The sequence below is a fragment of the Trifolium pratense genome, linkage group LG6 (assembly GCF_020283565.1).
Source record: "Trifolium pratense cultivar HEN17-A07 linkage group LG6, ARS_RC_1.1, whole genome shotgun sequence".
Classification (NCBI taxonomy): Eukaryota; Viridiplantae; Streptophyta; class Magnoliopsida; order Fabales; family Fabaceae; genus Trifolium; species Trifolium pratense.
This window is the reverse complement of record NC_060064.1, coordinates 7,026,357-7,093,275: the sequence shown is the minus strand read 5'-3', so window position 1 is coordinate 7,093,275 and position 66,919 is coordinate 7,026,357. Positions and strand designations below refer to the sequence as shown.

Genomic DNA, 66,919 nt, shown 5'->3' with positions numbered 1-66,919 from the left:
AACACTTTGATTTGCAAGTCAAGAGATCCAGATTGACCGCGGCAACACGTAGTTTTTACACAATTTTGTATTCTAACTGTTAAATAGAGATTATTATCGTTAAAAAAAACACTTCAAATAGAGATTAAGCTGTCTATAATAGAGATTAAACTGGCTATATTACTTATTAATAAAATTAACTGTTTATATCATCTTAACGGTAATTGCGCATTAAATCCTTATCTCAAGTTAAGCCATATTGGTATAAAAAAAAGTTTTTTTCTTTTTTGAATAGGCCAAAATGGAATATATATATATATATATATATATATATATATATATATATATATATATATATATAAAAGAGAAACAAACCAGTGATATCCTCAACACAAGGTGTGCCAGTAGAGACCACAACAGTTTACAAGAGTATCAAAGAAATACAATCGATGGAAACACATACAAAGTAATGGAGTCGACCACCAACAATGAAAATTTGATACTAAAGTTACATTCGTCGACTTCAACCACCAATAAGAAAACAATTTGACCTTATCTAGCATTTGGTACAAAGAAGAAGTCGTATTCCTGAACAACCTGTGATTCCGCTCGTGCCATATAATCCAGACACATGCGAGCCAAATGAGCTGCATAAAGGATCGTCGTGCTCGCTGACCACCTACTGACTGAGTGAACTGAACAAAGTGATCAGATAAGCTGTTAGTGTCTATCGCCATAGAACCAATCCAAGTCCGAACCATCGACCAGAGAGAACCAAAAAAAACTGCAAGAGAGAAATAAATGATGTATCGATTCAGCCTCGCCGCATCCCGATACGCAATAACACGCATCCGCTGGAATGATACCTCAAGTAACCAAGTTTGTCTTCGTTGGCAACCTATCCCTCAACAGTCTCCATGCAAGAATCGAAACCTTCAAAAAAAAGTTAAATAGTGCCTTCAGATTCCAGATGTTAGTTAAACATTTTAATAAGAGAATTTTGTTTTAAAACTTGTGCATTTAATACTTTTTTTTGAAGGAGTGCATTCAATACCTTAAAAATATAAAAAGTTATTTTTTAAAATTAATTTTATTTTTAATTTTCTTTTAAAAACACTTTTTAGCCCACCCTAAAAAAACCAATTGATGGAAAGTTTTGTCTATGCCTAAATTGCCTAAATACGATACAACATTATTTTTCCTTTTGATGGAACAATACAATATTATATACTACTGTATATCTTTTTCACGTGAGTGTAGGACACCACAAAATTGAGCAACTAGTAATAATAAATCGTCAAATTGATGGCTGAGACAGAAAAACATAAAACGATAACATGCACTATATTTGGTTTGAGTACTAATTCAATTTGTCTTCCTCCAGCCATCGATCGACAATTATCCGCAGGTGACCATAAGTGTCTCTGTTGTCACAAATACAATTCATGTCTACGATCACGACAACGGCACTACAGATCCAGAACATTTGTCACTTTTGTTTTTAATTAATTAATGGAGTATTTTTCTTTTTATAAGCTAAAATGGAGTCTATGTATAATGTCTAATACTCTAACTTATTTTACGGCTTATGGTTAATAGTTTATGTATAAACAACTTTTATAACAAAGATGAAAATAAACTAATTAGGTTATCTTCATAAATGGAGTAAGCTATAACTTAATTTTATTTCAATAAGTATTTTTGTAGAGCTATCAAAAACAGTTATAGTTATCCAGTGAACTTAACTCAGTTGGCAGGACATTGCATTATATATGTAGGGGATTGAAGTTTGAACTCCGATCATCTCATTTTATCTACTTTAAGGGTGAAATACCTAGCCACTAGACTACGTACATGACAACAACAAGGGTGAAATATTCAGTCATCCACTATAGACTACGTACATGACAACAACAAAAAAAGTCTATATAGTTCCTGCATAACTTAGTTGGTAGGAACATTACATGTAATATACATGGATCGAAGTTGGAACTATAATACTTTTATTTTTTCACTTTAAAAGGTAAAATTTTAGTTACTAAAATACTTATTCGACAAAAAAAAAGTTTATAAATATGTTTTAAGTTATTTTAACAAAATCTCATAAACAATAAATATCAGAAGTACACTCATGTCAGCAAGTAAAATCAAATATTAGAAGTACTTATTATGTCAGCAATTAACTCAAATAAATAAGATATACACTTTTCATAATTTGTTGATAAGATTTCTTTTAATTGTTCCGGCCTGTGGTTGTGTTCAATATTTGCTTGCATTGCATATATATTAATCAGAAATGAGAAATAATATTTAACCACTACAAAAATCCTCATTACCTACAAAAAAATCCGTGAGAATAATGCCTATTTTCTTAAGAAACGTAACATTTCCGACGATATTTCCTATCAAGAGCTTTGTAGGTAAAAAGTTGATTATTCCTACATTATTTCCGACAAACTTCGTAGGGAATGCATTTGTGTCAGCCACAGACTGGCATGTGTTAGCACATTACCTACGAAATTTTGGTAAAAACTGTATTTGATATTTAAAAAAATAAAAATAGCTATTTTTAGCAAAATTAAAATAAAATATTTTAATTGAAAATGAAAAAATTAAATGAAATTGAAAATAACATAAAATATATAAAATTATGTAATAGATTTTATCGTAATATTCAAGATATAATTCAAAAAAAATAAATTAATATTATAAATTGTAGTTTGAAATAAACCGAGCCTTACAAATATTATCACTAAAATATTTACACAAAAATAAAATGCAAGCGTCTCATGAAAGGTTGTTCCCAGTAGCGGAGCCAGGGGTGGCCAGGCAGGGCCATGGCCCACCCCAAACTCAATGGAAATTACTAAAATACCCATGGTATTCTAATAAAATTACACAAATATTGAAATATACTATATATTATTAACTCGCGTGATTTATTAAGGATTCTTGTAAACAGCTCAGCGGCTAGTCTGTGACCATGGGATTGGAAGTATGCTGGTTCAACGCCTGCCTACCGCATTTTTACCCCTTTTCCTGTTTATTTTTTAAAATTTGCTTCTTTTTTTTTTTTTTTTTTTTCTGTTTTAATTTTAAAAAAAAATCAATTTTATATGTATGAATAGATTAAATGATTAAAAATTTCAATGTATCAATACACTTGATGTTTAAGGTATTTAATTAAACTTTTTGATAATTAATTTTATGCTTATTATAATTTAAATTTTTATATTTAATTTATATAATATTTTAGTGGTTTCCTTTCAAAAAAAAAAAAAATTAGTGGCCCATCCGAATTTTTTTTCCTGGCTCCGCCACTGGTTGTTCCTCCTTCTTATCGAAGCTTGTTGAAGTAGCTCTTACACATTGTTATAGTTGATCTGTTTGTATCTCCCTCTGAACAATTTCAAAGTCATATATTAGTCACCACACACATTATATAATTCTATTATATATTTTTTTATAAGATGATGTTAAAAAAAGTTGAAATATGGAAATAAAAAAATTTCTGTGTTCTATTTTGAACAATTGCGTTACCCATATTTTTCTTTAAAATAAAACAATTTCGACAAAGGCATTGGTAAATAATGTTTTTAGGAATCTGTGTCATATAAACAATTCATTCTTTTCTTAGTATATTACATTGTTAGTATCGGACAATTAATGCTCTCTGATGATGGAAACGTAGGAGAGGAGACTTATATAATTCGTGTTGTCCTTTTTGGGTAGTACTTTTTTTTTGTAAGCAAATTATTAGTATATTATATTGTTATGTTAATTTTTCTTCTTGCCAGGACTTGAACTCTCTCAAACTCCTTAACTCTTAGCTCAACTAGTTTAACCAGTTGAGCTATCTATCTCATCCCTTTTTGGGTAGTACTTAACTTAAGATATGTAATTGTCACTTGTTTGCTCATTTTGAGTAATTTTAATGTTAATTTTTTATCATTATTTGGACTGATATGGACGGTTCTCATACGTGCATTTATCAATTATAGTTATGTTTATGTATTGTGCATTTATATATTTAATTTTAAATTTAATTTTTAAATAACGTATCCGGGCCGTATCGTATTAAAAATTTTGAAAATTTTCCCGTATTGCCTATCAGTGTTGTATCGTATATCGTGTCACATATCTGTTTAAGTAGGTAATTTTTTTTCTTCTTTTTTTCAGAAGGGTCTGATTTGACAAGGGTGTTTAACTATCAGCAAGAGATGTTTCAGCTCGGCCTCAACCTGGTGTTGTTGTTTGGTGAGGTGTTCGAATAGTTTGAGTTTTATTTGGTTTTGGAGCGGTCGTCTTGATTGTGACTGTTGCGGGGATGTATAGAGTTTGTGATGTTGTTTTGGAGGTTTTGGATTTTATGGTGGAGATGGAGTTTTGAGTATGACGAAAATACGTCCTTTTTTTTTTAAACATCAAATTTTTTTAGAAAGCCTCAAACAAAACATGAAATATGCTAGGTGAGGGAATATGATATATAAGGGACAAAAGAAAAAAAAAAGAGCTGGAAACAAGCCTCTTGAAACACAAAAAAAAAAAAAAAAAACCAAAACAAGTCTCCGCACACCAAAAAGAACGATAGCTAGAGAACACTCCACAGTCTCCAGACCACCATAGAAGACATCAACTTGACCTACGAAGATGTTATTAGACTCTAACTCTTGATCTCGAATCAAAAGTGATCGACCCATAAAAATGATATGTGTTAATGTGACAAATTTGTTGTGGAAGAGGTCTCGGTGTTGGTGTGTGGGTTTTGCTTGTGATAGATTTTAAAAGGGGTGGTTTTGATTGATTTTAGTTGATCCTTGGTTTGCTCTGGTTTAACAAGGTGGTTAGCATTTAAACTAGCTTATATTGGTATTGTCTTGTTGATTTTTAGTGTTGGAGATATGTGCTCAAACTATTGTAAGGGGTGCATTGGTGTGGTTATTGTTGTGTCTTATATTTGGTTAACGTGTTTTCTTCACCTTACATTTCTTTGTTCTTACTTTGACAATCCCTTAAACTTTTTGTTTAGAGGATTTGTCCATTAATAAAATTTGCTGATTAAATTATTTTTTTTAACAAAATAGAAACAGAAAAAAAAATAAAAGTTAATCAACTTCGTACTACTATTGACTAAATTTGAGGAATAAAAATATTAAAGTGACGTGATACTCACTCAATTATACGTAGGGATGGAGGTTGGGATTAAAACTAGAGGCGCCGAGTTTAAAAGTATAGTTTTTTTACCATGATATTGATATTAAGTTTCTACTGTCATTAGCAATTACTAATCTGCGTCGAAAAACCTGTAGGATACACAAGGTGGGTTCTTTCCCTCTCAACCGAATTTTCTCCATACGCATGAACCAGAAAAGTTAGTAAGAAAAAAACCAAAATTTGAAATGCACAACATATACAAGAAATAAGATAAATTTAAAGTTAATATTGTGAATCTACATTTATGGACCACTTTTTCAAGTCAAAATTTTTTGTCCCTCTATTTTCATATTTGTTGTAGTTTTGGTCTCAACACATACATTGCCATAAAAGGTGAAGTCTAGTCTCAAAAGAGATAGTTTATTATTGAATTCAATATTGGGGATAATAAATCACCGTTTTAGTAAAAAAGAATCATTTTAGGGGGAAAAACATCTACCGGAATCTTGAAAAACAAATATAAAAATAGAGCCCAATTTAAAAATGCATCATTTTCTTGAGTTTAATAAAATAAGAGGATCGAACGTAAAATTAAACCAACAATATAATAATAAATACTAGTATAAATTTTTTTTAAAAAAAAATAGAGAGAACTGTAACCACCTCTGTTGATCCCTTTCTTGCTCTGTTCCTTGATTATATGGGTTAATGTGAGTGTAATGACCTCTTAACTTTTCTATTTTTGTTATATTAGTGTTTGAAATTTCAATTAGCCTTATATATATTTGTGTTCTTTTTTTTTTTGTTTTTTGAAGCAGTATATATTTGTGTTCATAGGAAGAGCTTCATTAAATTATATGATTTATATTGGTAAGAATTGACCCAAGCATCTTTCGACAAGGAACACCTCCTTCAAATAAATTAGATGTGTGGTGTGAGGTTGCAGGAATAAAAAGGACAAATATATGTTTTGGAATGAAATTTAGTATGTGAGCATGGAAGCCTTATTATCTTGGCTCATGTTATTTGTCAACTAAGTGGGTATAGAGACATGAGCTTAAAGAGTTACATATTTAAAAATTTGAAGCAAGCATTTTACACTTTCTTTTTTTAGCAAAAGCATTTTACACTCCTGAATTGTGAAATTTAAGTGTTAAAAAATCCTATAAATTTGAAGCTAGCACTTTATTTCTTTAGATTATGAAATCCGGTTGTGTAAATATCTTTAGAAAATTAAATGAACATTTTATAACACTTAAATTTGAAAAGCACTGAATTATAGTACTTAGGATATGTAAAAAATCTAAAAAATTAAAAGTGCACATTTTACACCTTCACAATTATAGAATTAAGACAATTATCAATCAAGAAAAAGTTAAATTATTGAGAAAACATGTCTCGTCCTTACGAATGTCTCGCTTCATGCTTGTTGGCGACTCGACTTGATCAGATTTTCTTGTTCTTTTTGGTCCAAATTCATAAAAATTTTAATTTCCTACAAAAATGGTTAAATTTTGGTAGAAATAGTATTAAAAAAATGGCTGTTTTACTATTTCAAACAAATATTTACAAATAGTTGAATTTTTCTATTGAATTACTTGCAAAACAAGTTAATAAGTACTTAAATTATGCATGAAAAGTAACTACTTTTTAGCACTTATTAGATAGATTGTGTGGAAGTTTATAATACCTCAGAATTCAAACTCTACTATGAAGAGATCTTAACGAAGATATTTATGTTAGAGGAACTCTTGTTAGTAAGGGCATTTAATGTCTCTTTAAATTACTCTATCACACTAAAATGTGCATAATGTCCGGTAGTATTTTACTTAAATAAATTAAGTTTTTAATAAAGTTTAACAAATGTTTTACCTGTTTTTCTTTATTTTGTATTTTTAGGACCTAATGTTTGGAAGATAAAAAAATGAGTGCATTTGATGCATAGTATGATGCCTTATATAGACCAAAACTTGATTTAGAATAATCGGAAGATCTCCCTTAATAAAATTGCAAACTAGAAGCCGTGTGGGTCTCACCACGGCCGTGCCAAGAAAATTAGAGTGTTAGACTTTCGTGCCAAAACTCTGTCACGGCCCGTGTTGATCTGGCCACAATTGTGGCAGATCTCCGACAAAGAAAATCAGCAGTGTTTTTTTTTTTATTTCACTTTCAAATATTCATTATTTGTAATAAAACTCCCATAACTATTGAGATTCACGAAATTAAGAACTCTTCGACTATTAATATGACCTATTACTCTTATAAAAATCAAGCTTCACTTGTAAATTTTTTCAAAGTTTCAATAAAAAATTAATTAATTTTCTTTTGTTCTTAGTTTAGCTTACTATTTTCCTTAGTTTTTGTGACTGCCCACCATGACTAGGTGACTAATCTATTTGCCTTGGAGTTACAGGGTATTCATTAATAGATATGTAATTTTTATCCTTATTATATATTACAATATCTTGTAATTATTAATCTCATTTTATAGTATTTGCCTTGTAAACGTTTTGATCATAATGTTGTCTTGGATGAAAATCTGAGGACAAATCGAAAATATAAAGCTTGACAAGAAGTTCTATTCATAAAAATAGTTAGGGTGTTTACACTAGACTAGACAAAAGGTTATATGGATTAAACAAAAGGTTATATTGTGGCCCATTTGTTGGCCCGATATGAGGTGGGTAATGTTGACTCAATTTAGATAGAAAATGCACCGTTCTTGACGTAAAAAATAAAATAAAATAGAAGAGAAATATTTGAATGGACACAAATATTTGGTCTTCTATTTAGTCACCCTCACCTAAAAATATATAAATATATTTTCTCCAAATATATTTAAAGAAATTGCATAAGTCACAATTAATAGGAATTATCCAAACAAATCGCAAATTGTTGTGATTGGCCAATTAAATCCTTTTCCACCGTGTGAGTCAGAGTCAACGGGAATTGGATTAAAATGCTTAAAATGAAACACGCACTTCGTTTTAATATCTCTTGAAAAAAAGATTTTACTGGATATAACATTGCTGATAATAACTCCAGCAACCAAACTATCATTGATACTACCCTCAATGTACGCGATGTTCTAAATCCGACAGAGGATTGGAAACAAAGTTTTTTGACTGGGAATTTGATAACGAACACATCTAATCAGATTTTAGCCATTCCTGCTCCTAATGATTTGGATGGCCCAGATGCAATTGGGTGGGGAGGAACAAACACGAGACACTTCACTATGCAAAGTGCTTACAACATGCAACGTAGTCATATTCATGCTATTGATTGAGAATTGGAGGCCATTTGGAATTGGAAAGCACCACATAGAATTCAAACTTTTATGTGGATGGTTGCGCATGAACGCACCCTTACTAATTACCGAATGAGCAAATGGGGTGTTGGTATTTTATGCAACAAATATGGAGTAGAAGATGAGACTGCCATCCATGTGTTACGAGATTGCACCAGTGCAACCCAAGTATGGCTCAGATTTATAATTTTTATAATTTCTTCTCTTTATCTTGCAGAGATTGGATATTCCGGAACATTACCAACAATATGCATGGAGTGTGTGAAGTAGATTGGACATCAACTTTCATGGTAGCATGTTGGTACTCGTGGACCTAGAGAAACAAAGAAATTTTTTAAGAAGGTTTTCAACGTCCAATTAACCCTACCTATGTGGTTATGAAGATGGCAAAGAGATCGAAGTGTGTTTCAACAATCCATGAAGTTGTAATCGATATGACACTACTTTCATTGGATGAAAAAAAACCTCCAGAGGGGTGGGTGAAACTCAATTGTGATGGATCTTAGAATAATAGGCTGGACATGGCTGGCTGTGGTGGTTTAAAGAAAAGTAAATTTAATGGAAACATACCCACCCTAGTGGGTCATATCAGACAACTCCTGAAGCTGAATTTGCAAGTTCATTTGTCTCACACTTACGTGAAGAAAACCAAAACGCTGATTGAGTAGCTAATTTTAGTTCATTTGCAAGTTCACTCTCTAGACTCTAAGTTCTTTCAATGTTCATTTTCTCGAGTCTCCGCCTAGGGAGCCGGAGTCTTCTTTTTGAAGATATCTCCGGAACTTGCATGCCTTTGACTCTGATAATTCATGTCATGACATTCAGAAATTTCTTTTATATTTTTCCAGTCTATTTTGGAATCCCACTACTTCAAGTGTAACAACATTGCACACGCAATTGGGTGTCACTTACGACAATCTTAATTAAATTGGATAAGTTTTTTTCTTGGTTAAGTTTAAATCGGATAACTTAATCTATCCGAAAGATATAATTGGCAAGATGTTAAGAAGTCCCACATCGGTTGAGAGATGATCTGACTAAGTGTTTATATACTAGAGGCAATGCTCACCTTACAAGCCGATTTTGTAAGGATGAGTTAGGCCCAATACCCATTTCTAAGATGGTATAGAGCCTCTCCACGATCTGTTGGACCACCTATTATCAGGTTTCCGCTATCGGGTCACCCACCGTTTATATCCGCGCACCAAGCCCAATAGTGTTGGGCGCGAGGAGGTGTGTTAAGAAGTCCCACATCGGTTGAGAGATGGCCTGACCAAGTGTTTATATACTAGAGGCAATCCTCACCTTACAAGCTGGTTTTGTAAGGATGAGTTAGGCCAAATACTCAATTTTAAGACAAGAAGTATAAAATTGAAATAGAAAATGAACCGGTAACTCAACCCCATTAAAAACAAAACATTGTCAATTTGGATCCTCAGCTGCACAGCCTCTGCTATCCACATGTAATTATAAGAGAATGAAGCACATTAATTCCATTCCATATAATTCTATCATTCCATATTAATCATTCCATACTATTTTTGACTAATTCCAAAAGAATTACACGCTGCTTTCTTTGTTTGTTTATTCTTTCTTTGTTTGTTTATTCTGTTCCTGCAAAGTCTCTTTGTCTCTTTGTTCTGTTCACTTCTATATGAATTATCTGCATAAAAACTACTCTTGACGTAAAACGCCGCTTAGAAGTCGAATTTTGAGACGGTGTCTTGTGTGCACATTCACTTCTATACAAATTGTTTTTTGAGAAAGGATGATCATAACGAGATGGATCTTTGCAACATAAATCATTTTGGAAGATGTTTTAGTTGAATTTTCTTGTAGTGGAATAATAATCTAGGTCAGTTATATCACCAACTTTTATATTGATCTGATCCATAGATTACTTTGAAAGGTTAAGCTCAAGTATTGAGCTTAGATTACTCTGAAAGGTTAGCTCAAGTATTGACGACGAGAGCTCCTATTTTCAACAGGTCTTTTATTAAAGTATTTTTTTTGATAAATATAATATTTTTTTTGATAAATTTTTAAAAAAATCACTTGTGCTAAGTAACGTTGTCTTACCAATGTGTTCAAAATGATTATTTTACAATGCACATATTCATATAGTTAGTACTTTACATTTAAGGCTTCACCAAATAATCATCGATCATGAGGTTATGAAAGTGCGCCAACAAGTACTCACAGTTGTACTGAGCTAATTTCTCGGTAACCAAAATTTAAAAAGCAAAACATGAACAAGCAAACAATCAAAAAAGATTGAAGAAATGCTTAGGTACACATTCTGCACGAGGCAATAAATTCAATGTTGGATTCATCAGGCTTTTGCTGACTATCCTGGCTGTCAAAACGACAAAACATAAACCACTGAATTTAACCACATTGGTTTCCAGAATGAGTTTTTTTAAAAATAAAATCAGAGACACCACTGCACATTATTTACCATTAATATTGTGATAATCAAAACGAAAATGTCGTAGAAACCAAAGAATGTTGAAAAAATGCATGATGAATTAGTTTCAATTTGAGGCACAAAAGCTTTAGTATTGCAGGGAAGACTTTGCAGGAACAGAACAAACAAAGAAAACAGCGTGTGATTCTTTTGGAATTAGTCAAAAATAGTATGGAATGATTAATATAGAATGATAGAATTATATGGTATGAAATTAATATGCTTGATTCTCTTATAATTACCTGTGGATGAATACTCTTGATATGTATTCAGTGTGAATGACTAAATAAAGGGCTAGGATTAATCAGCAGGATTAGCAGCAGACAGGCTGCAGCTGAGGATCCAAATCGTGGAAACCATAGGGATAAAAGAGAATTGATCAATTAACTGATAAATTAAGATTAAAAACGGTAACCAACACAAAATATTATTATTACAAAACACATTATGTTTACAAAAAAACCAGTGATCATCTAGCAGTCACATGAGTACATAACAGCAACAACATTGCATATAATATATTGCTTATTATTATGATGATGATGATCACATTTTCTCACGACGACGCTCAACATGAATGGTGCCTTCTTCCTCCAAATGTCCTGTATCACCCTTATCCATTCCTGCTGCTGCTCTCAGCCCATCCGCCACCACTCCTGGCCTACTCTCATCCACCTTCACCACCACTTTCTCTCTACCCATCCCTCCTCTTCCTCCCATCCTTAAATCACCCATTCCCATCCTCTCATCTTCTTCCGTTCCACTCATCATTTCCTGCACATTCAGGAAAAAGAGTCATTAGCAGCGCAGCTTGTTGACCATTGTCATGTTCAATTTGTACCAATTAATATTTTCAAAATATTAATTTTTTATTTATTATTCCAATTAATATAAATTCATATTTTTTATTTTTTAATAAGCAGAAATGATAAAAGTACCTTAGTTTCATCTTTCTTCCCAGTCAAGAAACCCATAACTGAATCCTTAAACTCTCCAAGCTTCCCCACAGTAGTATCTTTCCCTTCTTTAGCCTTTTCAGCAGTATAATCCTTATACTCCCCAGCCTTATTCATTGTAGCATCCTTCGCTTCTCCAGCCTTCTGCATCGTCGCATCTTTCGCCTCCTTAGCCTTCTCTGCAGCATAATCCTTGCACTCTCCAGCTTTCTGAACAGTTGCATCTTTCGCCTCCTTAGCCTTCTCTGCAGCATAGTTTGTATACTCCCCTGCTTTATTCGCAGTAGTGTCTTTAGCTTCCCTCGCTTTCTCTGCAGCATAGTTTGTATACTCCCCTGCTTTATTCGCAGTAGTGTCTTTCGCTTCCCTCGCTTTCTCTGCAGCATAGTTTGTATTCTCTTTTGTTTTCTGAGCTGCATAATCTGTAGTATCCCTAGCTTTTTCACCAGCTTCGTAACTCTTACCAACTACAGCATCTTTAGCAGCTTTCAACATTGAACCTACAGAACCAATAACACCTGGTTTCTCTTCTTGTTGATAATATCCTGTTGCAGAACTAAATGCACTTTCTTTTGCTCTGTTAACATCTTCAAGATCTTTAGCAGCAAGTTTTGCAGCTGCTTCAGCTCTTGCTTGTTTAAACTGTGTTTCAGAATTAAGTGAGTAACCTTCTTCTCTTTCGTTTGTTCTGTTTATGTCACCAATGTCTTTTGCAGCTAGCTTTGCAGCTGCTTCTGCTCTGTCTTCCTTGTAGACTTTCCTTGATGCCATTGATTTTGTGACTTGAAAATATTACAGAAAATGAAAATGAAGTTTCAGAATTAACTTTAACTTTAATCAAATGTGAAAAAGATGGTAGTGCATAGATTGGTCTAAAATTTCATGTATATATGTGAAGGAAACAGAGTCGGTGTGTACATATATGAAGTAGAACATTGGGGGAAGGATGTTTGGGGAGAGTGACACGTGGAGGAAAGGGTTTCATCGTGGTGACACGTGGATGAAATAAAATTGAATATTGTGGAGATGTGTATTCATGTGTACACGTAGCCTAAGAAGCTCCTTGGTGATGACATCTATCTATCTTATGCGAAATGTAAATGTGTTTGAGATTATCTATGTGTGTTTTACAGAGGCGTATCCGAGTTTTAGGAGGCTCTGTGCAAAATATAAAAGTGGTCATTTAATAAAAAAAAAAAATTATCGATTTAAAATGCATATAATATAAAAAAAAATTCTTGTAAACATATAAATTATCAATATTAAATCTTACATTAAATTAAATGGAACAAGAAATACAAAATAATTATCTTTGAATATAACGTCAAAAAGGAACATCATAATCTAAGATTAAATTTTATGCAAAGATTAAAATGGACTAGAACTATATTTACGAGTATAGATAACTAATATATTGATACTCATGATATTTATGAACATTAACAATATATAACTATTATTTTAGGGCTTAAAAATTAATCTATTAATATAGATCTGATATTTTATAGGTATAAATAATATATAAGTAATATTATAGGACCGCAAAATTTTGAGTTGAGACCCTCAAAATTTTGAGGCCCTATACCGTCGCACACCTCGCACATGCATGCGAGCCTCCTCTGGTGTTTTATAAAGTACAACTATAGAAAGAAAATATTCGTTAAAAAAAAAACTATAGAAAGAAAATACATTTTTAGTCTCTATAAAAAAAAATTAACAATTTTTATTCCCTCAAATATTTTTCATACAATCTATTATGCTAGCAAGTCTTGAATGATAATCGAGTCAATTACACAACTACCAAAAACGAGTTGATAGTCATAAGGTTTTACAAAGTGGTTGCATCGAGTTTTGTTAATCTTCACTAGGTTTGATGTGTCAATGGTGCTTGTAAGTGATGAGGGCAAACATTTTTGCAACGTTTTTTATGCATTCCTTTTTATAACATGTAGGTTGTTTCATTATCCATAAGTTGAGTGCACGAGAGATTTGTGAAAAGAAGGCGATGAAAATAGATAACATGTTATAACATGTGTCAATGGATCTTTAGCGTTACTTTCTTTAAAAAGTGTTTCAAATCATTAAGATCTTAGATAAACATGGTCACCACAAGAAGTGGTAAGTTGTTTTTGAATTTTAGTTGAAAATATTGTTGCTTAGTTAGTTGCCATATTTATTAGGATTGTACTTAGTGAATTTATTAGCTAAATACAATGTCAGGCATAAAGTTGCAATCCTTTATCATTCTCAAACTAGCAGTCAAGTAGAAGTCTCGAATCGTCAACTAAAACAAATTTTTGAGAATACGATCTCCGCTTCTAGGAAGGATTAGTCTTTGAAACTTGATGATACTCTTTGGGCATATATGACTGCTTTTAAGACTCATTTGAGGTTCTAGCCATACCAATTGGTGTACGGCAAAGCTTGCCATTTATCGGTGGAACTAGAGCACAAAGCCTATTGGGCCGTGAAGTTCCTTAATTTTGATGCAAGTTTAGCGGGTGAGAAGAAGTTCTTTTTTATAAGCAAGAATTCATGGTTGAACAATTGATGATCTATATTATATAACAAGTGCGTCAATTATTCAATAATCCTAAAAAGAGAATTTTTGGTTATAAAAGGGGACAAATGAATGGAGGGGGTACATTAAGAGTTAGACAAATGATTTTTAGTATTTGTGTATTCCTGACAACGTCTCCTATTTTTATGCATGTGTGCGGAAAAAAAAATGAAAACAAGTGAGAAACAAAGCAAATAAGTAATTATATTTTGATAAAATAATATAATATAACAAAAGTTTATGCTATTATTTAACTATAATTTTTTTTTTGTAAATAGACGAAATGACGTCTGGCCTTACAATTTGGACATTACTACTAGTTGAGTTAAGATTTGTGGACATTAAAATGCAATAAGTTAATTATTTGATAAATTATATATATATATATTGTAAAAAAAGATATATAATATAATAGGGGTTTGGTAAAAATAAAATAAAACAATAGGGATATAATCAATTTGTATTTCAATCATATATAATATTCAATTTCACATGACATGCATGATTCAAAGAGTTGTATTTAATAAGTTGAAAAAAAATGAGGGAGATATTATTTCTTTACAAGATATATTGATCGACATATAGTTATTATCTTATTTGTTATTTGAATTCATGACTTTAGTCATATTTAACTAATGAAAATGAGAGAAAATCAATTAAGTTTGAATTATCTAATATTTACATTTTAATTTAAAATTAATAATATATTAATTTTGTCGTATTTTCTTTAATTAATATTCATAAAACTTAAATTTTTAAATTAAAAATAAAATTATTAATTTCATATTATTTTCAAAATTAAATAAGTTAAAATATATATTGTATATGTTTATTTTAATATGAGTTAAACTATACAAATTTACTGATTGAATCTACGTTTCAATTCTACTTAACCAAAACTAGTTCATGTAGAAACTAGATTATGATAACCTCTTTCATTGTCTTTAGCGACCATTGACCATGTGTAAACAAAATTAGTTTGCTACTTAACCCACTTGGGTTGGTCCGGTGGCATTGGTTTGAGACCTGAGAGTGTGCTCCTCTTTGAGGTCTCAGGTTCGATTCTCACTGGTGTCAATTTGGATGGACTAGCTTCTTCAAAAAAAATTAGTTTGCTACTTGATTAACGAATTAGAATTTTGATCTGTTAATAAGTTGACTTATGATTTACCTATATGAGCATTGTTTTGAAATACTTTACTTGGTTAATTACTTGGGCTGATCTCACAGTAGGGATAAAAAAATGTCCCAACCATGTTCAATTTGATTATACTATGTCTTGTTCAAAAGAATTTGATTATACTATGTTAATTCTACCTTCAAATGAAGTCTATTTTATCATAAAAATTTAAATTCAAAGAAAACATACAAATGGATTTATGAAGAGATGATGTAAAAAAGAATTGTCAGCATAAGCAATGAATTGCCACAAAAGAATTTTAAGGGGTTGATCTAGTTTTAAAAAGATAGGTTTTGAAATTGGGAGATTCCGAATTCGAATTCCGCTAGTGCTTTTGAAGGGAGGTAAATATAATTACCTTTATAAATCTTCTAAATGTCTTAAGATCTCTCTTACCTTGAACTATGACACCATCCCCCTCACTCTAAATTTCTTATATAAAATAATGAATTGCCACAAGAATATAAAACTCTTGATGAGATCCCAAAAGTGGTTCAAGGAAGAATCTCGAGAGCAATTTTTACCTCTCTTTCAAGAGTTTGGATCCTTTATTGCCCCTTTTATTCAATCATCCCTCCTATTCTTGATCCAATGGCTGATAAATAAATTAATTAAAGAAATAGTTTTAAAGAGAGAGAAAAAACATGAATGGATGTCTAAAATGATGGCTGCACAGACAATAGATTTTCTTGTCACCCTCATGTTTCTTTTTCACCCCTCGATTTTCCATTTTTGCCCTTGAATATATATTTTGAAACAATTTTTCCGATTTTTTTGCCTTGGAAAAAAGCTTTGGAATGTATTTTCCAATTTTTTTTAAGAATTTGAACTAGAAAAACTTCGTACAAGGGCAAACATGAAAAAACAGGGGTAGAAAAGAACCACGGAATATGGGAAGAGAAAAATTTAAATGCAACTAACAAATACAATCACTAAGCCCAACCAAGGAAAGGCCCGTGACCACTAACTAAAAGAAGAAAGAATAAGAATACAAACTCCTCAATGGAAAACCGTACTAATGAAGAAAAAAAAACTTAATACACATTTGTTAAAGTAATTTAGGAAAAATGTACCCAAAAAATAGTTTATAAAAATACATTTTTTTTATAAGTAAAAGCTTATGAATAAATATAAAAAATTATTTATTTATGTAAACTATTATTCGTAAGCTCAAAATTAAAATAAATCAATTCAAACGAATCCTAAATCTATTCATAAATGGTTTCATTTTGTTCATCTTGGTCATCTTCATACATCAATACTTGATAAAATTTATTTGATAAATTTTTTATTTCTTTTGTGAACGTCATGAAAATAAAGAAACGGAATTGCACATTTGAGATCGACTCATCGAAATCTAACCAATCAATATAATCTAAGATATGCAAATATCATAAGAAAACATGCAAATATATATATATTTTTTTTCAGGTAGATCAGTGGCTAAAAATTTCACTCTTAAATAGATAAATGAGTTAAACTCACGAGATAACATGCAAACATTTTTAGTCTTGTAGTATTAGGAAATATACTGCCAGACACAATTCACAAAAAACACATAATACTATTTTTCTATTTGACAATCCAATTCAGGAAAGTAAAATCACTTTTACATTTCAACAATTTTATACATTACATGCATGAAAGGAAAAGAATCACATTCACAATTTCACACCACCATCTTACATTACCAATCAAAAAAACTAATTTACCAACCATGGTGATTAACTAATAAAATCTTACAATTGTTATTGATCATCATGGACTCTGAAGTTCAATCTTCTAAGCCAAATAGAATGAAGGATCATATGAAACACATCAAATCTCTTAGGAGGAGAATTTACCTCAAAGTGTCTCCTAACTTGTACTACTCTTCTTTGCATTCTTATATATTGTCTTTGAGAAATACTCATCAATATGTTCTTCAAATTAGGTATATCCTTAACCGAAACCTCAACCGAAAATGATTTCCAATTCAAGACATCACTGAATGGAGGAACATAATATTCTGAAATTAGCACCGGAACACAACCCGTGTAAATTGCTTCCACTACTCTCGGACTAGCTACCTCGTATCCGCTAGGACAAAGACAAAACTTGCTTTTTCTTAACATACTATAGTAATCCACACCCTTTGGAAGGTACTGATGAACTTGAAGATCTTCATCTTTGTTTTCCCAATGTTCGAGTAGAACGGGCCTAATGGGCCCGTGAACCCCACCAGCAAAGAAGGCTAAAAGTGATCGCTTTGATGGCGAAGGCCCACCAGACAAACCCTTCATTGTACCGGTTCGAAGATTGATTTCTGGAATAGATGCATCCTTTGCTGGCTTGAATCCCTCTGAGGTGTTGGCATTGCAGAATGCATGAATTGAATTTTTGTACAAGTTTGGATCTGCTTGTGATGTCTGGGGCCCCTGAAATAGAAGCAAACACAAAAATAAAAAACTTGTACAACATTACATTACTAGCGGTCTAGTGTCTAGTACTAGGAAGAAAAGTTTTGAATAAAAGTTCGCAATCCCAATTTATTTATTTTAGGTCGCAACATCAAAGTTTTTAATGTCTCTCCAAAAAAAAAAAATATGCAATTTTGTATCGTTGGGCGACATCCTCCACAATGTACATTGTGTGGTGGCATATAGAACCGTCTGATTTAGAGAGAATATTAACTTGTAATAGTTACAAGTAAATTAACTTGTGATTAGTTGAAAAACGATAGAATGAAAGAAATTCGATTATTATGATACACTTAATAGAGTTCTCCTAACTAAGGAAACTAATCGTAACCAATTTACAGTTCTCAAAAAAAAAAAAACTTAACCAATTTACAACTAACCATAACTAACTTGTAGCTACTTCAAATAATATCTAACCCATTCTAACCAATGTATCAACCGTATTCGACTGCAATTCTCTTCAATATTAAAGACCACAGTTAGCAGGGTAATTTTTTTTAAGTATCTGTCAATCTAAAATTGAGGATGCATGGACTACGATGTTTAAGAGATAGTGAAATATTTACCCAATCGTGGCAAGCAAGCGTGAAATGATCAGCACCAAGACTTCGGTTCCAATAAGGGTATTTTTTGGAAATCACATTGATATAATCTGCAACGGTTTTCTTTATGGGGGTATCATCACGAGAGTCGCGAACATAGACAAAAGCAACCAACTCCGCTACACTATAAGGAAGGAAAAATACATGTGCCTTCTCTGGGTCTCTTGTTCTGAATTGTTCATTCATCTCAATAGCATGGATGAAAGTTCCTTCAATAGAATATATATTTTTGCAAGGTGCATTGTGAAAAACCGGAGGCTCGCCTTCTTCGTAGACAAATACTTTGAATTGTTTCTCCATTTCTAAGTAACTCCTATAACAATTTTGCAAAGTAAGACGAGCGAATTATATCAAAACAAAAAAAATTAGATTAAAAAAAGTTGTTGTGCATTTACCTATGAAATACATTAGGATTGTGATACATTGGTCCTGTTGGAACATAGTCTATGTCTTGTGTTTGATTCCCATATTTTGCTTTTCTTATCGCGTCTCTAGCTTGTAGTAGACCGGCTTCGGTTCTGTCTAAGATGCTAAACTTTCTTGGTAGATTTTGTTTCTCCGGAGGAATATGAGAATCATTCATAGAAGTTGTGTTGAAAACAACTTGAGAAGCATTGAGACTTTCTTTTTCTTTGTCCTGGTAAAGAAAAAAAAATTGAGTCATTAAAATACTCACATGTTAATTCTGACTATATTAGAATGATCTACCTAACAAGTAACAAGATGCTTGTATAAATAATATAATTCAATAAAAAAAAAAAAAAAAGAGAAATTGATGTAACCGTTCTTGTCTTTTCCTTTCTTTCAAAACAAAAATGACATCAACCTTTTTAATAACAAATCTTTCACAATCATTGGTTCTTGTTTACGGTTGAATCTAGTACCAAGTGTGGATAATGCAAAAGAAAAACTAATAATCCACATTAGCAATATTATCCTCCAAAAATCAAATTTAACTTAAGGGAGCAAATAATATTTTTTTGTTGTTGGTGTAAACAAAGTATCATTAATCCTTCGTGCGTAATTGCGCAGAGATACCAAAACTCAGTTCGAACATGAAACCTTTATTAAATTAGAAAAATGTATCATTCAATTTCATCTCATGAGAGCACTATTGGGCACAACACACATAGCTAAATTTAAACAAACTAATAGTAAAATCCAACGTAAATGGGGTCAACTGGGTCAAACTTTTTTTGTACAGCTATACAAGTGTCAAGTTAGTGTAGTCTTAATTATTTGTGTGTGTGTTAAACTTTTCGGGACATGATAATCAGGAGTCACACCGATAGTTAAGTGGTTAAAAATTGTCCGAATCATGAGTCATCCTGAATGATTTGTCTTAAAAAATGAGTCTTACTTAGGGTGTGTTTGATTTGTTAAAGGGTAAGTACTGGACAGAACAGTACAAGACAGAACAGCACAACACATGACAGAACAGCACAAACAAACTTTTGGGATATTGAACATTTTTTTGTCTTATACGATATTTTGTTAATAAAATGGTATTTTGGCATTTTAGACAACTTGTACTGCGGACAAAAAGTTTTGCTGTGGTTTAGTGAGGTACAAAAAATTCTGTTTTTGTCGTGTCCATTGCTTCTCAGTTTGTCCAGTTCCTGAAACAGTTTTACAATCAAACACGGTACAACTACAGTTGTCCTATCCAGTCTCTTATTTTTTAGCGAATCAAACGGAAACGGACCCTTAAGGCACATGTTAAAAATCCAAAAGTAAAAACATTCTTTTAAATTTTGTGTAACTAATTTGTGATTAAGTTTAAAAAGTGAATTAGATGATTGAATTATTATAAAACATTTATTTTTTTGAATCACTAACATGTACCCTAAAAAATACTACTTCAAATCTAAGTGAATTTGTTATTAAAAATATTTTTTTATTATAAAGTCATTGGATGAAATAGTTTTTCACTATGGGGATAATTAAGAAATTAAATTTATTACTACTATATCTGAAATCCGTAATTAATTCCTATGACCGTTTTATTTACGGCAACAACAAGGCCAGCTTGATACAGCCAGCAATTGCCTTAATTGCCTTAAGTTCCAAATCTTTCCATTTTACAAGAAAAATTACCTAGAAAATATCATCATTTTTAAATAAACAAATTTATTATAGGAGTACGATGCTTAGATGAAGGGTCTTGTTAACATGTGCCCTTAGGGCACATGATAAGATATACCAAAATAGTAATTCAACATTTAATGATACAAGAAATTTAATGCTTCAAAAGTCAAAATGCACAAATTAGCATTTAATAATTTCTATTTTTGCTTCCTTAACATGTGCCTTAAGGGCACAAGTTAACATTTTCCTTAGATGAAAAGGAAAGGTTGATCTGTTAAATGTCAATTTCAAATTACTTGTAAGAAGAACCTTACAAATTTATAAAATCATTACTGTACCAAAATATTTACCTTATTTGTCAGAAAGATATTTTACTTTTACCTTAAAATCTTAAAAAACAAAAAAGATATATTTTACCTTAGGAAGTTAAAGGAAAAAAGGACAATATAATAAATTTCTCAATTTATTTTTTCCAAAATCTTAAAGATTCTATCTTAGTCATTCATTCATCGTATCATCAAAGAAAAGAATCGCATAAATTTATTCTATAAAAAAGTAGGAAATTAAAAAGAAACGCCAACCGCTTTATTACAGTCATAATTCTTTCCTTTTTAACGTTCTTTCCTTTTTAAGTACATTAATCATAAAATATTTTATGAAAAATTCCAATTTCCAACAGAGTACTTAATATTCCACCAACACATTGGCTGGTTAATGAATTTTACTAACTTTGTCAGTAGATATAAGACTCATTTGGAAAATTACCGAAAAAAGATCGCAGTATTAAATTTATTGACGATTAATATTGTTTTTACAAGGTCGCCAAAAATGGCATTTTCTGGCGAAGAGGAAGTGAAGTTTTCTGGCTATCCCACCGCCTATTTACGGGGACGGTTTAAAGCCAGAGTTTAGTCATTAAAATTGACATTGATATCAGGAAGAATGGAATATGAGACCTTGAAAACAACAACTTTTTGTGGGAACACATGTTAACGGGACTTTACTTATCTCGCAATAAAACTCTGAATGAGCCCGAACAGCAAAAAAAAAAATATTCCATCAATAAAATTGTCTTTTTGTTTTTAATAAGAAAATTCAAACACTCAAAAGATAGAATCAAAAGAAAAGAAAATTCAAACACTTTAAGGATAGAATCAAAAGAAAAAACAAGTAATCTCTTACCAATTGTTGAGGTGTTTGATCAATAGGTTGAACAGAAAATGGAGGAGTAGAAGATTGATTGAAAACAGAATCATCAGAAACAGCTTTCACTTTGTCTTTGTCAGCAACAACTTGAGTCTTCTCCAACGTTGTTGTTTTTGTAACATCATTATCATTACTACTTGTGTTTGGAATAAAAACCCAATTAGATGGATTAGGACCCAATAGAGAAACAAGCCCAGCAACTATTATGAGTGGAACCATAAACAATAAGAGTTTCACATATGATGAAGATGAATTTGATTCTGAAGCCATTGTATTGATACTATTGATGTTAATATTTCATATACTATATAGTATAATTATATTATATGGTAGGAAAATTCATGATTCTTTTGTGGTTTTAGAGATAAACAGAGAAGGTTAAAACAGAGAGGTTTTTGGTGGGGAGAGTATTTATAGGCAGAAAGAATCTTGGTAATAAATTGGTGTGATCTCCTTCACATTTTGTTCTTAAATTGTGAATATTTCTGTATTTGCATGCAATTTTTTGGGTTTCCGATTTTACCCTTTTCTTCAGCTTCTGCATCAATGCCCCACCGATTCACTCATTTAATGTCATGGTCATATTTTGTGTCATCTTCACAATTGACCTCAATGCACTAAGCAAACCATTGACAAATATTCGGATAACTCGAGTTTGATTTTTGATAGAATAATTGTCGATTAAATTTTACTTATCTTACAATCGAACTCTGAATTATCATAATCATGTTAGATGGTTAAAAAATTAAAAAATAATAATATATAAACGGTGTTTCGACATTTTGATTTCTTAATCGTTTATTTTGCATTCGATTCCTAATTGGTGAATTTTTTGGTTAAAAAATAAATTTAAATAATAATTTTTAATTAAAAAATATTTAATATAATATTTGTTTATTTATTTTTCTTATTCATAAGATTATTTTTCTTTAGCAGCTGATCTAAAAATTTCAAGAAGCTGATCTAAAAAAAAAATGTACTAAGCAAGCAGCCTAGCACTGTCGACATAAAATTCAAGTTGCTACAACAATGACATTTTTCTATATAACTACAAGTCTACAACAATGACGTTAATCCTCCTAAAATATTGTTTTAAGCCTAAAATGAATACAAATCATTTAAGCACATCAATTAAAGAAATTCACAAGTATACAATTATTTACATATTTAATTATTTATTGGGAATACCAAAACATATTTAATTATTTAATTAATACATCAATTTACATATTTAATTAAAATATTTTACATATAAAAAAGTAAGAAAATCTAAATTTAAATAAAATTACATTACATTATGAGTAATTGTGATGTTATAGATCAGCTGGGGTCCTTAATTTTTGTTACTTTGTTGGATTATCCTTTTCTTGACTCAATTATTGGAATATCCTTGTCATATGAGTAATCAATTTCACATAAAATTAATTTTAATATTAATAATTTATTATTTACTTATTTTTTTTATGAATATTTCCGTTATTATTTTGTTTAGGAAAAATCAACCAATGATAAAAATAAAGGTCATGCTAACCAGTGCCCCGGGACACTGGTTAAGGAAACTAAAAAAGGAAATTTTAAAATTAAAAATAATACTTTTTAGACTTTCAAGGCGTTGATTGCACAAACTTCAATTTGATATTACTATAATTAGTTCCTTAAACAAGTGCCCCGAGACACTTTTTAGCATTTTCCTTAAAATAAACGTTTTTCGTTTTGGTCTTTGATTCAATGTGAGAGTATGTTCGTTAGTCTCCTACGTGTCGTTTTCGGACTTTCCTTTGCTTGAGGACGTGTTGTTTTTAGGACTTCAAAGACAAAGCTAAAGACGAATGCATGGTCTAATTTTTTATTTCTTGTAAAATAAGTCGGGAAAATATAACTTGTAAATTATAAACTCATATTTAAAATAGTGTTTAAAAAATAAAATATAAGTTTGTGATGTAAAGACAATTACGGAATAGACCAAATTTATTTGGGTTGGTTTGGTGGCATTGACTTGGAATCTGAGAGTGTGTTTCTCCTTAATGTTTCAGGTTCAATTTTTTCTGATGCAATTTTAGTGAGCTAATTTAACTTCTTAAAAAACAAAATATTGAATAAATTATTTTTATTATATACTTGTATTACTGTATAAGTTATAAGCTTAAAATTTTACATAACTGATCAAATACGTAGGGCCTATTTGGCCCAGTTTTTTTTATAGCTTATGTAAATAGCTTATGCAATATAAATTAGATTTTATGTTATTTTATAAGTTCACACTGGTGAAAATTGTATTTTTATAAGCTATTTATCATAAACTACCTTGAAAATTTTATAATAATGTATAAAAATTGCATAAGCTATTTAAATAAGCTCTAAAAAAACTGAGTTAAACGGACCCTTAATTGTTCTCCAAAGTTGACTTTTTTGTAAATTAGTACTAGTAGCAAATTGAATTTAATTAGTATTTTTAGAAATTCCTTTTGCTTTCATATGGTTGGTTATAGTATAGCAGCCTCAAATAGAGTGGGCTGAAATAGATGACAAAGTTTTATCTCAATAAACTTAATTAGTATTTTTAGAAATTCTAACTGAATCAATCAGTTTTACAGGTGTGATCCCATGTGTGAGTTGACATTATCTGTACTGTTCGATTACTTGAACAGCTTAATTACAATTTTGTCATAATTTTTAAATAGTTAAAATAGTTGAATCATGATATAAAAAATTCTCGTCAATCTAATGTCTATAGTTTAATTTTACAACATTAATTTTAAGCTAGAATCCAAAACCTCTGACTAAAATTGAAAAGAGGGGATGTCATATGATTTTATTTTTTTTTACCAAGTTGTTATTTGGAATGGTTAATTAAACAAACTTTTATAATTTTAGATTCTTAGGGAACATTCTGTCAAAAATAAAAATAAATCTTAGGGGACATTGTACACTAATAAGTAGTGTAAAAAAATTTGTTGGGTTTCAATGTCGGTGGTTAAGTCTCATATCGACTATACATGAGAAGAATCGATTTAATAGATAAGTGACACGTTTACCTAATGTCTTAAGGTTTTGGGTGGAGATGTGACGTCTGACTCTCTTGTTGTCCTGGAGCATTGACTCATAATTTCTTCCAACTTCTTCCGACTCCCCAACTAAACTATACTAACTAAATATTTGGTGGTTAATGAATTCTTCTAAAGACAAATCATTTAAAAAAACTAAATTTAATTTTTAGTGAAAATTATTATTTATTAGATTTTACTTACTTCTTATTTGAAATCTAAATTATTAGGATTAGGATCTTTTTGAAAACCATAGGTAAATAAAAAATACAACCAAGTCATTGGGCTCAAGTGGTTAATGAGCTTCACCAAAAAAGATTTCGGGAGACCCGGATTCGATTCCTGGGTGGAACAATTTCTTGGCCAGACTTTAGTTATCTCGCGGCCGAACTCTGGACTACTAGGGCCCCTTTCTCCTAGGAACCGGAGGGTTATAAACCAAAAAATACAAATGGGGAGAGAATGGTAATTCTATGTTTATGGTATTCTTCTCTTTGGCTTAGGATCCGGGTCAGGGCTACTTCTAGTTCTTAGTCATGCCGCCCGCCATAAACAGAGACTTGTTTCGTTCAGCGGTAGTCAACTACGTACGAGGCATGCAACAAAATTTATAGGAGTATTAATTTTCAGCAATAATAACACCACAGTTTTTATGTCAGGAAAAAAGAATTAATGAATTACTTAATGCTTTTTGTTGTACAAAGGCTATGTGTGTTTTTCCATTTTCTAAACAGAGCAACAAGTACCACCTAGGCACTTACTCACACAATGAGAGATTTCGATTTCAACTTGGATAGTCAAAGAAAAATATTCAACTTAACAATTTATTATTTGTTGAGTTTATATTTTCTAAAGTAGGTCATTATTATCATCATTTTGGCTTGAGTTTCTTTGGGGTTTTTAAGCTCCTTTCATTTATATAAATAAATGTAACATCTTCAAAATGAAAAAAAAAATGATTTAGTGAGACTTATGTGATACTCCCTCCGGTTCTAAAATTTTACAATCTATTCCAAAACTAACCTTGGTGTATTAATTTATCATTAGGGAATATATCACTCTAATTAATGCATAACTTTGGAATGGATACAATTTAATAAGGGTAAAAATGGAATTGTAAGAATAAATTTAATGATTGTTTCTTATAAAAAGGACCAATTGTTTTTTTCAAATTGTTCCTTATAAAAAGGACCGGAGGGAGTACATAAGATTGGTGTATACTCTGTATTTAGTTTTTTCACACAAAAATTGTTATATAAAGTTTAATTAAGAGTTCGAACTTGAAAAAGTGGACTTTGAACATCATATAAGTAGAATAGACGAATTATATACATAACATCTTAAGATTTTGATTAAAGATACAATGTATTTAATTTTATTTGTGTGATTACGACCATTGATAACTATTGAATAGATGCAATTTTTCAAAAAATATTTTGAAAATTCTCCTTCAAATTCTATTCGATGACATTAGCAATATGTAAGTCATGTCTCATTCTTTATCTTTCATATTTCACGCGATCAATTGTATTTTCTACCATTTTCAACTAAGGACCTGAATTTACTGTAATTAGAATATCCACAGTGTCAATAATCATCTAATCAAGATCAAGCAGCCATTTAACGTCATGATTGTGGGAAACAGCCGATTCTAAAAAAATTAATTTCCTTTTTTAAGGTCAAGATAGAACCAAACAGAACCACTTTGTTTCATACACTATTTTAAGCTTGAGGTTTTCTTTTAAAAAAAACAATAAACTTAGAGTTGGATTTTAATTCCAAGTTGGCTAGTAAAGTTTCAACAATTTTTTTTTTTTTTTTAGTAATAAGGATTGAGTAATGAAAACGTTAGTATTAGCTTAAAAGTTTAAAAATACATACTACTATATAGTCTATAATCTATATATTCATTTCTAATTTCTTATAGTAATACTATAATCTTCGTGTTAAATAGTAATTACTCCGTAATAGTGGTGTTTAAAGAAAGCAATGTTTCAAACGGTGTAGCGGTGAGTAACTTAAGAGTGAATGTTTGTTTGTGTGATTCATTGCTTGAGTGAGTCATTAACGCTACGGCACCGCAGCATAGTTTACAAGAACGAGACCTCTCTTAAAATAGCATTCATGAATTCAATGGGGATTGAGGAATATTGCCACTATCCCTAAAATAAACAATTCTAACTATGTACTTTAGGGCCCAAAAATACATGTTATGCGTGGCGTGAAGGTTGCTCTCAAATTGATTCTATACAATACAAATACAAACAATTGGATGCTTGTCTAATTATACAATTCTCTTTGTTTTTCTACTTGTCAATTTTTATAAAAAAATGATATATTAATTAATTGAAATAAATTATTGCTAAAAAAATGAACATTTGATCGAAAACATGCTCTCTTATATCCTCAAGTTCAAATACTATAATTTTTTTTTTAACTTTCTGGTTCTTAAAGAAAGATGATACAAGATAATTCAGAGTTCGGCCTAATGTAGATAAAGTCTGACCATAAACCGTTCTAATCATGAATTGAACTCAAGGTCCTTCGAATGATTGATCATAGGAAAAATTCATTAATAATTTGAGTTTAATGTCTTAGTTATAGTTTTATGTAATTCAAAAAAAGTACTCCGATCGATTCATCCAAGAAAAAACTCATTAATCACTTGAATTCAATTTCTTAATTATAATTTCATGTAACCAAAAAAAAATACTATAGTTTTATGAGTATAAAATCATATGAATATGCTTAATGATGTCACATGTTTTAAAAGTTATATACTCTTACTTTTATATACATACACACAAAACTATAGTAACAAAACTCTTTCTTGGAGATAATATCCATACTTCTCTTTCTCAATACAAAAAAGTTTTAAAAAAATCTTATAAAAAAGGACAATCCAATTGAAAAAAAGTCATATTTAGGGAATGGGAATAGCTCTTTTTGTCTAAGATCTTGTTTAATGGATCGTGTGGTCAACCCTCCACATGCTTGTTTCACAATATATGTTGGTACGGAGAGGTGGGGAAAATGATAACTCCGTTTTATTGTGTTCACAGGTTGAGCAAAAAAATGAAACATTACTTCCATGTCCGATAGACTTCACATGACATCTTTAATTTTCTTTTTTCATGTTCTCATGATAACTTTAATCATAGTACTAAATATGGAAATTCCATTGAGTATGGTTAACTAAAGTACTAACATACACATACACTGATTTGTTTATTTCTATAGGAACACATACACTGATTTTTTTTTTTATAGGATCACATGCACTGATTTGTTAGTAGTGAACATCTAATTATAAATTAGACTTGTTTTTGACATTAGACTTAAGTGATTAATAGACTTCATTAAATGACGGATTGTTCGGATGAATTTGAATTCGATTTATGGGCCGAAAGCCTGAAGCATTGGTCCTGATAACCCCCAATTTAGAACTTCCTCTCTATCGGAATAATTTCTCGATCAGATTTACTTACATGACGGTCGAACTCTGTATTACTAGGATAAAAATTGACTTATAAGGTGAATAAGTGGAATGTCCATAGTTTGAACGTTGTTTCCTACATATATAATGTGATCTCTCTACTAACTGAACCAAGACTTTATTCTTGAGACTTAACTCTCGAGTTTATAGTGTTTATAGTTTATCATTTTTCTATTATCATACTAATTTTTAAAAATTAAACATTAATTAAAAATATTTTTTTAATGACATTTCATATTTATTGATTAGTATAGCCATTAATTTTATCGAACCTTACAAATTCAATCCCTAGTTCATCCAATATCAGTTAAATTATCCAACATCCACTATAAACTCTTTCACTTTCAGCTTTATGTAATCTTTAATTTTACCAAACACAAGAGATTCAATTTGTTTGCTTATTTGCTATCAATTAACTTATTCGTCATCTATTATAAATTCATCTGCTATCAACTAACTTAAAAGTTATTTACCAGTATTTTTTACCAAACACAGCCTAAATACACAACACTTTTTCACCAAGCTTGGTTACATAAAGAAAAATCTGAAACAATTAGTCACAGGAAACCTCTTTTCAGGTCTCGGTTTCGAATTTTTCTCCCCCTACGTCTCTTTTCTCCCCCCGAATTTCCATTTTTGCCTTTGAATAAAAATTTAGGAACACGTTTTCCGAATTTAAACTAGAAAACTTCGGAAAACACATTCCGAAAGTTTTTGTTCAAGGACAAAAACAGAAATTCGGGGAAGAAAAGAGACGTGGGGGTGGGAAGAGAAAAATTCATCGGTTCCTCTAACATAAGCCCAAATCAAAACCCAAATAAGTGTCATTTTTCCCACTCTCATCCATCTGTTTGGACCATACTATGATGAATTCCACATATATTCTTTACTAGTAAAAGGAAGGTTGAATTGCTCACAAGCAAACATTGTGATGATGTGGCACTCTATAAGAAAAGTTTACAATCTCTATTAAAATCTTTTCATATTTCATATAATAGAGTTACTCTAATAATAAATAATAAACAATAATAATATATTAAAAAAAAAACTAACACAATTTATTGGTGTTGAATTGAGACAAAAATGAATTGCAAGCAATGAAAGGTGGCACGATGCATCATGTTATTGTTTTAATTGCATTGCAATATATTATTAAAATATATATTGTATGTTACAATTCCACATATGTAAAAAGTAAGATAAGATAGTTTCACAATCCTCTCCCTATATGCTCAAAGAGTCAAATCTATCAAAGTTATAATGCGGCAATAATAACTTATAGGAATACAAGTATATTAAGGATTGATAGAACTAAATATGACGGGGAATCAGGAATGTGAGAGAGATTAAGATATATATTAAGATACAAATAGCCTGCAGGGAAGGAGATGGCAAACACAAAAATGTGTAGAAACTAGAAGCATGGGTAGTACAATATAGCAACACATAATTTGATGCAGAATGTGTACAGGTGTACAACGGATATTGAATTACTGCTATTCAGGATGGAGGTTTTGGGTGTTTGCTGTATTGGCAAAAACATAAGAGAGGCTTAGAAAATGGATCTAGGAGCAGCTATTTGGAATGGTGTGAAGCATGAGAACTGGAGTGGAACTAAATGTGATAACATAGGAAGCAAACAAAGTAACTAAAATTGAGTTTACGATGTAATTTTATGATTATGATGTTCCTGATCAATTGTTTTGGATATTGACATAGGATGTAAATGTTAGATAATAATATTATTAGGGCTTTAAGTATTGGGCTTTATATGTTAGTAGTTTAGTAGTCCATTAGGAATTATTATAAATTATTTTGTAATCCTTATTTTGTTAAGTAATGCTATTATAATATTATTGAAACCCTAGCCGTCACTTTGTGTTTCTCTCTGAACTTTAACATGGTATCTAGAGCTTGTTTCGATCCGCCTTGAACCACCTGTTTGCTTCCGCTGTCTAGTTCTCAAAAATTTGGGAACGAAATCGTAATCGAGTTGTGGATTTTTGAGTTTGTTGATTGTCGTATCAGTAGTTGTCTGCAAATTGTTGGGTTATTCTGTTTTGATTGCCTCTGTTTAATTTGTTAAATTGCATCTCAGTTCTCTTGGTCGAGTCTTTTGTTGATTATTTGTTTCTAATTGAGCGGTCCGATTTTGTGATACTCGGTCAGTTTTCCACATCACGTGTTTGATATCAATACTATTTTGATAAGGTAGGTTATGTGTGATCAGTTACACTTTTTGAATTCTATAAGAAATTAGAAAGTCTTGAAAATTTGTTTTGGTGGGAGCATTGATTGGCTTTTCTTGTCCTATTGTTGCTATTGCCTTCTAGTGCCACAGTAATTAAGATATGGTTTTTGTTTTTCCACGGCAATTTGATGTTTGGTCTATGGTGGTGTTGGTTTGCTTGTGTTTCGTTTGGTTATGCTTCCTTTAGTTTAGTTTGTTACTCTCTGATTTGGTTTGTTTTGTCATGACTGTTTTTTGTTTGGTTCTGTCCGGTGAGTTAAGATAGTACTCACAATCTGTCTGGTGAGCGAAAGCTCACAATCTGTCTGGTGAGGGAATACTCACAATTTGAAATTTGAATCCGGTGAGGGAATACTCACATTGAATCCGGTGAGGGAATACTCACATTGAATCCGGTGAGGGAATACTCACATTGAATCCGGTGAGGGAATACTCACAATTTGAAATTTGAATCCGGTGAGGGAATACTCACATTGAATCCGGTGAGGGAATACTCACAATTTGAAATTTGAATCCGGTGAGGGAATACTCACATTGAATCCGGTGAGGGAATACTCACATTGAATCCGGTGAGGGAATACTCACAATTTGAAATTTGAATCCGGTGAGGGAATACTCACATTGAATCCGGTGAGGGAATACTCACAATTTGAAATTTGAATCCGGTGAGGGAATACTCACATTGAATCCGGTGAGGGAATACTCACATTGAATCCGGTGAGGGAATACTCACAATTTGAAATTTGAATCCGGTGAGGGAATACTCACATTGAATCCGGTGAGGGAATACTCACAATTCGAAGTCTGAAATCTGAAGAAGTTGAATTTGAAGCTATTAGTTAATTTAGTTTATTTTCGGGTTGATTTGTAACAAGCTCAAAGCTTAGTACGCTTTAGCTTGAGGGGTAGTATTAGAAATAAAATATTTAGTTAGAGTAGTTTGATTTTCGTTTTTTGTTTGACAAACTCTCGATGATTATCTGATAATGCATCGTGAGTTTGAGGGGAAGTGTTAGATAATAATATTATTAGGGCTTTAAGTATTGGGCTTTATATGTTAGTAGTTTAGTAGTCCATTAGGAATTATTATAAATTATTTTGTAATCCTTATTTTGTTAAGTAATGCTATTATAATATTATTGAAACCCTAGCCGTCACTTTGTGTTTCTCTCTGAACTTTAACAGTAAAGACTATATTGATCTAATCCTAGCACTTCTTATGCTATGCTTAATTGATTCAGTAAATTCTGAATTAAATTTATTTTATTTTAAAAAAAAACAGCTTCTTAATCATAGACCTAAATAATAAATAACTTACAGGAAAATAAAGTATTACTATTATTGATGGTGGATTTCAGAATTCCTTCACTATAGATATAGAGTATCTTACAGGAGGTATATGCTTCATTCATGTTCTATGAAAACATATACTACCTCCATCCCTTTTTAGACGGAGATACTACAATTACATCTTAGCAACTAATATGGAAGACATGATTTTACAGTAAAAATGATAAAAATACAAACTCATTCCTAAATCTTTTAGGAAAGCATTTGAAAGGAGCACCTGTCTTCTCTTAATTGGTGTTTTGGTGCCATAAAATTCGCAGTAATACCTAAGAAATTTTTTTTATACAAAAAGGTTGAAAATTCAACTACATACATCATTAATATGAATAAGGATGAGTGGATGACCAGTAGATCAGCCAGCTTTACCTGTGTCTCACCATAGGTCTTTACAAGAGCACTGACCATCAGTGAAACAGTGAAATCCAGAAGAATCTCTTAGAATAATATCCCTCTTAGTGACAATAGAGACATATTTCAAGAATGTATGGCAGTCTCCACAAAGAAGGATGTTCTTTACAATCCGAATGGGCTTCCCTGGCTTTGTCGTCAATAGTCCATAAGTTGCTGCTAGTTTTGAACTGTGATAGAATAGAAAATTTTCCTTATGATGCTCCTCCACTTCGTGGAGAACAAAGCTCGTGTCAGGTTTATATCCAACTTTTAGGCACTCTAACATTAGAATCTCCAACCCACTATATATGTCTTTGTCTTGCGGATGAGATCTATCTCTTGCATAGAATGAATGTCTTTTCTTCTGACAAATGATCCAACTTTGAGCCGGGAATTTGCGAAATCCCTTTTCTCTCATATTTTGCCTAGTCATCTCAGAGCAATCCCATCTCCCAAAAGATGAATACAAATTTGAAACAAGTATATAAGTAGATGGATCTTTAGGTTCTATGGCAAGAATATTCTTGGCAGCCCATTTTCCAATCGCTGTATTCTTATGGAGTCTGCAACCGTCAAGCAAAGCGCGCCAAACAAAACTAGAAGGTTTAAAAGGCATCTTATCGATGGTTTCTAGTGCCTCTTCCAAAAGACCCCAATGACCCAAAACACTTATGAAGGATGAATAATGCTGAGATGTTGGCTCAATTTGATAAACAGTTCTCATTGAATTAAACAACCTACGACAATCATCAACCAAATTCAAGTTAGTTTGCCTGTAGGCTGAAATTATCAAAACGAATGTAGCTTCATCAGGCTTTATGCCCTCTTCCTGCATTTTCAACCATATTTCCAATGCTCTATCACCCTGTCTGTGCATAAGATATCCAGAAATCAAAGTATTCCATGAAACTATATCGGTAGAGGACATGCCACTGATCATCTTAATTGCATCATCTACATTCCCACATTTAAAATACATACTAACAACAACATTTCCAACTTGCGCATTAGAATGAAAGCCAAATTTAAGAACTTGACAATGGATTTGCTTTCCCATATCATGATAGCCAATGGTTCCACAAAGATCAAGCATAGAAGTTAATGCCACTTCATCCATAATCAATTTCCCTTCAGAGTGACCACGATGGAAAACAGAAATCGCCTCATCCAGTTGCCCGTTTCGAGCATAGCCACACATCATGGAAGTCCAAGCCACAGAGCTAACTTCCTCCGATTCTTCCCACATGCCAAACATCTTCTTAGCATCTACCATCCTCCCACACTTTGTGTACATGTCAAGCAAAGCCCCTTCAACATGAACATTTGATCCGAACCCAAACTTGATGGCAAATCCATGCATCTGCTTGCTAACCCTGTAATCAGCAAGCAAACTACAAGCATTAATCCCAATACTCAAAGAGAAATTGGTCAACTCCATGCCCTCCTCCACCATTCTGATAAACAACTCCATAGCCTTTAAACCCTCACCATTTCCACAAAACCCAGACAAAATAGCATTATAAGTCACACAATTCTTCTCCGGCATTTCATCAAAAATCTTCAACGCCAAATCCACATAACCAAACTCCATATACGCCTTTACTATCTCGGTCCAAGTTATAACATCTCTCACATTCATCCTCTCAAATAAACAAACCACATCATCAATAGTTCCACAATTGGTGTAAAATCCAATAAGAACATTCCCAACATTCAATTCAGCATCCAAACCAACCTTAACAGCATGCGCATGCACTTGCTTCCCTTCCATCAAGGCACCACTCGCAGTACATGCAGTCAAAAGCGTTGACAAAGTAAAATAATCAACTTTCAACCCATCAGTTAACTGCATGTCAAGAAACAATTGAAACGCAGCATCGTACATAAACTCATCAACCGCACACGACATAACAGTGTTCCAAGACACAATATCCCTTTCACGCATTTCATCAAACACCTTGAAAGCAGATTGAAAAAATCCACATTTTGAATAAAACGCCACAAGCGCATTGGAAACAAAAACAGATTTCAAATACCCAGTTTTGATAACCGCAGCATGTAACTGAACACCAAATTGAAAGTTAAGAATTCGAGTGCAAGCAGTTAAAATGGCAACATAAGTGTAACCATTTGGGCTAATACATGAATTAGTAATCATGTGAAGAAAAATAAACAATGCTTGTTTTTCGCGATTCGATTTGGAGAAAGCGGAGATGATTGCAGAGTAAGAAACAACATTGGGGGAAGAAAGTGAGAGAAAAAGACGGTGGGCGTAAGATAAAAGACGGAGGTTGATGTAAGTTGAAATGAGGGCGGTGGAAAGACGAGTGTTTTGAAATTCATGGTGTTTGAGGATGGTGGCGTGGGTGGCTTTGGCGAGGTTGGTGTGGTTGTGGTGAGAAGAAAGACGGAGGAGGAAGAAGAGAAGGGAAGGGGGGTGTAACTGGGGGGTGGAAATTGGAAGTGGATGGTGGGAATGGGTTTGAAGGGGATAGTGGGTTTTGGAAATTTTGAGAGGGAAGTGAAAAAATGAAGGTTTTTTAGGTTTGAAATTGAAGTGGTGATGATGAATGAAAGAGGAAGAATTGGGTTGTTGAAGTTGGAGGTGTGCCTCCATTTTTCTATATATCCTCTGGCTTTTTCAACTTCATTTTATTTGCCGCGAGAAGATAGAGATACTGTACCGTTTAATTGTGTGTCTACATGGAGCTTCCCTCCCGTTTATAAGTTCAGCGTCGTCGAGGAAGTAAAGTCTGATGAAAAATTGCACGACGATACTGTATTATTGCATGGAATATGAATCGATAATTTTTCTTCGGACTCTCGTGATTCTTTTTATCACTTAGATTTTCTTTTTTGCACTTCAATAAAAATTTTGGTTTCTGTTTATCAATTTTTTCTTGAATTTGAATTAAAAAAAACTTCGATTTCTGCGAACCGAATTTTTTTAAAAGGTTAAAATTGGATTTTTGGGAAGTAAAATAGAATCATGAGGGCCTAAAAAAAATTATCATCTGAATCTCATTTTGTAGCTTGACATTGGATAGGTTTATGTTTGAAATCGATATACATAAATTAAGGGTGTCCCATATATTAGGACCTAAAAAACTATGGAAAGGGATGGTCAAATAATTAAGAAAGATGATAAAATGATAATGGAGAAAAAATATAGAGAGGATATGGATATGACATGAGAGATAACACATGGTTGAAGATGATTTAATTCATGTGTTTGGGTGTATATATACGAATTTCTTATGATTGTTGTATGATGTCGTAGTGTACGAGAGATGAAAAGTACGATGACTTTATCAAAAAAATATGATAATTATATATTATTTATGTTGAGCTTTGTTAGAGCATAGTAGCTAACAATATTCATGAGACGTTTGATTTTTATCTCTTTCTAGATGTCAAAATTTAGCGCATAAAACACAAAGCTAGCAATGATTTGCTTTGACGGATAATAGACCCATTTGGGAGTTTAAGACTAGCATGAACCCAAAAAAAATTTCATCATATATCCAACAAATCTTATTCATTAGTTATTTTCTTAAAACACAACTTAACTATTAACTACAATAAATCCCCACAACTGATTTTGAGTCATCAATCCCCACAACCATAACCCACAAAGTTGTTGCCATAACATTGTCATCTTGATTCCTAATAAGTAAAAATCGATACTCCCTCCGTCCCAAAATATAAGCAAAAATGAGTCAAAAAAATTTGATGTATTTGGTTAAAAATTTGGATCAAATACGTCCACTTTAGTTGACCACATTTTACTTATATTTTGGGATAGATGGAGTACATTGTTAAGAACCATGTATGAAATGGTCAAGTCCACGTCATTGTTTGTATTGTCATCGGATAATAGTGTAATTTAATTTAGGCTTAATTAGTAAAATGGTCCCTTAAAAACATTTTTGGTTTTATATTGGTCCCTTAAAGGAAAAAATGTTCGAATAGGTCCCTTAAAGACCTATTCGGACTTCTTTTTTTCTTTAAGGGACCAATTTAAAACAAAAAATGTCTTTAAGGACCATTTTACTAATTAAACATTTAATTTAATTGCATGTATAAAAAAAAACTATACAGTGAATATATAAAATTTAACTATAATCTATACAAGTCATCACCTATAATCATACAAGTCATCACAAGTATTCGAACTATTAAACTATTTAATCTAATTTAGAAGTCAGTTCTAGTATCAATTAGTCCCAACTCCCTCCCAATCGCAGTTACGAAAGATCGAATTCTAATTCTTTATATCAAGTTCATCGCCAATCACCACTAGACTAACTAATTACCGTACACAACATATTGTTCAAACACAAAATGACAAAAGAAAAAAAAAATGACAATAATAATATTTTTATTTTGTTTTTGATAATTTTTTTTAAAAATTAAAATGTCAATGTCAACTTAACAAAGAAAAACATAAAACAAACTTTTCCGTCATTCTTCTTTCTTTCTTCTTTACCAAACTTGAAATCGAAGTTAGTTGAACATAATAGAAGATTATAAAAAGGGATTAATTTAATTAACATTAACGAGAAGACGTTAATGGATTTCAGCATTGAACCTCACAACTGTTTCTGATTTTCCATGGATGCACCTCGTAAAAACCAGGTACTTATCAATTTCATAATTTCCTCTAATTTTTTCTTCTATTTTGGGTTTAACCACTCGAATTATTGATTTGGTTTTGATAATTGAATTTTTTGTTGTTTAGGTATCGTTAAGAGGAGCGAGTGCGAAGGAGATTACGCGAGATGATCTTCTTCAGAAAGTCTCACGAGAAAGAGAGCTTCGCAATTATGCAAAACGTGCTGCTGCTGCTGCTCTCTTCATTCAGGTTCAACATCTTTGCTTTTTTTTTTTCATAGAAATTTTTCAAGATTTAACTTATTTGCATGCATAGATTAGATGTGACATGATATGAGGATAGGTAAAATTTTTAAAGTATCAATAGGATACATGACATGGCTGTAAATTAGTTAGAAAAGAAGGGACATGCAATGTATGTGTAAGCTATTTTACACTGACATCCAATGAGAATTAGATATTTCGAAGTTATTTTTAGGGTGCATTTGATCCGATAAAAAATAAGGGACCAAACAATTTCAATTGTACTATGTTTGATTCTAAAAATGTTTGAGATTGGACAAATTGTGGGGAAAGGGACAAGACAAAAACTGAAATTCTCATAAAATCACCGGACAACTTTTTTGTCACAAGCACAAGTTGTCTAAAATATCAAAATAACATTTTGTCTACCAAACATATTACAAAACATCAAGTTGTTTAATAGCTTAAGTGTTTCTCTTGTGTTGTTCTGTCCAATACTTCCATTTTGCATATTAAAAGGACCCTTAAAGTGTGGTTACAAAGTGGACTTGTGTTACAGTTTGATAAATTCTCATGTGATATCAGTCTAAAACTAATTTCCACCGAGAGTGTATCCCCACTTAACTCAATTAATTAATATAGAAATACAAATCTTAACTCAAGATTTTTTTTAATACTCTAAGAGTTGGAATGAGTCCTTAATACACGATGAAAGAGCTGGTCTAGATAAACTTTTCAGCCTGCATTTATAGGAAAAGGAAAGTTGAAATGATTTTGAACTGAGCTTCTCGCATAAGTTAAAAACAACTTGGTTGCATGATTCTTCTGATCTTGTATTGGTATTCATTCACACCTCATGTTTGTCTCAAAATGGAGAAATGACAGTTTTTTCTTAATTTTGAAAGAGAGTATGGAGGCGCTTCAAGGTTACAAAAGCGGTTGCTCTGAAACTTCAGCAGGAATGGGAGACAGCGGTGAACAGTTATACTGGGGTGATGACTGCAAATTGGATTTCAAAAAATCTGTTGAGGCCATTTCTATTCTTTGTGACCCGTTTCTCAAATCGGTATGAGAAGGTCCGTAGCAAGAAAATAGACTCTATGAGGACGTGCTTTACATTCTTATTGGAAAGCCTGCAATCTTCTGGTATATTCTCATTTTGATATTCTTTTATTGGTCTTCAAGTTAGTGTTCCAATTATATTACTCATTTTAATGTGATGGCTTGCCTACAGCTTATATGAAATTATGAATAATTGAATATGGCAAGATACTTTCTGTTGCTTTGTTTTTGTAGCGTTTAGAATTCGATGGACCTATTTTCCTTTTCCTTGTTAACGCACATACTTATTATATTTCTAATGGATCTATTATTTTCTTTGTTTAGATTCAAAGCGGAATTTTTGCTTTTTGGCGATTGGTACAGCTGAAGAGAGAAGAATTTGGAGTTACCAGGCACAGCGACTTACTTCTCTTGGTTTTTCGATTCTTTCAGAGTACAGTGAATGCAATTCAGGGGCTCAAGATATTACTACTGTTACATATCTAGCGATGCGTATTCTTGTAATGTTAACTGATCTAAAAGGATGGAAAGGTATTACAGACGACAACCGCTTAGATGCAGATTTAGCCGTGAAAGGTTTAGTTGAGTTTACAGGGAGTAAAAAAAGTGGTAGTTATGTTTCCATTGCCAGATATATTAGTGCATTGGATAATTATTCTTCCCAGATGAAAGTTATCACCCAGGCAGATGAGAAATTTGTTATTACTGCAAGTGCAATAACTTTAGCAGTGCGGCCGTTTTACCTGACAAACTCTGATGGAGAAAGGCCTGATATGCTGAATGTCAACCATGGTGCTAAGCAGTATATTATATATCTAATGACTATTCCTTGGCTTGTGCAACATCTCCCACCTGTTCTTCTACCTGCTTTAAAGCACAAATCAGTTTTGTTCACATGTTTTCAGACACTATTGGTAAGCATATTTAAATCAGAACAATTTCACCTGCAAAATTATTAACCGTCTCTTTTGTTTTAATGATAACTTGTTCTCTTTTATTGTTTTTTATTCTTTATGAAATTTTCAAATCTTATATTTTGATGTCACTAATGATACATGTAAATATAACTGACGTATTTGTGTATAATAAATGGAAGTTGTTCCAACTTTTGACTTGCTGAGTTGATGATTCATGATTTGTGTGCACATTTTACTTCTATATTCTTATGTAATTAAATTTTGTATTTGTTAGTATCTGTCTTTCAGTATTTGAGTTATTTATCATAATGCAAATGGTTCTCAGTATTTTATATATAGGAATACTTGCGCGTGCGCACACACACGCAATACTTCTTAAACTGAAAAAACTCAACCTTGTTTAATATGAAACTGTTCTTTACTTGTTTTTCTCTATCTGTAAAAGATATCAAACAATGGCTCAAAGGTGAGTTTTGCAAAGGGAAGAGTCTCTCTGTAGTATTAAGATATTGCCATCACATCCGTCTAGAGTCAATAAGATCATAAATTTGTATAACTTCATAGATTATGCTATATTATTTAAACATATCAGAACTGATCAAGCTTTGACAGGTGATGACAGATTTTGAAAGAGAATGTTTTAATGGATATGTCAGAGTTGGTTAAGTCCGAAATTCTTGTCTCTATCAAAGCTATTCCACCAGTTGGTTGGTCTCTCGCTAACTTTATATGTCTAGCAACAGGGAATGAAAATAATTCTGTAGACTCCGGATCCTTCAATCAAGGTTTAGACTGTGCATTGTATGTCCATGTTATTGTCACTCTAGCAGAAAGCCTACTGGCTTGTCTTGATAATATTGAGTGGGTAAAAAAGAAGAAATCTCTCCAAACTGATGCTGAAAGTTCAACCCATGAGTCGTTAATAATGTCATACATGGATCAATTTAGGCCTGTTTGTCAGCAATGGCATCTCACAAATCTTTTATCATCAGTGAATAGAGATGTCACTAACATGGCTAAGACTTCAATCTCAAATAATCTGGAATATTTGGGGAAGCTAGATCTGTCTGATGTTGCACTTTTTTATTCTAACTTACTTAGAATATTTTCAGTCTTGAGTCCAATTCGTGGTTCATTGCCAGTTCTTAACATGCTATCGTTTACTCCTGGATTTCTTGGGAGATTGTGGGGTGAACTTGAGGATTCCTTTTTCTCTGGAGACAAACATATGTCGGATAATCACACAAGTGAAAATGGAAAACATAAAGCTTTTGAGAAGATTCCCAAACAGCCAAGTAAAGACGGGACCAATAAGTGGGTCAGCGTATTTCATAAATTTACAGGTAAGTCACAAACTGCAACAGACTGCTCAGATCCCATTGGCAGTCACTCTGGACCTAACGGAGTGAATTTAGATCCATCAGATGTATGGGACATAGAACCTATGAGGCATGGTCCACAAGGCATTCCAAAAAGTATGTTTGCTACGCTTCATCTTTTCTGTGCGACCTATTCTCACCTGCTTTTAGTTCTTGACGACATAGAGTTTTATGAGAAACAGGTAGCAGCTTGGTTTCTTCTTGTCCCAGTCCTTTTATGAATTAGTTCACATTTTCAGAAACTTACTTTTCCAGAGAATTTGATAACATTGATAGGTTCCATTCAAGTTAGAGCAGCAACGAAGAATTGCATCAATGCTAAATACCCTAGTCTATAATGGCTTGTCCCACGGTAATGGTCATTATAATAGACCTCTCATGGATTCTGCTGTCAGATGCTTACATTTAATGTATGAAAGGGATTGCAGACACCCATTCTGTCCGCCTGATTTGTGGCTTTCTCCTGCTAGAAAAAGTCGACCACCAGTTGCAGTTGCTACTAGAACTCATGAAATATGTTCGGCCAACCTGAAATCTGATGATTCTTCATCTTCCTTGAGTGTAGGCTCTGTTATCACCATGACTCCTCATGTTTTCCCATTTCAAGAAAGGTAACTACTAGCTCTGTGACTATGGTCATTATGAGGCCTCTTGCTTGTCATAAATTCTGTTTTATTCAACTTTGGTATTCTGTACTTTTTACTCTTTTGACATTTTCATTGTCACATCAACTGAATCTTTAGAAGGATAAATCATAGATAAAAGAGCTAATGATCAGGGATGACGACACCCAATTGACCCGATTGAATTATTTTATTAAGTTTTCTCATGTTAGTAGACAAAGTGCAAGAGTTAGAAAAAGAATCTAATCTTAGTTTTGTTTTTTCTGGTAGTGTGAATTTTCCTAAATGAGCAAACGTTTCACGGCTATCTTCACCGTGTAATATTGTCTGTTCTTTCTTCTCTTGGTGGGTTAAATTAAGAATTGATAGACTATGATCAACTTAGAACATTATCGTTAATATGTCCTTTTCATTTTTCGAACTATCTTAGTATGTGCATGAAGAATCACTTGGGGAATACTATTAATCATCTATATTATGCAATAGTAGATATTTCATTAGGAGTGGTAGTTTCATTTGTAATTTATCCATTGTAGGCTATATGCTGAGTATTAGAAACCTTAAATGGAGCAAAACAATAAGAGTAAACTTTGTAAGGGAGAAAGATTGTCAATGAGAGTATTCATAAATCATAAATATAATTGAATTGGATTTTTTTTCATTGTGAGAGTAGAGGGAAAGGGATTTGATTGCAATGTGTCATCAAAATCATTCATTTGTTTCGAATGTAACCCATGATACAGTTTCTGATTGGAAGTACTTAATCACTTGGTTTATTGCTTAAATAGAGTTGAGATGTTTCGTGAATTTATCAAGATGGATAAAGCCTCACGCAAAATGGCTGGTGAAATTTCTGAACCTGGCTCACGAGCCATTGAGATAGTAGTACGTCGGGGTCATACAGTTGAAGATGGATTTCAACAATTAAATTCGCTTGGGTCAAAGTTGAAGTCATCCATCCATGTATCATTTGTCAGTGAATGTGGCCTTACGGAGGCTGGTCTGGACTATGGTGGATTATCGAAAGAGTTTTTGACCGATTTATCAAAAGAAGCATTTTCCCCTGAGTAAGTTTGAGACTTTATTTTGTATTTTCTTGCTTTAATGTCATGGTTATGTCCTCTTCCAGGAGTGACTTCCTTAGCTGAAAGTTTTCCTTTTGCTCTAGATATGGGCTTTTTTCCCAAACCTCAACTTCAGACAGTCTCCTAATTCCAACTGCATCCGCAAGATTTTTGGACAATGGTCTTCAGATGATTGAGTTCCTTGGAAGAATAGTTGGTAAAGCTCTATATGAAGGGATATTACTTGATTACTCTTTCTCACATGTTTTTGTACAAAAGCTATTGGGGAGATATAGCTTTCTTGATGAGTTATCAACACTCGACCCAGAGCTATACAAGAATCTTATGTATGTCAAGGTAATACCAAGAGACATATCCATGTTGTTGCTTCTCTTATAAATCCTTTGTCAAAGTTAATCAGGGCCATCCATAATGTATCGTGTTGCTTCTCTTATAAATCCTTGTATTTAAAATTTTACATGGTTTGGTGCTGCTTCTTGGCCTACAATGTTCCTGCTTCTCTAGATAACCTTGGTCCATGTGCAATCCTTCTAAACAACAAATACTCATGTATAATTGTATATGAATTTTCTCGAAGAGCTAATGTCTTGGTGGGTGGTTGCTGGATGTTATATAACTCTTAAATAACAGTATTATTAATGAAAACCTTAAAAATTCAATAATTCATTAACAAGATCCAATTTGCATTTGGTATGTTAGATTTGATTTTAAGATTGGGATTGTTCTTTCCTTGAAGTAATGTACTGGTCTTTGTCTCATTTTTAATTTAATTCGCCCAAGTTTGACTTGGGTGGTTACTGTGCATGCCTGTTTTTGCTATTGAACATTTCACTGGAAGGTTCACATAATTGTTCATGCAGAACTATGATGGTGATGTCAAGGAGCTCTGTCTTGATTTCACAGTTACTGAAGAATCATTTGGCAAACGGCACGTGGTTGAGCTCAAGTCTGGTGGCAAAGATATTTCTGTGACAAATGAGAACAAGATGCAGTACATACATGCAATGGCAGACTACAAACTCAACCAACAGGTTTTATCATCATTGAATCTAATGCAAATTATTCACTTCGTCACTGTACTAACTGTTGTATCATGGGTATATATGTAACAATGTTTAAATTGCAGATATTTCCCTTTTCAAATGCATTTTATAGAGGGCTGGCCGATCTTATATCTCCATCCTGGTTGAAATTATTCAACGCTAGTGAATTTAATCAGGTATCTTCTTTACTAAGTCTCTTTAAAAGGTTTTCTTTGTGAGTTTAATATTTCCTCTTCTCTCTTGCACAATGAACAATGGAGCATTTCTGCAACAGAATTCTCCGTTTACTAAAACTATGTCCTCTGTGTCAATAATAATCTGCTCTATAAGAGAAAAATAACTGAATCAAGATGCAGTTGCTCACTCATTCACTATAGTCAATTTGTGACAATTTGTACTGAATTTTATTTGTGATGAGTTCACTTTTACAGCAAGAATTCTGAGATATTCAAGAATGCAGTTACTTTCAGGTGGCAATTATGATATCGACATTGATGATTTTAAAAATAACACACGGTACACTGGTGGTTATTGTGAGGGGAGCCGGACAATCAAAATCTTTTGGGAGGTATTGGAACCTCAGCACTACACACATGCACACACATAGCAATCCCAATACATTATCTATGCATACCAAATTATTTAAACTGATGTGATACTCTGTGTACTTCCCTTGTTATATGCAAACCTCTCAGCTTTGTACACGGTGGTCATATGACTCATATCTAGCACAATTTGCAGATTTGCTTTCTTTCTTGATGACTTGATTATAAAAATTGTCTCCATTATTTTATTATCATCAATTTATTTCCATATGCTGGACATATATGACTATGAATTTGGTTGAAATGCAGTTTCTCATCCTCTCTAATACATGCATATTTGCTGTAGAATGTGACTATTGACCATTATTTTCAGCCTCATGAATTATATTGAAGAATTTATGGATGCAATTTCTGTAGATTCCAGTTTTATGACATCAATATTCATTTTCTGCTTTATGTTGACTGTTTACAGGTGATTAAAGGCTTTGAACCAAAAGACCGTTGTAAGCTTCTTAAATTTGTCACCAGTTGTTCCCGTGCTCCATTACTTGGGTTCAAATACTTACAGCCACCTTTTACCATCCACAAGGTATGCTCTTGACTTTCTATGTTTGATAGGCATACAAGATCATTTATACCATCACCTCTATTATCCCATTTGCTTTGTTTATCGTAATGAAATATGACATGGGTTACAATTTTTTTTTACTGGAAATAAAAGAAGGAAAATGCTAAATTGTACCCTTAAGGCACTTGTAAAGAAAACAAATATAGAAATTTTGAGTTGAAAACTGGTGTATTCAACATTTTAAAGTTTAAAATTGCCATTTCCAATGCAAATATTCTATTTTTGCTTTCTTAACTAGTGCCCTTAGGGCACTTGTTAGCATGACCTAAAAGAATACCCAAAAATGATGCATTTGTTTAGCGAATACTAGATTTCATTGAATAGTATCATTTGGTCTATATGTTCACCTAGGTTGCATGTGATGTCCCTCTTTGGGCGACAATTGGAGGACAAGATGTAGAGCGGCTTCCATCAGCTTCAACCTGCTACAATACCCTTAAGGTACTACTGAAGCACTAATAGAGTAAAAACTAATATGAGAACACATCCTTAACCATATATGCGGGTGACATGTAGCACGATAGACTCTTGAAAATCTACGAACAAGGTATTTGGCTATGAATATCTGAAAGCAAGATTCTCATGTCAGTTATGAGTTATGATGTATTGAACATGGGGATCTTGAAATTTTCATGATCTCATAGCCGAAAATATCATATAGATAAGCTTAGTAATAAGTATAGACTTTTGGATGTCCACTTACTAAACACACCCGCTTGGTCATTTAAGTCATCGAGACAAACATGTTGCTTTTTTAGACAATCCCTTGTCATACATTTGAATTCCTTACACTTTTATGTTCCTCCTCTCAATGACTACAGCTTCCAACATACAAACGTCCAGGCACTTTGAGAGCAAAGCTTCTATATGCTATCAATTCAAATGCCGGATTTGAACTATCTTGATTTGCTTCAGGAGGTCAGTATTTTTTGGTTGTATGATATAATGAAATTGCACTAATTTCTGTTGCATCTACTATGATTTTCGGATATTTCAACGATGCTGTTGGTCTAACTAATCACATATAATCTTTTGCAGCTCATTTCTAATTTATGGACTTTGTGAATAGTCTATTTGTTCGCGCCACTTTTATGTGTCTGTTTCCAAGCATGTACATTTGGTAGTGGACCTAGCCATCTTATCCCAAAGAGGCTACTAGGTAGTACATATTACTGCAAGTTTAGACAAGGGGACTGTTTCTGCAAACTCTCAGATGCTATTTAAGTTTCGACAAAGAATAGCATCCTGGTTTAGTTTGGGAAGATATTGGTTGCTTCAAGAGCCAAACTGAGTAATGACTGTGTGCAAACAGCTAGTTGGTGCGATGGTTGTTACTCCAAAAATTTCCATTATACCAGTGCATGGAGATTCTGTTGTATTTATTTTAAGCAGGTGTATACATGCAAATAATGATCAATGTACCATTAAAATAATGGTTTATTTGTTTTCAAAACTGGAACTAGAATGGCATATGTAGGTTTGGCTCAGCTGAGTGCATACATATATACTGTACTGATTTTTTTTCTTAGACACAAAATTTTGTTTTTATTTTGAAATGTGGTATTTTTTTGTCTTTATTGTTTAGATTTAGTTGCGATAGTATTTTCATCGTGATTTTTGTGTGTTAATCCTCCGGTTTTCATGAGAAGAGACTTTGATAACTCAAAGTCCAACCGGGAAGCATCTCTTTCTTGGTTATAATGAGACGGAAATTTGGATTCTAGGGATGATTCTGGTAAAATCCAGTTCACAATGAATGAATGAGTTCTGATGGAGATGAGTGTTTAATTGTAGAAATAATATACGTAGTAGTAAGAGAGAAGAAGAGTTGTTTGATGGTAAATTTTGAGTCATCCTTTTCATTCCATTTGTTCCTCAGATTTGGATCCTGTCTATTGCCAGCACAACAGAAGCTACTAGAAGGATAAACTAAGGCACTGTTTGGTAAGTCCAATAAGCTAGCTTATAGCTTATTGGACTAGTTTATAAGCTTGTTTAATAAAAATGTTAATAATTTCAACACTTAAAATAAGTAAAAAGACTCAATCTCAGCCAAAGTCTAAGAGCTATTGTTTAATCATGTTTGTTCTTTCTTGGTTTTAGTCTTCTGCTAAAAATTGTGTATTATATACAGATTTCTTGTGATATCCTTTTCTTTTTTGTATTTACCACACTTGATAGAAAAAACACTCACTTAATTAGAATAAATAAAAACACTCAAGTGCTGCGAGGAGTCGAAGAACTCAAGTGCTCCAACTTTTTTCTTTTTATCGCTGGGAATCAAACTCAACATCAGAGAGCTTACAATATTCACATACCATGTGCTCAAATGTTCAAAGATAAACATTTGTAAATAAACTATTTCACCCAGTTACAAAAAATTTATTGTCTAATATCAAGAGGCAACATGCAGTTTACTAATCAAAATCTTGGAGCCACTAATGTCTGATTGTCATGTAGCACTATCAATAAGCATATGTTTGGCACCTGTGAAGCACAATGGTTTTATCCTCTCCTAATGGAAACAAACTAAATACAACCATCTTTTAGTTCACTTTGTTTTCTTCTTCATTCACTTCATATTCTTTATCATCGCCATCCTCATCATCATCCTCATCATCAGGTTTACTAGGGAATCTGCTTAGCTCCAGTCTACCTTCATCATCCATGAACTCAAGCCCAAACTTTGTGTTACGCTGCTTAACCAGAAGCCAACGCAGTAGTTTGTCTTCCTTATTTAGGTAATGCAGCTCTTTGTTGATTTCTGGCGTAGCCATCATGCTCACTTGCATCAGTTGGCCCTGCATTCATTAAAAACAGAAAACATCAACACATTACTTAACAGTTGCATCATTCCCATTCGATGTTAGAGAAGAACATGCAACTCCTGTTGCAGACAAAGGCCGACTTTCAAACTAAAGATATGTACGTTAGCTGAAACTTCATCAGCAGCATGTGGAAAACAAAACATTTGGTAACACTGAGTGCAAAAGTAATATTCATAAGGGGAATTCCAAAGAGCTTTGTTTAGAGTTTATTTAGATTTATTATAACATGACATATGTACCTTTCAGTGGAAGTTTCATAGCATACCCATAAATTGATTTCATCCAAGATAGTTTATAAAAACAGTTTATGAAAGGTTATTTCTTGTACCCATTTTAATTCTATCCGACCACAATTCAATATTTACAAAGGGAAAAAAACATATTGAAAACACAAATAGTTTTTCAACATATATTTCCAAATGGAAAAAATCGTATTACTATTACAGCATGAGGAACAATGAATGCAACACTTACCTGATAAAATCGGCCATCAAGCTTTTTCACTCCATAGCCCAACTGAACTGATCCGAAACTCTTAACTTCAGTGACAACCCCATTTCTTCTACAGATGTGTTTTCCAATCCTTGCAACTAAACCGATTAGGGCTTCTTTTTTAACAGTGGGCTTGAATAGAAGCATGCAATCATAAGGAGGCATTGTTTTGACTTCTTCCTCCAACCACTATTTGCATCATCATATACCAAATTAATCAACAAGTTTAAAGAAATGTTGGTAACTAACAGTCATAATTCAAATTATGCAATCAAATATGAATCATCAGCATTGCATAAATGTAGGTTTGTTTGAAACAAAATAGGAAAGTAGTGGTTCCATCGGAAAACGAGAGTGGCACAAACAATGACAGCTCCACTTAAACGAAGAATGCGTGCATCAATTCAATATGTAGAAAACATGTGAACTAAAGTTGTCAAAACAAGCAAACTCAGCTCACCCTAGTTGGCTCACCATGGGTTGGTGGTAAAAGTGAATCTGCGAGGCTGGCTCACAAACCCGATATTTAGGCAAAAAGTCATCCGATCTAAAGATTAAAACAATGTGTGATTTGGTTCAGCGGAAATTACTTTAAAAAAAAATCCGATTAAATGCAGTTTGAATTGGATCTGCTGGTTCCATTTTTACCAATTCACAAATTGTATAAAAGCATATATAATTAAGAGTAATGGTAGACATGTAGTTTAGATCTTAAAGTGGAAAATTAATCGCAAGAGATATTTATATAAAATGACTAAAACCATTCTAATCAGAAAGCACAGTGATTTAAACCTCTCATTTCACAAGTAACATCTTCAATTCCAGAAGAGTTGACACAACACAATTGCATCGTAAGATATCAACTACATTTGTGAGGGATTAACATAAACAAGGGAAGTAACTAACATAAACTTGAGGATACAAGTTGAAGGAACATATCTTCCTTAATTGAATGGGTTATTTGGGTTCAGTTCTAACATTAAATATTATATTTATCATAATGCATTAACAGGTGAAAAAGAACTCACAAATCAACACTTAGAAAACTCTGACAACTACAAAATACTCAATAAATTAACAAGTTCCTAACCTGAACATTTCTCTCATACATTTAATCTAAGCATAATCATAATCTTATAAACATCTTAGTTTTTTTAGCACAATTCAGTATACTAAAAATAAAAAAATAAAAAACCTTTCTTTAGATGCGGTTAATAGAAAATTGTATGTAAATTGAGCATATCATTTGCGTGCATTTTTAAGTTCGGTATCAATTCTTTGACAACTGAATTTCAAAAATTATCAGCAATTTGGCACTCTTAAGGGTTGGTATTGAAATCGAAACTTAGAAACCACACACAGAAAAATAGATATTAAAAATTGGGAACTATATAAAAGAGAGAGAGAGAGAGAGAGAGAGAGAGAGAGAGAGATACCTACAGGTTTGGAAACGTCGGCGAGACAAGACGGCGACGACCGAGACTGTGCGAGCTTTTGCTTTTGTTTGTGTGAAGAGAGAGAGAGAGAGAGAAGAGTGTAATTTTGCAGGCTGAACCAAACAAAATTATCAAAGCAGATTGAACCGGCCGGTTCAACCCGTCCGGTCCAGTCACCATGCACTATTTTTTCTTTTTTATTAGCATTTTTTATTTTATTTTTAAATTTAAATAAACCATAAATTTAATCCATAGTAGAATTTCTTCATCTCCGTCTCATAAGTCCTAGCTCAACCGGCAAAGAATGTCGAAATTGTTAGGCGGGACGTCGTAGCCCAGGTTCGAACCTGGGGATCTCACAATTATGTGAATTTAATTTCAGTGGATTTACCACTTCATCTAAGATTATAAAAAAAAATAAAAATTCTTCATCTCCAATTTTATCTTTCTATACAAAAACATGTACCGTAGTTCTAAAATATACAAAATTCATCAATTTATGAAAATCTGTCATGTTAGTTTTGACAACTTAATAACAAAAACTAAATTGACAAATTTTATATACTTTAAAAATATTAATTATATTTATATATTTTACAAACTAAATTCGAGAGAATGTGATACTTTATGGAAACTATATAGCTAATTGACAATGTTGAGATTGTTAGGATCAACATTTTTTGTGATTTCATATAATCTCCTCTATATTTATATGAGTTTTTAGGTGGTGTTTGTCATTCTAGCTAAAATTTAAAAATAAATAATATAATAAGTATCAAAGTAAAAATATTTTTGGTCACATTGTCCATTGGATTTTGACACCAAAAAAAGACTTGACCAAAACTTGTTTCTTTAGGATGAAAAACACATGATCAAAACATGAGGTTCTAAAGACAGTAATCAAAGCTTGTTCTGAAGGAAGTTGTTAAAGGTTTAATTCAATGGATGAAATTGTTTTCCTTCTAGAAGCTCATTGATCCATGATACCTCATATGTTTAGAACAAGATATTATTGGCCTTAGAAACAAGATTGAAGGTATTGTACAAATGAGGGAGTTGGAGAATTTTGTAGTTCAATATCTCAGTTGTTGGGCAAATTGAGCAAATCAGTGGCACAGACCTATTTGGCTTCTGAAGAAGAAGCAGAAACCTTGAGAAACTGTGATGCATTGGAAACAAAAGTTAGTACTATCGGTGAATTGGAGGAAATTAGAGAGCTGCAAAAGGATTGTGTTAATTGCAGGATGAGAAAAATGAACTTCTGAATGGTAAGCAATTGATATCTAGAAGTCAAGATTTTAACTCTTAGCTGCAAAATTGTTTAGTGATATAATAAGTGGAGATATCGAGCGGGTCTCATTACCTTCGTTTTTAGAAGATTAATATGTTAACCGTTTAAGAAATGGAGCAGACATGACAGCTATTGGCCAAGCTTTTCTCTTCATTCTTTATCAATCTCATGACAAATCTTTAGAACAGAATTACTTAAATACACATAAATTCCGATTACATAAAACTAGTGACTACACATGTGCCATAACAACTGAGAAAAAGAAACATAAAAAACCCAGCAAAAGATGATATCCTCTACATCCTAAATTATCTTCACAAGTGTAGCTGTGTAATAGATCCCAACAAAGTATTTTGGGATATTTGCCGTCACCAAGGTAAGGAGAAAAAAAAAACTTCCTATTCTATGTGTGATCATTTCAAAAAGCCGCCTCCCTTGCGGTCTCTCAAATCGCTAGGTATGATAAATACAGAATCTACACAAAGCCCCCCTTTTGAGTGTGTACAATCAATCTGTTTCATGGAGAATCTAACTTTAGTTGTAGGTTCAGATCCACTCACAATAAACTCGCCTACCTTGTAATCAACCCAATATCCTCGTTTATGATTTCCATATGTATCATCGTGCTCAGTTTCATCCAAGCAGCACTCAGACGATGCTTGCTGACCATCCGAAGTTGACAACTGAAATATTACAGGCTTTATATCCCAACCATGGGTCTGTTCATAATTGCATACACGCCGGCCAAGCCTTTTGGAAAATCGTCCAAGGTGAAGCCTAAAGGAGAGTGTATAACTATCAGCAGGAAATGGAAAGTCGACCTCCCCATCCACTTCAAACCACCATATTTGCTGCAAATATGCTACAACATTGAACCTGAAATGAATGAAAATGGAAATGTAATTCAATACTCAGAACAGAATGAGGACAGATTAAACAAAGCAACTTAAGTCTCAAGCTTAATAGTACAAATATTTGTGAAAAGAAGCACACATAAAGCAGTAAGTTGGCATGATTTTATTTATAGAAAGTCGGAAACTGGAAAAAATTTATGATTACCAGTGTCAAACTGTCCATAATAAATTAAGTTATGCAAAACTACCTGTTGATTATTTATTAATAGAACAGACATTTCCTTTTTCAGAGAGATTAACATGTGTTACACTAGTTTTGATGTGAACGAGCCTATAATAGTTTGTCTATCTCTGTAACTCGTAGCATCATTGGCAACTAATTCCGATTCTTCTGAATCCTTTACAATGCTAAACTTTGGGAACTCAGAGATTACCCAAAAACTTAATTTAATCTTCTAAATTCCTACCATTGATTATGAAATGTTCAAATTAACTTCCTATGACAGCAAAAGTCGTAAAGAGAGGCACCCTTAGGAAGGTCATTCATAATTGCCAGTCAATGTCATCATTAAAATGTTGCAAACTTCATCTATCGTGAGAAGGCAGTATAGTTTCTAAAAATTAGAGATGAGTGTAGTATAATTTTAAGCATATTTCAAGAGAAGGGATGCAATTTATCTAATAATTAAAGCAGGAAATTCTGTCTCATCCAGATTAAGGAAGTACATGTTTGCAGATAAGTTTAATGTGCAAATACTAACATGATTTTTCATACAGAGACCTGGAAAAATATAACAAAACGTGTTCAGTGATAATTATATTTTTGGGTGAGAAAATATAGAACTTAATCAAGAACACCTTTACCGACAAGAAAATACAGAAGTAGGGCTGTCTTCACATTAGAAGTAAGCTCCAACTACCACCCATTGATTTAACATTCCCATTTCGAATAAGTTTACAACTTTTAAATAAAGCAGTTAAAAGCACAAAATGAATGAATGATAACAAGTTATAATGCACACAGAGTAAATATTCTTATATTTGAGCCAAAGAGAAATATTAGCAAGGCATTCTTTTTAAGAATGCTTCTTGAAAGGTTAATTTCTTAAAAAGTTGACATTTTTTAAGGAAAAAGTGTTCAATTTACAAGGTAACCAAATTGAGTTTTAAAAAATGAACCAATCATAAAGACTACATTCAAGAATGTCAAAAAAGTATGCTCTTAGCATTCCTGTCGAATCAAAAGAATTTAACACCATAAATATAATCCTATTTCCACTTTCTCAAAATAACAACAAAGAACAATAAGAACAAGCCAATCAGGAACCAATGAGACTATTAACAGGTAATTAGAGCACAAATTATATAACTTTGTGATAGATTAAAACACTTTGGATATTTGGATCTTAAGGTGCATTTGGAAAAGTAATTTTACAGTTCAGCTAGGCTAAGCTTATGTCATATGCACTTGTGTTTACAGTTCATATGCGGCTGGTTTCAATAGGCCTTCCATCTTAACTTATAAAAGCATCTTACAACTTATTCACAAATGTGTATGATAAACACTTACTCAAAAGGTCTTTAATTAAAGAGTTTATCCAAACACACTCTTAGATTAGAATTTACGGCACATTGAACCTACAAGTTAAGTAGTTGGAAGTTACAACATAAATCACATCGAGTACTTAATCTAGAGTTCTAGACAATTTCACCAAGGACATCTCGAGATAACAAATAACTTGAAATGTACAGTGACATCACTCCAACACAAATGCAGACTTAAAAGTTCATATCAGGCAACATTTTGTCAAAACAATATAGAACCCTAAGTAAAACAACCGAGATTGCAAGCCTAGACAAAATAACAGCACTAACTTTCATATGTGAAGTGAACTGAAAACTTAGTAACCCAACACAGGCAACAAACAAATGACATTTTTAGAAAGACCATAGAATCTTAATATCTCTTGTGCAATACAATACATAATAACGCCATCAAATTCAGAGCCATTGACACTACTCCCTCTAGTCCTATATACAAGAAAAAGTTGATCTGGTTTAAATTTTTTACCATATACATCCATTTTTGTTGACTCAACTTTCTCTAACCAGAGCGAGTAATATTTATTACTCCACATGAAGCATGAATTCAATTTCAGCTTCAACTTCAAATATAAGGAAAAACATAATTTCACTATAGTTTCCATTTTTCAAGCTCAAAATTCTTACAAAAACATAATCATAACTAAATTAAAAAAAAATGAAAACATAAGGTTTTAAGAATGTAACCTAGATTCTTCAGTTGGAACCCAAGTCCAGTATCTCCGATCATCAATTCCAGTAATCAACAAACCTTTGGCCGAAATCGACAAACAAACCCTACCAGTAACCCTATCAAGCCACAATTGCTGCAAAACAAAACCCTAATCCCATCAATAAACCAATAAAAGAAACCAATACTAACACTAAACAGTAAAAGTGTAAAACAAACCGTAATACCTTATTACCGTCATCAAACGGTAACGGTTTTGAAAGAAGAGCGTAAATATCTTTCTTAGAAAGATTCTGAAAGCGTTGAGGCATTAAACGGAGAAGACGTTGGTAGTTAGAAGGTAACTTAGATTCCCAAACGGAATCAGCGGAAGCAGCGCCGCGAAAAGCGCGATTAAGACGAGCTAAGTTACAAATCTCAGGAGGAGTAAGATGAAGAAAAACACGAGCAACACAATTTTCAGGTATATCGCCGAGACTAGGACCGATGGTCGAACCGTTGGATCCAAGGTTCGACAAAGAGGCCCCCATAACACGATAGGTTTTTTTTTTCCTTTTTCAGATCATGATGATGATGATAGAGTGTGTGTGAAGAATGTTGTTAGGGATTGAAGCAGTGTGTGTGTATGGTGGTAGTGGTTTTGGTGTGTTGTATGAGATTATTTTGTTGTTGTTGAAATTTGTGGGAAGAATGTAAGGAAAATGATTTGGTGTGTGTGGGAAGGTTGGATGCAGTGCAGTGTCGTCAACATCAGCAGCGTGTTACACGCGTTTATCTCTATTCATTGTATCCTTATCCATATATATTAATGAAATGCTAAATAGTATTTGGTGCACTCTTTAAGTCCTTAAATAGTAAGTTTTTTTATAAAAATTTTATGGAAATGCGTAAAGTCAACGTATTGTAAATTAGAGTGTTTAATTTTTTGAATAAAAAGTTTCTTTTAATGGAATGCTTAAAGAGTGCCCCGGTGAGCGCAGTTACCCAGACCCATATTAATATTACTTTGGATTCCTTTTGGTATTTTTTTCGGATAATTAATTCCATTACTATTTTGAGAAAATAAAAAACAGACATGTTTATTAATTATTGTAAAAAAATGATGTTGGTTAAAAATAACATTAATTAATTATCTCCTAAAAATATACGTACCACTACCACTTAAATAAATGGTAGGAGTATATAATTCAACATTATGTGGTAGTATGTCTTAATTAGCAGCAAGATGTTTTTCATTTCCGAAAAGAAATTGATACGTTGATTATTATAGTTTTGAAGTATATAAATGTACGCTTTTTTGTGAATATTGATATTATTTAAATAATTATACATCAAAATTTTAATAATTGTATTGTTCATTTATTAATTGTTAGTGGTGATTGACGTTGAATTTAGTAGGGAGAATCACGATTTGATTCCCACGATTGCGAGAGGGCTAGAATCAATTGTTAGTGGTGATTGACGTTGAACTTAATATGGAGAATCATGATTTGATTCCCACGATTGCAAGAGGGCTAGAATCACTTTGATGCTAAAAATGACCTCGAATCGAATTAAACGGTCCAATAAATCAGATTTTGATAAATGAATTGTACAAAAAAAAAACACTATAAAATGAATAACCATTTTCACTAATGCAAATCTCTTTGTAACAACATCACCAACCACAAAATTTACATAAATTTCTTCTTATCTAAGTAGAAGAATGCTGCTGCTGCTGTTGCTGTTGCATCTGGTGAGTATTCTGCAACTCAAGCTCCTTCTGTCTAAGCAACAAAACCATTCTATCAATTTCCAAACTCCTCCTTTCATTTTCAAGTTTATTTTTCTCCATTTCCCTTTCTTTATTACCACTAAACTTTGCCCATTTTAACCTTTGTTTTTCAATCTCAAATGCTTCAACATGATAATTTATTTGTTCTTCTGCTAATTGCACCACCCTTTTCTTCATCCATTGCTTTTTCTCCCAACTACTCTTCACTCCATCTTGCAACACATTCATCACTTCACTACTCAACTGTTGCATAACCAATGATGAAACTTTCTTTGATTTTTTCCTCAAATGATCAACATTCTCATCTTCTTCAATATTCTCATCTTCTTCCTCTTCAGAATCATCTTCCCATTCATCTTCTTCATCTTCATCTTCTTCCTCTTCACCACTTTTTCCTTTCAACTTCAACATTCCTACTCCATTTGATGAATGTAAACATTGTTGTTGCGGTTGTTGCTGCTGCGGTTGTTGATGTTGATGATGTTGTGGTTGAGTCTCTGTCTCCGTCGACGATTGTTGTTGCAAATTGTTATTGTTGTTTACATGTCCACAACTATTATGATAAGCACACATTTCTCTAAAGAAAAGATGCTTTGAATTCAAAAGTTTTCTAGCTTCATCTTTCAATTTTATAGACAAATCCATAGTATCCATCAAACTTTGATTTTCAACAACTCTACAAGCTGTTCCTTTACCAAGAATATCATTAACTCTTTTGTATCTTTTGTTCAAATCATTGAACTTATCTTCACATTGTTGAGGTGAAACATAGTAACCTTTTTCCATCATTCCTTTAGAAACTGATTTCCATTTACCTTTCTTTTGTAACAAACCATTGTTTTTCTTTTTATTATCAGTGCCTAATTCAGAAGTACCAGCTTCATCACCAATGTAATAAACAGCCATTATTAAGAGTCTTACCATTGTATCTGTCCATTTCATTCTATGCCATGGTGATCCTTTTCTTTTTGGGTCACCAATAGAGGCTTCATCTGCTCCGAAACACGGCTCATCTTCGTCGCTTAGGTTGATTTGTTGTTGTGGTTTGTTATTGTTTGTTTTTGATGAATAAGGGTAGCCTTGTTTTATTGATTGATGAGGTTGATCATATGAAACCATTTGGTGATGTTGTAAAGTGTGAGGATTTTGTTGATTTTGAAGGTTTTGTTGTTTTGAAGGGTTTTCTACTGCTAGAAATCCATTATTAATGGTAGGAAATATTCCATTGGATTCCATCAAGACTAAAAAAAATTAACTAAACAAAATAGATATACTGCGTTCAAAAAAAAAAATTATACTCGAAAAATTTACAACATTCACACACTGCGCACCAACTAGTTTTGTTAGAACCTATGGTAAAATAAAATAATTTGCAATCTTAAAACAAAAATTTAAAGAAATAGAATTAAAAAAGACATTGTTAATGCTAAGCTATGTGGTTATGACTTATTATTGAGGTTTTTGAAGTGTTGGATTGGAAGTGAAGTAAAAAGATAGAGCTGAAAAAGGAAAATGGAAGAGAAGGGTGTATTAGGATGTGTAGTGTGTATTAAAGTATTATGTATATAAAGGAAAGTGAAGCAACTGGTTTTGTTGGTGAGACAGGAAACAGCACATAGTTTTGGACTTTTGGCTTGTGTGTGCTTTTAGTATTAGAATTTAGCTAATAATAAGCCACATGTTTTGTGCAAAACTGGTTAAGTTTACTACTAATATATGCTACTACGTCCACTGAAGCGCCGTTTCAAACAGCAAACAATGATTTTTTTTTCCACCATCGGTATCGGCCCATTGAACCGTGTAATTTAATTTGAAGGTTAGTTCTGACATCAAGAAATTTCAGCCTATCACGATCGCAGTTGCGGAGAATCGAACCATAATCTTCTCTACTAAATCAAACGTCAATTACCACCGGACCAACTACCGGTCCGTAATAAAGATGCATTTTATAAATTACGTGCTTATTTCAAAGTCAGCGTTAATTACTTTTATTTGGATTTGGATACATCTAAAAAAGTCTCATATTTATTTAAAAATTAAATTTAATGCAGTTTAGATATCAAAACCGAAAACTCAAATAATGTTTAAAGCGGACAATACACACACTATTCGATCAACTGAGACTAAGCAATGGAATTGCAAAATGGTGTAATATTGGAAATTAAATATTTTGACTCAAAAACAATGGTATTGATTCAATTTATAGGGAATACATCGATCAAAATTATTATATCTTCAATTTCACTAAAAACTAATAAGGGTGAATCTGTGAACAGACTCACAGCATCCAGTTAATAGGATAAAACGGCCTAATGTCTATGACAAAGCCTACAATTGATTTGATAAAGTTCAAATGTCTGGAATAATCATGCATCCAGATTTGCAAAATTGACGGCGCTAAAGTATCGGAAATTAAATATTGTTAATCCTTTTTTTAATCATTTCTAATGTAAAATAGTAGAGATCTCTAAATAAGTTTATGGAAATACCCTACAACTAAGGTGCTCTAAACAATCAGTCAACTCATATTTTTTTATTCATACCATAAGATGAGAAAACGGTCAAATTAATTGATGACCTTTAGAGACTAGATTATTCAACACTTATAATTTCAACACTATGAAAAGATAAAGTCAACAGTTATAATTTCATTTTCAATAACAAAAATGATGATTTATTCAATCAAATGGATTTTAGGCTTAAATATTTTGTCCCACACATTTTCTTTCTTTGCAGGATTGGTCCTTGCCAATAAATTTTAGTGAGTTGAGTTTTTGAGTTTAAAAAATCTTATATCAGTAATTATAATAAAAATTGTGTATCTATAGCATGACAACAAAACAAGTCAACTTAATATAAGTGTTATGATTAAAAAACTCGTAATTTTGATCAAATAATTAAGGATAATATGTGTTCAATTCGATTATTGTGTGAATAAATGTTTTATGAGACTTTACTTATCTCGCAATAAAATTTCAAATTATCAGAGTTTTCTTCTTCAAAGAACTCGAAGGTTAACATAAAAAAAAAAAAAAAAAGAATTTGTCTTTAAGATTGATTCTTTTATTTTCTGATCCGATGTACTACATAGTTTAGGATCTTTGAGCTCCGATAAGTAAATTTATTTTTTGAAATTTGAATCTAAAACACCACAAATATTCGGTCTAACAATTTTGTTAATTAAAATTTACGAATGAGAGCTAATAAATTTTAATGAATAAGATAGCTCACATAGCCTTAAACATATGGAAATCCCCTTCACACGCACACAATTTCAGTGTACACACAGACAGTTGGCTCTCATGATCATAGGCTCCTAGTTTTGTTTTTTGTTTTTGTTTTTGCTTTTTATACATTTTGTTTAAAATAACTCAATTGGATTTATTTTTTCAGGGCATTTATAAAAAAGAAACGGAAACTAGTGCCAAAAGTAAAATGTAGACACCTGATTTAAAAAGAGACTAGGGAAGTAATTTTTCCCATTTCTGAGAGAAAGAACATAAATCCAAAAAATTAAATAACAATGCACGCCCGGTGGGACTCGAACCCACAATCGTTTAATTAGAAGTCAAACGCCTTATCCATTAGGCCACGAGCGCTTTTTGAAAATTTGTCCCCATAATATATTTATATTCAATTGTAATATTTGTTTTTAAATAATTAATTGAATTTTTTTTAACAAATATTCGATTGTAATATTATTTTTGCATCGTGTTCCACGCATATGAATTTAATACAATTGTTTTTATTGTCGCTATTATCAGGATATCTCTATATATAGTTGCATCCAAGATTGAAGAAATGCAACTCAAACAATTGTAGCTAGCTAGTTCTTTCTTTTGATCAAACAATGGCTTATGTTAAGCATGCTTTGGTTGTCATTTTTCTTGCCACATTCGGTGTGTATTTTAATTCTTTTTCTTACCATGCATTTCTTTTTACATGTTAGATACTCAAGAGAAATTATTCAGAATCAACTGATCCAAATTAATGGTTAAGTACCTAACTAACCATTGTTCTAAATGTATTATTTGCATTATTAATGTTCCCGATGAAGAAGGTAGAAGGATGTGATCCGAAATGGTGTAGTATAGGTGACATTTATAGAGGTTGTGGCAAAGATTGTGGTTGTCTCGCGTGGGGAGTTTTTGGTTGCAAAGACTAAGGAGGTTGTCTTTAGTAGGTAGACAATCGTGAAGAAGTTGCCAAGAAAAATCAGCTAATTTTAACGGGACCCGACTATTCCAAATATTGGAGAAAATTTTCTCCTCCAAAGGAGTTAGAGTAACCGACTCCCCAAGATTACCGGAAAGAGATTCATAAGCGGAATCGACCGAGAAACAACCCCCGGGCTCCAACTTCCAACACCACCGATCACCCATAGTGGAAATATAGTCACATTCCCAAGAGTAATTGCCAAAAGTTGATTAGAGTAATGCTAGGGACACACTCATTAACACACTTTTTTAACACACTCCACTAATAATTAGTCATGTCATCTATTTTATTAAGTTATTTACCTGCTATCGGTTACATTTTAAAAGAGTCTAACTTTTTATTTTATTTTTTTTATACGTGGGTTTTAACTTTTCATCTTCGCTACTCAACGCTTCACCATGGCTGCTGTCTCAACCTTTCACATTCTGGAAAATTCCACTTTGCTATAGAAGTTTTTTTAACCCAAATTAAATTAACAAACACTTTGTAAACTTCTGCAAATGAGCTCCCTGATTTTTTCCCCCTCAAATAATTGCCATTGACAACATTGAATAGAACATCCCCAAATTCCTATTGAAATTTAATCTAAAACATTCACCATAAAAAATGTTTTATACAGATTTTTAATTACAACACAAAAGATAAAATCTAGATGATGTTATGCTTCAGTATACCCAAGTTAGATAGAGACAATATTGAAAAACAATTTAGTTCTGGAAAACAAAGTAACAAAGTTGTAACCCAACCAAAATTAAAAATGGAACCCAGCTCAATATCTCATAAGAAACGAATCTCTATCTCTAAAATGAGATTCAGTAGTAGCAACAAAGACAAAGGCCACAACTTTGAGATGAAACAAATGGATGGCGGCTAAACGAGCAGATGGGACAAATCGAACCTCTCGAGAAAAACGATAGAGGTAATGTTTCTAAAACAAATCACACACAGTGGGCTAACGGTGCATGGGACAAATCAGAAGGAATGGGATCTGAAGACGAAGACGCCATGGAATGTGCAGCAACGTTGAAGTATTTCTCTTTCTTTCTTTCTTTCTTTGTTTTTTTTTTTGTTGACAAAATGTTTGTTTCTTTCTAGAATTGAACAACTGGTTACTTTGGTTACCCGATAAACAAATTAAAAAAGTGGATGACATGGCCAATTACAATTGGAATGTGTTATAAGAGTGTGTTAAAAAGTGTGACCATAGCATTACTCAAGTTGATTAACACAATCCTCCTCCCATTGGAAAAGCCTTCTTCTCCACTCTAAATTCCACACCCTCCGGCCACCCTCAACAACTCCCATTTCACTTACAAAGTGTTCTTTTTGAAGAGAAAGAGAGAATAATCTAGGAAACTTGACACTCAAACAAGTATCATGTTGCGTTAAAAACACACTTAGAGCAAGTGTACTCTAGCGCAGAAGTAGTATAAAAGATTATCGTATCCACGGGGATTAATTAACAAACACCAAACTAGTTAAGATTATTTATTATTTAAACTAACGAGTAGTTGAATTGTCATGAAAACTAAAGAGAAAATAATGACGAGTAAGAATAAGAACAAGGATAAAAACGTGAAGTTGTAAACCAATAGAGAGAGGTCTAGGGTCATGGTTTCACTTGCAATATTCGGTTCCCTATGTATAGTTCCATTTGAATTCCTTTATTTTAATTCAATTACCAATCTCTTTACTAAAACTATTAATCCGTTTGGTCATTCGTGATTAATATTCTTTTTCCTAAATTAACCTTTGTTTGGTCATGCAAAGAGTTGAAATTTAAGAAAAGCATAAAGCACAAAAAGGTTGAATGATTGGAAGACTAAGATTAAGGTTTGGTCATGCAATAATCTAAGTCTCATTTATCCTATAGGTCCACCAATTAACTGCAGTACGGTCGCTGATCAATCAATTGATTGTAAACATTCATAGGTTGATCATTCCTAATCATGTGATAAAATCAATAGGATAACATTAATTGAACAAAATATCGAAATTTAAATTAGAAACTAGAACATATAAGCTAAGACATAGCAAAAGGAATTTTAATTGCAAGATTCACCATAAACCCTAGAATAGTATTTAGCTATCCATAATCAAAAAGAACACCAAAATAGAAATTAAATTCATGAAATTAAGAGTAAGAAATAACCCTAGAATGAAGAAAATATTTTGCTCCAAAGTTCCAATCTTCAATCCAAAGCTTCTCCAATTTTCCACTCTCAGCCGTGTGTTCAAACAGAAAAATAACGTTTCCTATTTATAGCTTTGTTATGCCGCCTCTGTTTCCATTTTAATTCCTTCGTCAGTAAGTCCTGATCTCTTCTTCTCATCACCGCCTTCAGCACTTGTGTTCCAATTGTGTTGCAACTTGAAGCAAGATAGACAAAATCAATAACTCTCCTTTTTTTCAATCTCTGAGACCGCCAAACAATCTCTCATAGCTAGCTGTATTCCTCTTTCCTTTCAACTTGGACAAGCTTCTTTCTTTTCATTGGGCCTTCGTGTGCCTTTCTTTTGGTCCATTCATATCTACATAAATAATATAATAATATTAAGTAATATATTAGTATTAACTAGTATAACTTACCTGTGCTATCGCCCGGGTTAATGTTTTATGAAAAATATAGATCATTTTTTTTCACACATGAAAAATATGGATTATTAAAATTTTAATATTGTGATTTTTTTAATTATTTGTAAAATTAATTTTATATTTAATGTAATAGTTTATTTAAATATGATAAAAGATTCAAATTTTGGAGATTTTAAGGAGAAATGACATAATGGAGAGTGATACTCCGCTCTCCGTTCCCAACTCACATGTTCATATATTTGTTCTTTTATTTTCATAAAAAAATGTCATTATGCAAAAACTAATCTAACGGTTAATATATTTGTTCTTAATCGTCATCTCTCTCCTTTAGACATTTGTTTTCTTCAGGAGTATTTTATCTCATGTCCCCGTGTGAAAAAATCTCACATTTGAGAAGCAAAATGGAGCGATTTTAATTTTAATATTATTTATATAAAAGTAATGAACAGTAGAATTGTTTGTCATTTGCTTGACACAAAAAAAAATTATATAATTTTTTTAAGCATATCTCATTTGTTAATGTGCAAATTTTAAAAAATATATCTATTTGTTTTTATTTTTATTTGTTTATTTTACAGTGATGTATGGAGAATAAAAATAAAGTAATACATGATATTATTGCTTTTAATTCTTTTTTTATATATATAAAATCATTGTTACTTTCCCTGCTTTCAATTGATATCGTATTTTTTATATAATAAAATCTACAAATGTATGTCTCACTCCGTGTAGGTTATTTTTTTTATCAATACCCCCGTATTTTAATATTTTGTTTGGTACAAATCACTATGTATTTTTTTTATTAGAAAAACCACGTTAAGGTAAACCATAATTAATAGAATAATAAAATGAAATAGAAAAATAATCTATGAAGTCAATTACTTCATTCCTTTTATATTTCAGACAATGACACATTTTTCTCTACTTGATAAGTATGACGTTTAAGAATAATTTTTTTTAAGCATATCAATTTCTCAATTCCACATTTTTTTAAGCATATCAATTTCTCAATTCCACATATAATATATAGATTTCTTTTTGTGTGAGAACATGCCTATAAATATAAATAATGGGGAATGATTTGAATTTATTTTTTGGTAACAAATGATTTGAAATTTTGAATTCACATTAATTGAGAGATCGTATATTAATGATTTTGAATTACTACTTGATTTGATTTAGTTGAAATCATTTGATTGATTAGTGGAATTGATTTTTTTTTAATGTTTATTTATTTTACGGTGAAAGCAACCTGTATACATGTATTAATAATAATAATATGTTAACATTATTTCTCTAAAAAATATATATTTGAAGTTTATATTGACGGTTGTTATTTTTTTATTTTATTTTGTGTCTTTCAAGTGTGCTTAATAATATGAAATGAGTTTTTTTTCTAAAAAAATAAAATGGATTGGTAAAAAAAATAAATAATAAGAATTCATAATGATTGTAAAGAGAATTGGTAATGTTGTTAAAAAATATTAAAACGTATTCGATTGTTTCATTTTGAATGATTATTTGTAAATTAGCATTAAATTTTGATTCAGAAAAACACTAAAGAAAAAATATTCCTTATATGAGTACCGCACATAAATTTTATTGAAGATGCTCTCTAAATTGCCATATAGAAAATATGTTATCAATTGTTGCCACGTAGATTATGATGAATGAGAGGATGCCACATTTGATTAATAAAAATTAAAGTTCATAAGAAAGTGACACGTAGATTTGTTTCCTTGAGAAAAAACTCTTAAACATATAAATAATAGATAATATATGGTATATATAATAATAGTTAGTAATAATAAATACTTAAGTGAAGCTGGTAATTTATATAATAATAAGTAATTATTATTCTAAAATACCACAAAAATATCTACATATAATACACTAAATTGGAGTTTATCATATCACGTACCCAATTGTCGCTCCAAAACCGCGTATTAGCACCATCCCCAACCTTACGCTCTAAGACTTCTTCCAACCAAACTTTGCCTTCCACACAATCATCAAGATCTCGCCAAGTCCCTCCACCAACGGGAGAAGCAAAATTATACTATATATGATATATGATAAATACAAAAATACATCAACTTACAAGCAATCAAATAATGACGAATTTAATATTAAAAAATTGAGATATTAGTATACTACATATATATAAAAAAAAAATTGAAAGACAACTTTTTTTAAGACAATTTGAAGAAAACTTAATATCCTCACTTTTTTATGCAGGAAAAGATTAGTCAAGGTTCGGCTGAAAATTCTCAATCATGACTCCCATTATATAAAGGGATTGACGTTAACTGACATCCAACACAGTATAAATATGTGATTTGAATTCAATTTAGATTTTTTAGTAATTATTTTCTATCACTTCCGATGAAAAACAAATTTTCTATCAGTTTTCAGATAAAAAACAAATTAGACCAAGAGTATATTTTGTGAAATGTATTGTATTTTGTATGTACAAATAACACATATCTTAAACTTGAGAGTTCCCAAATTAAAGTTTTTTTTGTCTTTGTACTGAGACACCATTTTCTTGCTCTAAAAATTTTGAGAATAAAAAAATGTCAAAGTATCCCATAAAAATATTGGTCAATTGTTTGATCATATAGTTAAGGGTTGGTGTATCATATTTGAATTTAATCTAATCTATGTCCAAAAAATTGTTAGTTTGGTCAGACAACAAATATAAGAAAATGAATTGCTGGTTGGAGGTGAGGAGGTGGTGGTGGGCTGTTGGTGATACGGTGGTGGTGAGGCTGTTGCCTATATATGACCTTTTTCGCGCGAGTTTTGATTGTTTGGAGGTGGTCTACGAGCTGAGACTCATCTGCCTAGGTTCTTATTCTATCGGTGTCCCGTCAATTTTTGACTCAACTTTTGACTCATTTTTGATTCGAGATCGAGAGTTAGTGTCTAGTGGCAACTCTATGGATTGGATTGTTGTCTTCTCTGGTGGTCTCTGAAAGCTGAGAAGTATCTTTTTAAGAACGAGATTAGAAATTGACCTCTTTTAGGTGGTGTCTGTTTTGATATTTTCATTGATGTTCCGCTTATATATGGCGTCTTTGTTTTGTAGCCTCTTTTACGGGTCTTTGTTCTTAAGCAGAGATTTGATTATTAATGTTAAGAATATAGACAGTTAGTTAATCAACTAGAGTTAGTTGATAGGTTATCAAGTTGGTTAGAAGATTAAAAAGTTAGTTAGGGAGTTAGTTATTCCAAATAGGTTCTATAAATAAGCTATTGTACATTTTACTTATTCTTTTATCAATCTATATTCATTTACTATGAATTCTTATGAGTATTTTCCTCATGAATACTCTTATACTCTCTATCTTGCTTATGAGTATAATTTTCATCCCTATGATTGATTCCATGATTCTCAACAATTAATAATGATATATTTGCCGTTAAAAAAAAACATAAGAAAGTATCATAACCACTACTAGAAAAAGTTCAAATACCGACGGAATTTAGAGACTGATGACAGTAAATTATATGATGTTTTTAGTAGTCTTTTGATAGACAAAGCATGGAAAATACTTAAGGAATGAAGTTATTTGATCAACAAGCAAGAGTTGAAGAAATTACACAAAAGGAGCTAAAACTGAAGAAAAAAGCCAAATACACCACATCGTACCAAAAACGACATAACTGGAGCTACGAGTATCAGATCGAGGCTTGTGACCATGCGTTGGAGACAAAGAGATACAACTTTCGTGTTAGAGCAAAAATCAAATTACTCAAGCCATCATGGTTACGATGGATTACATCGTGGCCGCGATGAGAAGAAACTTAGCACTCAAGAAAAGAACAAAATCTACAATTTATTTAGAACAAATCTTTTCCATCGTGCCATGATGGCCACACGATGCATCCACCGCACCACGATATAACGTGCAGCCCAAGTCTAAATTAGCTATAAATAAAGCTCTCCTCCTTCACAAATATTCATTCAAAAGTTTAGAGAACTACAAGTCTCTAAGGAGCTAAGGAGGAGAAGGGGTCCGGTTAAGGTGCATAAGCCCAAGTTTATGCACCATGCATAATTGCTATGCGCGCCCCCCATATTGCTACGCGCGCCCCCCAACTGCTACGCGCCCCCCATTTTCTAGCCCCCAATTTCTAGCGCGCCCCCCATATTGCTACGCGCGCCCCCAATTGCTACGCACCCCCCCATTTTCTAGCCCCCCAATTTCTAGCCCCCCAATTTCTAGCGCACCCCCCCAGGTTTTTTTTTTTTTTTGAGATTTCTAGCGCACCCTTCAGATTATTTTTATCACGCTTTTAATTTTGATTGATTGAATTTTATTTTATTTTATTGATTAGGGATAAATTTCAGAGTATTATGTATGGTTAATTATTTTAGTAGTTAGTTTTAAACTAAAATCATGCCAAACCATCATCGTTGTAACCGCTGCAAGCTCTTCAATCTTCTTCGCTCTCGCTATCTTCGTTTTCCAATCGGAATCTTACAAATCGATTCTCTTGAATCGAACGAAAACGAGAACG

At 32.2% G+C, this 66,919-nt stretch overlaps 7 protein-coding genes, 1 long non-coding RNA gene and 1 other non-coding gene across 12 annotated transcripts; 1 reads left to right on the top strand and 8 right to left on the bottom strand.

Annotated features, from left to right (window-relative positions):
- Positions 1-11,320: 11,320 nt before the first annotated feature.
- Positions 11,321-12,723, bottom strand: LOC123891258 (embryonic protein DC-8-like). The gene is made up of 2 exons (XM_045941096.1): positions 11,849-12,723; positions 11,321-11,684 (listed from the first exon to the last, which is right to left on the bottom strand). Exons 1-2 carry the CDS (start codon positions 12,635-12,637, stop codon positions 11,457-11,459), a joined length of 1,017 nt encoding a protein of 338 aa, XP_045797052.1. The 5' UTR covers positions 12,638-12,723; the 3' UTR covers positions 11,321-11,456.
- Positions 12,724-17,150: 4,427 nt separating this feature from the next.
- On the bottom strand, positions 17,151-22,505 carry LOC123892718 (probable glycosyltransferase At5g03795). The gene is made up of 4 exons (XM_045942576.1): positions 21,938-22,505; positions 19,063-19,304; positions 18,632-18,980; positions 17,151-18,023 (listed from the first exon to the last, which is right to left on the bottom strand). Exons 1-4 carry the CDS (start codon positions 22,229-22,231, stop codon positions 17,355-17,357), a joined length of 1,554 nt encoding a protein of 517 aa, XP_045798532.1. The 5' UTR covers positions 22,232-22,505; the 3' UTR covers positions 17,151-17,354.
- Positions 22,506-31,990: 9,485 nt separating this feature from the next.
- LOC123892524 (pentatricopeptide repeat-containing protein At5g03800) lies at positions 31,991-35,608 on the bottom strand. Its single transcript, XM_045942330.1, has one exon. It carries the CDS (start codon positions 35,107-35,109, stop codon positions 32,476-32,478), a length of 2,634 nt encoding a protein of 877 aa, XP_045798286.1. The 5' UTR covers positions 35,110-35,608; the 3' UTR covers positions 31,991-32,475.
- Positions 35,609-36,925: 1,317 nt separating this feature from the next.
- Positions 36,926-46,194, top strand: LOC123890684 (E3 ubiquitin-protein ligase UPL7). 2 transcript variants are annotated; one of them, XR_006802923.1, is made up of 16 exons: positions 36,964-37,130; positions 37,234-37,356; positions 38,255-38,495; positions 38,736-39,325; positions 39,951-40,889; positions 40,984-41,318; positions 42,119-42,397; positions 42,499-42,751; positions 43,276-43,446; positions 43,542-43,634; positions 43,919-44,026; positions 44,476-44,592; positions 44,983-45,072; positions 45,453-45,549; positions 45,670-46,023; positions 46,109-46,194. XR_006802923.1 is itself a non-coding variant. In XM_045940342.1 (15 exons), the coding sequence occupies exons 1-14, from the start codon at positions 37,107-37,109 to the stop codon at positions 45,534-45,536; spliced, it is 3,447 nt and encodes a 1,148-aa protein (XP_045796298.1). In that variant the 5' UTR covers positions 36,926-37,106; the 3' UTR covers positions 45,537-45,549; positions 45,670-46,194. The 2 variants fall into 2 exon arrangements, 1 of the variants encoding a protein (XP_045796298.1); XM_045940342.1 differs by having other exon boundaries at positions 36,926-37,130; positions 45,670-46,194.
- A 659-nt stretch (positions 46,195-46,853) lies between these two features.
- On the bottom strand, positions 46,854-49,504 carry LOC123890683. Of its 2 annotated transcripts, none has more exons than XM_045940340.1 (3): positions 49,388-49,504; positions 47,934-48,140; positions 46,854-47,432 (listed from the first exon to the last, which is right to left on the bottom strand). In XM_045940340.1, exons 2-3 carry the CDS (start codon positions 48,114-48,116, stop codon positions 47,178-47,180), a joined length of 438 nt encoding a protein of 145 aa, XP_045796296.1. In that variant the 5' UTR covers positions 48,117-48,140; positions 49,388-49,504; the 3' UTR covers positions 46,854-47,177. The 2 variants fall into 2 exon arrangements, with proteins under 2 accessions (XP_045796296.1, XP_045796297.1); XM_045940341.1 differs by having other exon boundaries at positions 49,392-49,504.
- Positions 49,505-50,808: 1,304 nt separating this feature from the next.
- LOC123889490 (F-box protein PP2-A15) lies at positions 50,809-54,545 on the bottom strand. The gene is made up of 3 exons (XM_045938838.1): positions 54,032-54,545; positions 53,822-53,940; positions 50,809-51,554 (listed from the first exon to the last, which is right to left on the bottom strand). Exons 1-3 carry the CDS (start codon positions 54,332-54,334, stop codon positions 51,092-51,094), a joined length of 885 nt encoding a protein of 294 aa, XP_045794794.1. The 5' UTR covers positions 54,335-54,545; the 3' UTR covers positions 50,809-51,091.
- Positions 54,546-55,414: 869 nt separating this feature from the next.
- LOC123889489 (putative uncharacterized protein DDB_G0287113) lies at positions 55,415-57,121 on the bottom strand. Its single transcript, XM_045938836.1, has one exon. It carries the CDS (start codon positions 56,812-56,814, stop codon positions 55,498-55,500), a length of 1,317 nt encoding a protein of 438 aa, XP_045794792.1. The 5' UTR covers positions 56,815-57,121; the 3' UTR covers positions 55,415-55,497.
- Positions 57,122-59,104: 1,983 nt separating this feature from the next.
- On the bottom strand, positions 59,105-59,177 carry TRNAR-UCU. The gene has a single exon. It is a non-coding gene; the product is annotated as a tRNA-Arg (tRNA).
- Positions 59,178-61,774: 2,597 nt separating this feature from the next.
- On the bottom strand, positions 61,775-65,103 carry LOC123893077. Of its 2 annotated transcripts, XR_006803340.1 has the most exons (3): positions 64,619-65,103; positions 64,314-64,451; positions 61,775-62,328 (listed from the first exon to the last, which is right to left on the bottom strand). It is a non-coding gene; the product is annotated as an uncharacterized LOC123893077 (long non-coding RNA). The 2 variants fall into 2 exon arrangements; XR_006803339.1 differs by having other exon boundaries at positions 64,314-65,103.
- Positions 65,104-66,919: the final 1,816 nt, after the last annotated feature.

Coding starts and splice junctions, on each gene's coding strand:
- LOC123891258 (XM_045941096.1), bottom strand. CDS start 12,637: ATGGCATCAAGGAAAGTCTACAAGGAAGACAGAGCAGAAGCAGCTGCA. Junction 11,685..11,848: donor GGAAGAAAGATGAAACTAAG/GTACTTTTATCA, acceptor CTGAATGTGCAG/GAAATGATGAGTGGAACGGA.
- LOC123892718 (XM_045942576.1), bottom strand. CDS start 22,231: ATGGCTTCAGAATCAAATTCATCTTCATCATATGTGAAACTCTTATTG. Junction 19,305..21,937: donor ATCAAACACCTCAACAATTG/GTAAGAGATTAC, acceptor TTTCTTTACCAG/GACAAAGAAAAAGAAAGTCT. Junction 18,024..18,631: donor CGCTTGCTTGCCACGATTGG/GTAAATATTTCA, acceptor CTTCTATTTCAG/GGGCCCCAGACATCACAAGC.
- LOC123892524 (XM_045942330.1), bottom strand. CDS start 35,109: ATGGAGGCACACCTCCAACTTCAACAACCCAATTCTTCCTCTTTCATT.
- LOC123890684 (XM_045940342.1), top strand. CDS start 37,107: ATGGATGCACCTCGTAAAAACCAG. Junction 43,447..43,541: donor ACTACAAACTCAACCAACAG/GTTTTATCATCA, acceptor TTTAAATTGCAG/ATATTTCCCTTTTCAAATGC. Junction 44,593..44,982: donor CACCTTTTACCATCCACAAG/GTATGCTCTTGA, acceptor ATGTTCACCTAG/GTTGCATGTGATGTCCCTCT.
- LOC123890683 (XM_045940340.1), bottom strand. CDS start 48,116: ATGCCTCCTTATGATTGCATGCTTCTATTCAAGCCCACTGTTAAAAAA. Junction 47,433..47,933: donor TTGATGGCCGATTTTATCAG/GTAAGTGTTGCA, acceptor TAATGAATGCAG/GGCCAACTGATGCAAGTGAG.
- LOC123889490 (XM_045938838.1), bottom strand. CDS start 54,334: ATGGGGGCCTCTTTGTCGAACCTTGGATCCAACGGTTCGACCATCGGT. Junction 53,941..54,031: donor CGTTTGATGACGGTAATAAG/GTATTACGGTTT, acceptor TTTGTTTTGCAG/CAATTGTGGCTTGATAGGGT. Junction 51,555..53,821: donor GTTCCAACTGAAGAATCTAG/GTTACATTCTTA, acceptor CATTCATTTCAG/GTTCAATGTTGTAGCATATT.
- LOC123889489 (XM_045938836.1), bottom strand. CDS start 56,814: ATGGAATCCAATGGAATATTTCCTACCATTAATAATGGATTTCTAGCA.